The 72,089-nt window shown below is 36.8% G+C and overlaps 1 protein-coding gene across 11 annotated transcripts; it reads left to right on the forward strand.

The window, feature by feature from the left end:
• The first annotated feature begins 4,270 nt into the window (after window positions 1–4,270).
• CYRIA (CYFIP related Rac1 interactor A) lies at window positions 4,271–57,350 on the forward strand. Of its 11 annotated transcripts, none has more exons than XM_042890452.1 (13): window positions 4,277–4,357; window positions 20,410–20,460; window positions 22,341–22,409; window positions 37,070–37,149; window positions 46,631–46,752; window positions 47,622–47,727; window positions 49,073–49,209; window positions 49,291–49,368; window positions 49,670–49,786; window positions 49,886–49,965; window positions 51,486–51,612; window positions 53,815–53,885; window positions 55,305–57,350. In XM_042890452.1, exons 4-13 carry the CDS (start codon window positions 37,080–37,082, stop codon window positions 55,366–55,368), a joined length of 972 nt encoding a protein of 323 aa, XP_042746386.1. In that variant the 5' UTR covers window positions 4,277–4,357; window positions 20,410–20,460; window positions 22,341–22,409; window positions 37,070–37,079; the 3' UTR covers window positions 55,369–57,350. The 11 variants fall into 11 exon arrangements, with proteins under 11 accessions (XP_042746371.1, XP_042746386.1, XP_042746356.1 ...); XM_042890422.1 differs by lacking the exon at window positions 37,070–37,149 and adding an exon at window positions 37,342–37,421; XM_042890446.1 differs by lacking the exon at window positions 4,277–4,357 and adding an exon at window positions 4,915–5,055.
• The last annotated feature ends 14,739 nt before the right edge of the window (window positions 57,351–72,089 follow it).

Below are 72,089 nucleotides of genomic sequence, written 5' to 3' on the forward strand. Positions count from 1 at the left end.
TGTGCCGACCAGCTTAAAATAGTTTGGTACATAGACATTTTCTTATTAACATTAATAGTGATAAATGCAACATTACATATCCAGAAAGATATTGAAATGATTGCTATTCGTTTTGCATTAGTATTATTATTACATCAAATCTGAACTATTTTTTTGTAAACTATAATTCCACTGCCCTGCAGTTTCATTGTAGGAAAAGCATACAAAATGAGTAAGCATTATCAAGCTTCTTGATAAACTTCTGAGTTCTGAAAAGGTAAGCTTTCTGTTGTTTTTATGATTTTCAGTACTACAGTGTTACCAGTTATGCATCTGCAGTATAAAGGAGCAATATTATTATGCTTTGTCATGTATATTTGGATGTTCACAGTGGAGAACCATACCCAAAAAGTATCCCAGAGTCTAACCATATTCCCATTCAATTACATAACCAAAGATCCATTATTATATATGCTATTTATAGTATACAAATAGTATATATAAAATATATAATATTCAGACTTGTTAAAAATGACAAAAGTAACATTTATTTTTATTCTATTATGTATTTTATTCTATTTTATAAATCTCAACTATTTTTGAACTGTGCACATGCCCATGATATCTTTAAAAGCTTATACAAGAAACTTAATCACAGAGGTTATTGAGCAAACTTGTTTAACTTCTGTAAGACTGATAATAAAATTGAGTCTACATTGAATGCCTAATGAATATAATCAAGACATTAAATAAACATGCTTTTATTGTACACCTCTCCAAGGTGTGTACATGCATTTTAATGGGGATTATATTTCTGATGCATTGACTCCCAAATAGGTAAACAAATACAAGACAAATTTCCAGCTGTATTCAGTTGGGATGCCTGTATTTTTGTGATCAGTGTAGCTTCTCTAATATCCAGCAGTTGATCCTTTGCCAGAAAAGGGCTGCCCATGCTTCTGCTAAGTTCTTTCATCAGCTGATGCAAGAAATAAACTGGGGATTTCCAACGAAGTCCCAGTGCACGCTGATAAAGCAAGCTATTTGAGCAGAAGGCCAACAACTGAGATACAAAACTTTTCTCTGCCCTCTTACTGATGGTTGACTCTTTACGAGGAAAGAAAAAAAAATGATAAACATACAGCAGCATATTTCTCTGGTAGGAAACAATTTCAATTTCAGATATGATTCAGACTCATAAGAAAGACAGATAAACTCCTTTTTTTCTTCTCTCTCTCTCTTTTTTTTTTTTTTTTTTTGGTTATGTCTCAAATTGGTTTTACTTCCTAATTTTGTCTGGTATCACTGAGAAAAAATTATGTCCCTAAATTGCAGATTAGTACTGAGGTTTGTCTTCATAAGCGATGAACAGCTGCAATTCCAAACAGCATCAGTACCATGAATTATGCAAGTGATGACAGGATAATACTGAATACTGAATATTCATAAAATTTACTTATTTTACCTCATAGAATCCAGTAGCATTCTCTTTTTTTTTTTTCTTTTTTTGTGTGTTAACCAAAAAAAAACAAAGTACTTCCAGACAGAGGAGATGATTAAGTAGCTCTGAAATTGAAGAGACTTCCTTTCAAATTTGGTAATCTCTGAAGTGAGTGCTAAAACCTTCTTTTCTGAGAACATTGTTTGTACTAACCTTCTATGGCAGTCAACAGAAAGCTAAAACAATCATTAAGAAAGATGTCCTTTTATTCCACAGATCAACTTCTACAGGTAATACTTGAGAAAACTGCTAAATAACTCTATTACTTCTGCTTGGCAATTTGAACATCACAAGCAAAAAACTCTTTTCCATCTGTTCTGAGGTCATTGGTTGCATCCAGATGCTTGTTATTCAGCATAAGGTCATGATTTTTAGGACTTGCAAGGTACCATACCCTCTACAAAAGACTAGAAAATGTTGTCCCAGATAGATAGTCATTCAGATATTTGCCAGTGTTGTGGATGACTTTTTGAATATATCCTTCCTCTTTAAAAACAAAAACAAAACGATGTGGTCTTTCAAATTACGGGAGATGTTGCAATGCCAGAATCTAAAAGACTTGTAAGATTGCTGCTCTTCTACCATGTCCCAGCTGAGCCATGGCTTATGGTTCCATATGCATTGCCATAGCTGCAAGAAAACGTTAAATACCTCTGAGATTTGAGTCAGCAAACTGATTTGGATGGGATTCAATGTGAGATTCGAACTCCCAAACTGTAGTGGTCTGTATGCAGGTGTCTTCAGCTAGGTATCTAAATTTCCATTGCAATGAATGTAGATTCACTTGTGCAGCAAAGTACACAGTGACTGCAGTGGGACATTAAACACCTGCTTGACATCTAAGGCCATGTAAGTGTCTGCACATCTAAATTTAGAGGCACAATTCACCTGTCTACATGCAAGCACAAATTTAAAGCAAGTTTAGGGTGATTGAGATACTGGCACAGGGTTGGTAGACATGTTTGTGGGAATCCTGCACTACTTCTGAGCAAAAGCTGGGTGTTATTTGACACATTTTGTAGAGTCCAAATGATAGGAGATGACTTTAGGATTTCAAACCCTACCAAATATGTCCCAAGCTGAATTTGTCTCACGTCTGCACTGGGATAGCAGTTCCACACAGACAGTTACTGTCACATGGCTAATGCGCAAAGAGCTGATTAAACAATTAATTCCTAGCCTGTAACGTCACTGTCCAAAACTGAGAATCTGAAATCTATCACTCAGCTGCCATTCCCCCTGAAGGCTGTTCAACTTCACTCTTATGGTAGTGTGTGACGTGAAAGCTGTGTAGAGTTCCAGAATTCATTTCATCAATACATAACATACGTTTCGACAGAATTAAAAGTTGAAAAAATCTAATTCCTAAATACTACCAGAATCCAGAAACAAAATATTCTTCTGGCTAAATCCCATCGGCATTCAGTACATACATTCTGAGAGTATATATAACATATACAAACAAAATTGGAGTATTCACCAGTGATGAGGGACAGCTTTTTTTTATAATGGCATTCAGTTAAAGATATGCCCATCATACAGCGGTCAGAACATGTGCCCCAGAAAAATAAGCAAGGAAAAGGGGACACAGAGCTGCTAGCTGTGAATCCCAGGTTCCATTGTCTCCAGGCTCAAGCTGTCCACGTAAGTGTTCTTCCTGCTTGAAAGTGGAGCAATGCTTTTTACTGCTTTTACAAGCTACTTTTGAGTAGATAAAAAAATGCAAGCCAGCAGTTTAGCGCTCCACTGAGCTGGATGCTGTAGGGATAGCTGTATTAAATACATGCACTGTAGCAGAGCCTTTCCATGGACTAATTTCTGACCAGAAAATTGGGAATTTTCAGACCAAAAAAAATGCAGTTCAAAAATAGCCAGATGCATACTGTGATGGTTGTGGAAGTGTTGCTGCCCAGGACACTGCTCTGGTGCAAAAGGCAGAACTGTGCCAGCAGAGCATCCTACACACCGACAGCCTCCCCACAACCTGAGTCACACCTGCTGGGTGGCACAGGCCCCAGCTTTGACACATTTCCCCAGACAGAGCACAGCTGTGAGCTCCTGGCTCCATGGCAGTGTGACACAGGCATTGTGGTCAGCATTTGGCTTCTCACGTTTACAGAGCTCAGCAGCACAAGCCTTGGTGTGAACAAATAACCTGCTATTTCTGTGCTGTACTCCCAACGCTGTTACTCGCCGGCTGTTTTTGGTTTCTTTCTTCCTGTAAATGACTCAGACTGGCTTTTGGGGAAGGGGGAAACCAAGCACCGAAACACTCTCACAGCTTTAACCTTACTTAACCCTCCCAGAAGCAAGAGGAAGTACAAAGCATTTTCACGAGCTGCGAACGGGCTCAGATCTGCTTTTGACATCTTGAGGAAGTACTGACTTGTGTGAAGCCAAAAAAAAAAAAAAAAAAAAAAAAGAGTATTTGCAGCCCTGGTGAACTCAAGCATTCACACACTGAAAGAGAGCCCACAAAGGGGAAAGGAGACGGACGGTCTGGGAACCGACAGATATGGGTGAAAGCCGCCTCAGCGACAACATAGGTGACACGGCGGCGAGCGCCTGAGGCAAGGCGGGCACGCCGGGCCCTGCGTGTGGAGGAACGGCTGCGCAGAGGTGCGGTACGCCGCGCGTTTCAGCCCGCAGGCCCCGTCGTCCTCGCGCGCCTCGCCCCCCTCGGCAGCAGGAGGCGGGTCCGGGGTGAGCCGCGCCCGCCCGGGGCCGACAGCTGGCGGGAGCCGTACGCAGCCACCGCGGGGCGGGCCTCCGAGTGCGGCGCTGGGCCGGGCAGGGCTGGGCCGCGCCGCGGCTGTCTCTGAGGCGCGGGGGATGGACGAGGGTCACCGCGGCGGGCACGGGCGACGGGCGGCTCAGGTAAGCCGGGTCTCCTCGTCCCCCGGCCGCCGGTGGGGGCTGAGGCGGCGTTCTTGGGTGGGAAGAAGCTCCCCTTACTGGGAGGGGAGCGGGGAGCCCCGCAGCCCCCGCGTTATTTTGATCTCCGCTCGGGTGTTGCCTTCCCCGGAGGGCTGCAGGGGGAAGCTGCCGCCTTTGTGCCCCCTTCTCAGTCCAGCCCTGGGTCCGCGGCCGTCCCTCTCCCTCCCTCCCCCCCCGTCCTTCCCGGGAGGGCTGTCCGGACGGTCCTGGGGGACGACGGCGATGCCGGGGGAAGCGGCCAACTGTTGCCTCGGAACGCGCCGCTTCTCTGCCAGCCCGGGCAGCGGGACCGGGTGGGGAGGTGAGGGGCGGGCGGGCTCTCCTCATGTGAGGCGCTCCGTCCGCAGAGCATCCGCGGTTCCATCGCTGGACACGGGCTGGGCCGGGCTGCGGCACCTGGCCGCGGACAGAAGGCAGCGAACCGGGTGCTGGGCTGTGACGGGGACTCGGAAGGCGGACGGAACGAAAAGGTCGCGGAGCTCCGCTGCCTGCGCTGCAGATGGGGGCAGGGGGCTCGCACGCCCAACTTGGGCTCTGCTGAAAACTTTCTGCGGCGGCTGCTGGCCGTGCCGGGAGCACGGCTTACTGGATGCTCCGTTTCGAGAGCTAGACGTGAGAACGGAGGAAAATGACGTTCGGTAATGTGCTGCTCATCGACGAATCGCTGTCAGTGCTGTGTTACGCTGAGCAGATATCGCGCTTGCATTTCTTCATCCCTAATTTAATTTCAAGACAGTTTAGCTTTAATTTTATTGCTCTGGGTTGTGTTACAGTAAGGCCCTGGTAATATATGATGCCAATGGATAAAACCAAACATTCCATAATTTGCGAGAAATGCGGAAAGAACTTCACACCCTTCCAGTGCCGTTGCTGAGGGCAGCTCAGCCTGCTTCCCAACCTGTTTCTGGTAGCTCTCCATTTCTATACAGATCATGTTTGTGCTTGGTTGTTGTTTACCAGCTCCTAAAGGCAGTGTGTGTGTGGAAAGGATAAATGGGGACAGGGGTGTTTTTGCTTTGCATTTCTTCTCCTCACCATCTGCAAGGTCAGGAGAAAAAAGAAAACAAAACTGAAAATGACTTTGACTGTGAGCTCTGCTTAGGTGGGGAGAGATGGAATGAGATGCACTTGTGACAAGAGGTTGCTTTGTGGGTAGAGTACCCTGCACATCCAGCACTGGTATATGAAAATATCCCAACTCACACTGCACAGAGAAGAACTAAGATAATATTTACCTTTTCTCAATATGCTGTCTTTTATATCTTTGTAACGTATATATGAACAGCAGAACAGCATGCTGTTTTGTTTTTTTTTTTTAGGGAATAAACTTGGCAGTTTCTTATGTTGGATCCTGCTTTCTTGTAAGCCACCACCCCCTCACCAGGCCCAAAATAAAAACATGTCATAAAGTGCTATAGCTCCTCAATTTCACTCTCCTAGAGTAGATTTTAAGAATGTCTTAATGAAATGAAATTACAGATAATGGGATTAGCATGAAAGGCTTGACTTAAGTTTATGAAGAGCATAAGGTAACAGCTAAGAATGAAATTCCTCAGCTGCATGTTGAACACTGTAGTGTAGTGTACCTGAATGTTAAGGTTTCACTGACATGTAAACTATAGCAAGCATAATAGAGGCTCTCTGGATTATTTGCATGGTTTCTTAATGACTGTCCAAAATTTTATTGTATTCTGCTCTTTACTTTTCACTGTCCCTACGTACTGTTTATGCAGTCGCATATGGCTGTGAACTTCTTTATTAAAAACAAAAAATAAGCAAACCACAAGTAATTAAGAAGACAATGTATGCCAGTAATTAGAATGAAAAATACTTGATTAATTCACAAAGGAAAATGGTGAAGTTCTAGGATACTACTTCATAGTTACTGTCAGCAGATGCCATTTTGCCATAACAGTGAGTCTGTTAGTGTATTTTATAGTACTGGGAAGATAATTCATTGTTAATATGCTTAGTTTGTCTTCATAACATTGTTTTTAACACAGTTTTGTTAGGTTAAAATATGTTGTCCTCAGCAGCTTGGTAATCTCATAAAGATGTCAAAGTTTGCATGCGTAGTATGTTGCTGATTTCTACAGGTTATGTGTTACACAAAATTAGTGGTTAAAAATGTATATTAAAAATAGACATAATCTAGATGAATAATAGTTCTAATACTCTATCAGAAACCATGTTGTATAGGTACAACAGGCACTTTATGTAAAGGCACTTTAAGTAAGACTTCTTTAATTGATTTTATATATATATTTCCAAATACCATCTTGTTTGGAATTTTTAGGGAAAATGGGAATCACTGGCATTGTTTAATACCAGATGCATGATGCACATCGGAGAACATGAACTTGATTGTTCAGTTCACATTTTGTACGGAACAGAAAAATAATGTTTTAAATCCAGAACTTGTATGCAATCCAGACATCATTAAGTCTTCTGTTAAATCTCTGGAAACAGACTTAGTATGTCACTGTGAGCTGTGGTATCAATGGACAGAGGAATATGTGCAGTAATAATGCATACAAATTTGAGGGAGCCAAAACCTCATAGTGTTTCCAGTGTAATGAATTCAGTATGTATTTGGATCTGTTTCAGTGTTATCAATCATTCTTTTAGCAGTGCTTTCTACTTACATTATCTATGAATGCAAAACAGTAGCATTAAATCAGGGAAAACAGTTTGAGAGGCATGAATTAAAATATTTAATATATGGGACAGCTTGTGAGTTGCAAAAAATACGGTCATAAATTTGAATTTTGCTGTTTAAATTGAAACTGTAATAGGAGCTGCTAGGCATTCACGTATGAATGATGATGAAAGCACTGCGAGTGATGTGAGATGTATAGGTCTTAATTCATGCGAAGCACTGATTTTACCATTCTTATGTTTTCACAGGACTCCAATCCATACTTGCAATTAAAATGAAAAACATGTGCCTTATTTTTCTGTCCTCGTATACCATCTGATAAAGATTGATGATTTGGTAGCAGTCATTGCTTGTATGGCAAAAATATCAGAAATGGGACAAATTATAAGATGGGTATGAGCTGGGAGGAGGAGGGTACTGAGACACTGATATTTAAAAGATCTGTATTATTAAGGATTTTAAATGTTTAGAAATGTTCTCATGAGCAATATCTTCACATTTCCAGACTTACTTCCATTCAATAATACTTATTTTTGTAAGCCAGCAGCTGAAATATTCTAGTCTAATTGACAAGCCTGTCAATAGAGGGTATAGCCAGTGCTCTGTGCAAACTTTCTGTGAATCTTAGACTTCTTTTTTTTTTCTTTTCCTGTTCATTATTTTATTTCTGAAGGGCTGTTTGGAGTGACAATGACTTTTAAGAGCTTAGGTTGGGTGAATGGCACAGCAAAAAATGGAGCTAAAGCCTGAACCTATTTTCAATAAATCTTTGTAAGAAATTTGTGCATCTTGAAAAATGTGAGCAATTCATTTTGAAGGATCCATTAGCAATGCAACACGTGGTGTTATTTATGCCTCCCACAAATGCCACTCTGGTTTTGTCAGTCTTGAGTTTATAAATGTAACCCCTAAGTTTACAGTCCTCACATCTGTTGAACAGCATCAGTGTATCGTGAGAGTTGTCATATATGGACTACATGATGAAATATGTTCTATGATACTGGGATCTGGCGTTTGGTCCCCTATTTATCTGTGGTGAGCTCTGAAAGACTGAGTCATAGCTGGGTGCTGAAGTTTGCACGCTTTAATAATGCTGTGGAGGTGGTTTGGTGTTTGGGGATACGTAGCCCTGCACTGATTTATTTTTTTTTTAGGTAACAGCAATCCTGTACTGTCCTATAGAACTCTGGTACACACACATTCAAGTTGTTATTAGAAGCTTTTAAATATAAATATATATATAATTTATGGAATTTTGGAGGGAAAGTCTGTCTTCTTCTTGAATTACAACTTGAATTCATAAATTATTTGAGTGGCCTGTTTTACAATTAGATGCCTTAAAGCTGGTGATGGTGTTCTTAAAACTCCTGTGTGATAGCACTCTGCTATCTGTATTTTTTTTCTGTCGAAAAAATGAGAAACATGGAACTTCATTTGTGCATCCGTTCAGCACTGTTATTGCCAGGACTGTTCTGGAGAATTCTATCTCTCTTGCACCTGACTGCTTTTGGCACCTGCAGACAGGAGTGTTCCCACTGGATTTGAAAGCCTTGTTTGGCTAAGAAATAAATAAGAAGTGCAAACTATTTATTTAAACTAAAGGAAAAAGAATTTGCAGTGACTTTTCTTTCTTCCCTCCTCTTATTATTTTCGTTGATGCATGAGGTGCATCAATTAACTATGAGGTGCAAGCTTGTTTCTATGTCCCATTTTCAACTTGAAGTAAGTTAAGCTCACAGCTCTGTCTTCCCAGGAGAGTACAGCAGACAACATCTCATAAACTGTTCTGTAGTGGTAAGAAACCTTTATTTCACATGCAGTGGTGTTAATTAGGCCACAGGAAGGGTGACATGTCCTGTGATCAAGGCATTCATCTGAGGTGAGGGAAATCTGATTTTCATGGGTTTTTCATTCTTTGATCCAGGAAATACTCAATTTCATACCATCAGTGGGTGTAGTCTAGAACAGACAGTGGTCTGTTGGCTCTGCCCTGGCATGTGGACGTGTGACTGTGAGCCAGCCTTGTAGCCCCGAGACCACTTACCACCTGGTGCTTTTACTTCCTTCATGGTTGCTTTGCTGATGTTCTTAAATTGCTCTATGGTGCTCCAGGGTGTGCTCTTGCCTTGTCATCTGAAACTTCAGAATTATCTGACTCCTTCCCTCATCAGTTTATGAAAGGGATGACTTTCTGTTTTACTCCAGGAGAGGCTTGAAGGTTTTAAAACCTTTTTTTAATAACATAACATACCTCTTGAGCTTCCAAGTGTAAACTGCAGGCTTCTCAACTTTGTTTCCTGTTGGGTTAGAGGGCTTCCTGCTTACCATCCCAGTTACTTAAAGTTCATAACTGAAATTACTGTAGCCATGATTAGAATTCTCATGAGAGTCCATTTTTGTGCTTCTATTCTCATATTAACTAGTAAATCTAAAAAAAGTTTAGATTTTGGAGAAGATAAAGTCCAGAATTTGGCACGTATGCTGTGATTACCTTCCAAAAATAGTCGTTATTTTGGAGTGAGGACATGATTTGAACATAGTTTGATTCAGTTGCCTGACACAATCGTCTGAGATGCTTTATGATGTCCACTGTATCCTTGGGTAGAAGATTCAAGAAGTAGAAAAAAACCACGTCCTGCTTGGTGAAAAGTCTGCTGGGCAGCTTGGATGTTGTATATAAAGTTGATGCTGAGGATATTTCATTTAGCACTTGTTACCTACACAGCTGAACTGAGCCCAGAGCGTAGAATCACAGCATCTCAAAAACCATGTAGTTACAACCTCTAAAGACTGCTGTGTGCTAAGGTTACTCTTTTATAGGCTGAATGTGTTTACATTGGGAAGTAGTGGGAAGGGATGCTTTTCTTGTTTTTCGAAGTCACTTCAAAGAAAACTTACTTTCTGTTTTCTTTATTGCGTGTGTGTTTGGTAAACAGCCTGATCATTCTCATTTTCATTTTGCAGCAACCCCACATTAAGTCTGGGAGGCTAGCTTGAGTTAATAGCTTTCTGAGAAGGGAGCAGAAAGTATGTCTTCTGGTTTCTCTTATGCATATTAATAGTGGGGAGCTGTGGGGCAAAACTTTATTACTATCAGCTGTTGGCTGATAGGGAAATGCTGAGTGGTGGTACCATTATGAGCTGATCCTCTCTCATGTCAGTTGATTCCAGAATTGTATTTAAACAGCCATCGTAAGAGATGTGCAGTGGTATTTATCATTTGGTTTGTTACTTGGTACAGCTGACTTGCTGTTCCTAATTTTTTGGAGGTTTTCTGCTTTGGGATTTGGGGGAGGGAAAAGATTTATTGTAATAATTCTCAGTTGTGCAAACCTGTTTAGGTTGTAGAAGACTAGATTGTTGAATTTGTTGTGCTTCATTTCCGTGGCGAATCCGATTTTGTATCAGTTACGCTTCCTCCCACCCACATATACATAGTCTGACTTCTTGTACTGCATTGTTTGACAAGTTCACAGTGCTTTACTCAAAGGATCACCTGTAGACTGCTGGTGACGCCTTTAGTTAAGGATTTCATTATGAATACGTGCATCTTTGGAAGTTTCTGGAAGCAAGACTTTAGCCATGTTCCTAACAACTGATTGGCAGGGGAGGAAATGGGAACTGGCATTTTGCAACCATTTTTCCTGTATTTTTATTATTAAAGCATAAATACCCTGTAGGACTGGAGCACTTCCCTCATCCTCTCAAAATACTGTAATAAAGCAGAGCTCTGTAATATCAATTACTGCAGGGACGGTTTGTGATTCCAAATGAGAGCATGACTGGGAAGCTGGAAAATGAGTCTCTCAAAATGTGTTTCGTGCTCTGAATACATGAGAGGTCTTGTTGGAGTGCAGTGCTGAGGGTTTATATTTTTAATTAGAGAAGATGTTACGGAACAGTAAGTGGATTTTTTTTATCAATGCTTTTTGTACTCAAGAGGAAAATAGAAAGTGTTTCCTAATTTTGAATATTCTGGGGTTATGCTGCCTGTAGAACAGGTTTGTATTTCTGCAATTAGTTAGGCATAGTATTTTAAATTTTGTATCCAAAAGACATGGAGAGAACATACATGTGATAGGCCTTAGAAGTACGGATAATGTTTTTGCCCATGTTTATACCGTGAGACAAAACTGATTGTGGTCTGACTACTTAGGCCTTTGTTTTTCTGTGGTTTTGATTCATTGCAGCACAGACAGTATCATTTGTCCTTTACTGAACTAAAAGTAAATCTGCCTAAAAAATCCCCTTTTGTTCTGCTGCTGAGGAACACTGTGGGCTGCCAAATCCTGGCGTCTGACTCACCACAATCGTAATAAAGTGTCTGTACTTCTGCAACTGCAGTTATTCTGTGTTTTCTAATAAGGCAAAGGGACACCTACACGTTAAAATACTACTTCTTAAAAATACATGCCTTGTTTATACTGAAAGAGCATTTCATCAGAAAATGACTAAGTACCTACTGGTGATACTTAAAAGCTTCCCAAGAGTAAGCAATAATCTTTAACAATAACCAAGATATATTTACATTTTTAACAAATTTCATTTTCCATGTAATAGCAGTGATAGACTGTTTTGTCAGTGAACTTCATGCACTTGGTTATAAAAAAAAAAAAAAAAAAAAAAAAAAAGCAGGATAATTTTAATTTTTTGGCCATCTGATCTGACCAGATAGTGATCTGATAACTGGGAAGACTGTTTCCTTCCTTCAAAAAGAAAAAAACAAAAAACAAAAAACAAAACAAAACAAAAAAAAACCTTATGGACAGAGACTGACCTGGCCAGTGCTTATCTATGTTATTAATTTCTGGTGCGTGGGCTGCAACCCAGCAAGCGTAACTGTGTAATTGAGTTCAGTTGTTTGCAGGGTGAGTTCCAAGAAAGGCAGTCAAATAAAACATGGAATGATTTCTCATCAGCTGAGGAAAAGAAGGTGGTTCTGAGTCAATGACAGGTACGTGTGAGGCTGCCAAATTAAGCACCTGATTGCACAGAGCATATCTGCTACCCAGCTGGCCTGGGTGATGCACCCAGCTGCCGGTTGTTGGAGAGGAAATGGGAATTACTACAGCTTCTTGATCTCATTACCTGTATGTGGTGAGGAAATGTGCTTTCTTATTTCTCGATTCTTCAGCTTTTTGTAATTAGGAGTCCTCTCTTACAATTTAAAATTTTAGCTGTTTTGATTAGCAGCGATTTTTTTTTTTTTTTTTCTATTGATAGACCAATGTTGGGTTTTTTGTTTTTTTGGGTGTTTTTTTTTTTTTTTTGCCTTTTTGCTTGATTAATAAGGAGTGTTGTATGTTACCTTTTCTGAGTTTTCTGCTAATGATATTTCAACAGTTTACTTGAAAAGACCAAACTGCGTCACGTCATTTGTATCTTTCTCCACCTCTGCCCTCTGCACACATGTTTGGTGCTGAACAAAAAATGAAGTGCACAAAACTGGGAGTGGGAGCTGGGCACAAGGCAGGGTACAAAGCACAGAGAAATATATGAGTAGAAAATACGATAGTTCACAGGAATGCATTTTAATTGCTGCTCTGAGTCATACTATCACTACAGCTGTTTCAGAAAGAAGACATTCATATGCTAATGGTAGGACATTCACACGAGGAAAGATGACGTTTGATAAGCAAACACAAATATATTACACAACTCTCTCTTAGTGTTTAGTACATTCTCTGGTTCAGTAAGCATGAAATATTCTATGATGTAATTATGTATGCCTTAGGTAAATGGCAATTGGTTCATGGCATGCTTCTTTCAGGGTGTATATTCTTAATTCACTTTGGTAGGAAGGAGTGAGTAGCACTGAGCTTCTCGGTTCATGTGGCCGCTCAGTCCTGCTTGTGGAGCTGACTTCCTTTCTCTTTTTTTTTTTTTTTTTTTTTTTTCTCCCATAAAAGGAGAAAAGTGCTGCCATATGACTTGCTTCAGAGAGAGGATCACAGAAGGAGGAGCTGGGGGGAGATTATTCAGGTAGCTTTGTTTCTTGCACTGTTTCACATGCTGTTGGACATTCTGCTTTCCATGTTTAATTTCATATAACTGTCAGAGTACGTGGTAGTGTTCCCTTCAACTGACACTGAAATAAAACATTTCATTCTTAGAATTACTTTTTTGGTGTTTCTTTTTTACTTTGTTTTTTATGTGTGTGTGCTACACGGGTGAGAGATTCTAAAGGGAGGCTGAATATAAATGTATTTAGAATGAAGAAGAAAAAAAAAAACAAACCCACATTTCTCTGGGATTAGGCTGTCCTCCAAACCTGCAGAAATGTTCCTTTCCTGCTGGTGATTAGAAGAATGACTGTGCGGTATTCTGCTATCTCGTGCCAGTGACTGTAGACAGGCATGCCTAAGTTTACTGCTTAATTTTGTACTGTTAAAAGTTCATTTTCCATTCACAAGAGAACAAAATATTCAGGGGATTCACTGAAGACTTGCCCAGAACTGAAATCTGGAAGTCTCAGTGCTTTTCCAGGACTGGAGGTCTTGTGCCCACTTACTCTGGAATCTTACAGTAACTTTCAGCAAGTGTTTTCTTTGTGATGCTTTCTAACAGAAAGTATCATCCTCACATTGAGGGCAACATTGTCGCCACAGGGTGAAAACAAATAGCTCTAAAGTGCCACCAAGATTCTGCCCTGGTTTACCGGGTAGTGTTTTTTTTTTTTATGTTTCAGTATCTAAGTGTACAGCCAGAACCAGTCTTAATCTGTCAACTGCAGCCATGCTCCCTGCTGATCTCCTCAATGTACTTTCAAAGCCATCTCCAAGTCAATCCATAGTATTGATTTAATTTGGTTCCAGCCAGTTGTACATTCCCTTTACTTGCTGATGCTTTGAACCAATTTGACTAGGAAGCATCTAAATAAGCCTCTCTCTTCAAGCTCAGTCTAATGCAACATGTTTAATTAGAAAAGACAGCAGGATGGATCTACCTGTGGAAACCAAAATAGTCTTTTCTTTCACAGCTGTGAAATTAAAGCTCTTTGACCTAAACGTTTACTTTTTTATGGAACAAAAACTTTTTTCAGGGAGTCTAAAGGCAACTGGAGAGAAGTAGTTACTGGTATTGAGCAGTTTTTTCATAGCTTTGTCTTTTTTCTAATGTCACTGTAGATATTCTGGACTGCATGTCAGAGAAAGAGAAAAACGGCCCAGTGATTTTGGAGTTAAAATCCATCTTTCTGACAAGATGGCTTAATACATTTTTTTCCACATCAGAACTAGGATTTAGGCCAAAATCAGTGAGAAACAGATGCCTTCTTCATGACAGCAATGCAATTGTCACTGAGATTTAATGAGTTTGTTACTTCACTTACGTGGTGTGGCTTTTGTTGTGTTTTAGGTTTTTTGATCGTTTCTTCTGGAAGATCTGATAGTTTTCTGGTTAATTGGAGTGTAATGATCTTTGTGTACGTGCTCATAGGATTTGCTCCTGTCAGTGCTGGGGTAGATGAGGCATTTCTTCTCTCTCTTTGTAAGACAGAAGTACCTGTAGCTCAAGGTTCTACGATTGAAGTACTCCCAGGTAAATGGGCATAGAGGAGTTCATTGTCTGGAACAGTTACACTGGGCAGAGAATGAGAATAACTTTCAGAACTTAGTGAACTGGATTGGCAGCCAGTGGTCCAGTGAGTATCAACATTGGGGTAGGTTTCACAGCATAATAGGCAATTTTGACGGTGCTGCTACATTTTAAGGCAATTTCAAGGTAAGCAGAGCTGAGACCAGGAGAAGCACAGATTGGGGTAATTTATAGGTATGCAGTTATGAAAGATATGCACGTTTTTGCACTCGCAGTAATTTTTCATTATCTTGTGTCACTGGGTAATGTGGCTTACATCTATGCAAAGTTTAAAACACATTCTTCCTCACTATAACAGTCGCGTCCACTTTGTGCCAGAGTAGTGAGCATTTCCCTTTGGAAAAATGTTATATGCTTTTGTTGTGTTCACAAGGACTGTTGCTTGTGTTACTTTATATTTTAATTAAATCTTAATGCTTTTGATTTGCATTTGCATGATAAATAACACATTCTGGGTTTCTGATTTAGAATAAATCTGTGAAGATACCAGCGAGTCTATGAATTAATGAAGAAAGCACAGCAGATTATTTCATGAAACACTAACCTTGCAAAGTGTATGACTTGTTTCCTTGCCCACCAGGCACGGACTTGCAGGTCAAGGTTGGAGAAGCAGAGTCCCAGCTGCTGCACGTTGGCTAATTGTCAGCAGAGCTGTGCCCACTTTGTGCTAGCTGACGGGCTGGACCAGTACTCTGCTGGCAGATATCCAGGCTTGCTAAAAGGAAGAAGTTAAATGTTCTTCTTCAGTCTTACCTGAACATAAATAAATTCAAAACGTAGAGAGTGCTAATTTTCACCTGCACTGCACATAATACACCTGGAAACAAATAGTCAACTATTTTACGTGTATTTCTTCATTTGAAAGTACATTTGAAAACAGCAGCCTAGGTGAAGGCGTGATATTAGAACTAGAAGCCATCATGCCTGGAGAAGGTGACCTGTTGATTCTGAAGTACATTGGCAACTTATGGAATTAAACTCCAAAATGAAGTTCTCCAGGAACAACTGGGAACTATAATCATGATACATGTTTATAGTGGGATCTAAACAAGGAGTGGATATGGCATGTGCCTGTTTGTACTGCTAAAATTTAATACTGATCCTGACACACTTTTGTCCTTTGCCAACTAACACTCTCCCACATTGTGCCCAAGCATAGTTCTGGGGTTAGTATAGACAGTGGACCATTTCCAAAAAGCTGTTTGGATCTGAGCAGGCTGTTCTGGAGGGACAGGATTTTAATTGCACAGCCACAAACTGTACCATGCTAGCTGGTGCCAAGCTCCAAGCATGGCTATTTGCCCTGCTCTGATTTCTGTTATATTTGCAGCCTCAAATCCTGCTTTTCAGGAAGCTGGGATCTGAGAGCTCCTGCAATGGCAGGAGTTTCTGCAAAGAAATAAAATCAGTCAAATCTGAAGCTGAGAACCTGTCTAAAGCTGGAAAAATAATCCACAGCAACCTTAAATCTTAAAATAATTGAGTTTTGTATTGTTTGTACGAGAAAAGCCCAAGGGAACAAACAGGTAACGAGTCATTTTAAAAGTTATATTTAGAAAAATATATATATGAAAAATAATTGTCTGGCATTTTAAATCAAAATGAGTAAATTAAATGTAAGCAGATGGCACTTGCAGTGTCCTCTGACCTCCTGATAATAGTGTAAAACTTATTCCTTTCCTAAGTTCTGCCTTCTCTTAACCAAAGTAGTACAACTTGCTAATACTAAACTGAATTTGAATGATTTAAGTTTTCCCAGGGGAATCTGTTTCAAGAAAATGTCTCAACTCTTTAATTGTCTGATTGCCTCTTGTCAAGTAGGTGTAAGTCTAACTTTGTATTTTGCAAGAACTAATGAGTTGATTTCTTTATTTTTATTATTTTTTTTTAAGCAGCATTAAAGCTATTAGCAACCTAATGTCTTAACAAAGTCTGGCCCACTGGCAACTTATGAATTGCATGTAGTCTGTGGTGTGCTTCCATCTGTCTCCCAGCCTCTTTGCTCTAGGAATAGTTGTGTGATTAGTGAAGGCTGCCTAGTGAACTCAGCACCTGTCTCTCCACCTGGGATGGACCATGATTAGACATCTCTGGTCCACAGGAAGACAGTATGGTGGATGCTGCTTTCTGGGCTGGAATTCCTGATGTTGATGATGACGAGGTCATGTGGAGGAAGCAACAAGACTTAGATTAGGTGCTGCTGCTTAGTGGTGTGAACTGCCGTAAGATCTCCATCTTGCCATCCATCTCTCTCATCTTCCTGCACAATATTTACGTACTACCAGCTTGATACGAAAGGTTTTAATAAGCCTGTGTTTCTCACTATACACAGTGCTGCTTTCTTTCCTTTCCCCCCTCTTCCTCCCCCCCATGAAATAGAGATTTGTAATTTTGTTTTGGAACTTGTACTTTCTACTTTTGGTGTGAATGAGTTCTAATATGTGAAATAATACTGCGGTTGCATTGTTACAATTCATAGCCTGACCTCTCTGTTACACGTGACATCTCATTTAACTCCAGTGTTTCAGTTTTGAACTGCAACTTTTTGTAGCCCATTTGCAAGTAGAATTAACTTGGCATCTTTACTATTAATGCTTTATTGAATCCTGTTCATACAGTCTTAATTATTTCTTGCACAACAGGAAACTTTCAGAGTAACAGCTGTGTTTTGCCTAAAGTTTGAATTGGTTGTGAACTGTTACTGCTCAAATCCCTGAGTGTGGAATAAGTGTTAGCGCCAGCAGGGCCCCCAGACTACTGCTCTGACTTCGTGCTTCATTTCATAAATGCCTTTTGACTAGAGATAATTTAATGTGGTCTTACCAAAGCAGTGTAGAACTTTTTCTTCTACGTTAATCTGTGATGATTTTCCTCCTTGTTGACCTCCTTCCTTTAAACTGGCATTCAGGGTGGTTGACTTTTTTTGTTGCGGTTCTATGAGTAAGCAGCAGTGTGTATTTGCTTCTGCGCATTTTCATTACGCTGGTGTTAAGGAAGCGATGACTTTGTGTTCTTCCTGACGCAAGAATTCTCATGCTGAAAAGAACAGTTGTTCAGTGATATGTTTGTTCACTCCATTTGAGTCACAGTGTTGTAGGGAATATACTGGTGTTCACTTATTAACATTTTTAAGGTGGTGTTCTATGATTCCCTTGGCTCTCCTCTGGAAGGCTCTGATAGCAATCTGATTGTTTATCTCCACTTCTAAAGGAACATTGTGTTAAAGAGCAAAATCAGAAAATTGGAAGCTCTTTCAATTAGAGTAGTTTATTTTCTCTCTGCCACTCAGTGCCATCTCCATCAGCCCAAATGTTTCAGTAAACTTGCCTTGCAGGCCATTCCATGCATTTATTGCTAGCTGAACAAGATGTGCCTTCTGGCATCTACTTGTTATTTTTTACATGCCTGTTGCATACCCCTTTGTTGTGTTAGCTTTACTGAACTGGACTGGCATTGTTTTCACTAGACATTTGATTATTTTTTATTTTTTTTTTAATTTTTAATTAGGATCAAAAGACATTTGGATATCGAGAATAAGTTTTTTAGAAGGTTAAAAAGGCTTCTACAGCATAAAGCAGGTTTTGTTAAAAATCTAATACAGTGCTAGCTCGTAACTGAGTTGTACTTAGAACAGTTAGTATAAACAGAAAGCTTGCTGTAGTTTCATGATTATGCTGAACAGGAGGTACTTCATTATAGTTGCTGGGCTTTGTTTCAAAAACTTGGTTTTTCTATATAAAAATGTATTTGGACTTCGTAAGTAACTGTTCTAGTCCAGCCAGTCTGTAAGCTTCTAGTAAACTTTATGCCTGCTGTAGGAGAGCTCATTTTTTCCTGCGTTGTCCTTTTTTTGTGAGAATAAGAGAATTGTTTGACAAATCTGCTTTGCTATCCATCAATATATGGAAATGGTCAGCATATTTGTAATTCAAGAAAAACTCACTTACCTTTCTGTGTATCTACAATGGATGTCAAGGTTTCCAGTTCACATCACCTGTACAATTCGGGATGACTCCTGTTCTGAACATAGAGATTTTTTTTAAAACAATCCAGTTAATTTGTTTTGCATTACACCAATTCTGAAGTTTGTCATATGTTTTGTCTTCTGTTCTTACATCATAACATCATTTTTCATTTCTTACAGCAGCTCTTCATTCCATACAGACTAGATTTTTTTTCTGTCCCAATGATTCCAGCAATTCTTTATCTTAATTAATTTGGATGAATTGTTCTATAAATAATTAATTTCTTGAAAAGCATCTCTGTTCATATGTTTTACTGGAATTCTGAGAGACACATCCTATACATTTAGAGGGAATGTAGTAGTTGTTGACTGTTGAATTGTGAACTTTGTAGTCCTCTTTTCATTTAATACTTTCAAAAAGAAGTGGGAATTTAGCAGCTTTTTTCCCTCACTAATGCACTTCTCTTTTCTTTCTCGTGATACTGGGTTGTGAATTCAATTAAACTCTGTTGCCCCTGGCGTCAGTGGCTGAAAATGTCTGTTTTTTCAAATTGATTTCTCCTGATGATGGGTCTAATAAGTACAGTTCTGCGGATGCCTACTCTGGCATGAGATTTTTAATTGATTAATTAATGTATTTGTTTAGAGTTAAGGTGCTTATCTATCTAGACTTTCCTCCGCTTTCTCAAACTGATTGAGGATTTTTTTTGTTGTTGTTTCTCGTCTCCAAAGCAAGTAAATACAGTGTTGGAATAGTCTGTGCTGGACCTGCCCTTTCAAAGCTAAACTCTAGCTTTTCTTTCCTTTTTTCATCAGGCATTCAAGTTTCACACTCCTGTTTCTTTACCTGCACAGTGGAATCCTTTCTTACCATATTCATCCTTTCTATTCTACCAACTTCACTTTCTCTCATCCCGTGTTGTGAATTGCTTTGTTTTAGTTCAACGTGAATCTTGCTCTGTTGTGGCTTGACCACTCTTTTCAGTTACTCTTAATGACACAAAGTTTGGAAAGTAGCTAAACGCTCAGTAGCTGGAGTTAACACGAAGCCCTAAGTGAGATAAAGTGAGATACCCTCTTTGAAACTTTACTTGCTCACTTAGTGCTGAAGTGACTGAATCCTTCAGATTTGTCCTCAGTGTCAGCAGGTCAAGAGGAAAGGGGTGATGATTTCATGCATCTTTAATCAGTAGAGGCTGTGGAAAATTATGGTAGCTGATGCTGTCTGTGCCTTATAGGGCTGGAGGGTCAAAAAACTTCTGTTGCTTTATCATTGCTCCAGAGGAAATTGTAGTTTTCTGGGTTCTGTGGGTTTTTTCCAGACTCTTTTCTGTCCGTGGGTGTTCCTGTTTTGCCTGTTCACTGATTCCTCTTTCTTGGCTTCTTTCCCACGAGTTGTGAAGTTAAAACAGTAGAAAGGTTTTATCGATTCCTATTATTCAGTTCCTTGTAACTCTCCATGGAAACAGTTAAAACTGCTGAGAGTCATCCAATTTAACTCTACAGGACCTTCCTAAGCTCGGTGTGAGCTTTTTTTGGTATCCTAACCCTGTGAACAGTAGTTCACTATCCTGGTGCACTGTACTATGATAATTGACCTTTTACTTCGGGGTTAACGCACAAGAGAAGATACGTTCTCATTGCTTTTTAAAAAAGAAAAATTACTATAATGTTTTAAAGGCACTAAGGTAACTTTTTTAAAATTATTATTTTTACTTATTAATTTAAACTTTCATTAATAACTATTCTTGTATCAAATTTTAAAATTCACAGGTTGCCATCTCTCTCTAAGTATCAGGAAGGCTCTGGATCATCTTCAACAAGGTAGGAATCAGTTCAGGTGCTTTCAATCTTGCACAGAAGTTGTTGAGCAGATTCAAACATCACAAATAATAAATGAATCAACCTCCTTTGAATGGCATCTTGTTATCCAGTTTTACTGTTGCACCTAACTGCTGCTTTCAATGCTGCACTGGCATAATATTCCTGCTTTGTGGCTTTAATTGTTTTTGGGTTTGGGGTTGTTTTTTTGTGGGTTTTTTTTGGTAGAACAAAAAAATGAGAATTTTTCTCTCTGTGTACTTTCTTTTCATTAATGCTACTGTTTGCTTTAAGTCATTTCACTGTTGCTATTAGGTTTTCTGTTTAGACTTTGGAACAGAATCGGCCTAGATTGAAAATGTTAAAAAAAAGTTAAAAAAAAATCCTAATATTGTTATAATTTAGGCCTTTTCCTGCTGCTTTTTTTTCAGCTCTTGACCACATTCCCATTAAATTGATTCAAAAATAAATTTTGTATCCCCTCCACTGCTACAGAACTAGAAAAGAGAGAATTTGCAGCCGGCAGCATAATAAAGCAATGCTGAGAGTACATTTTTTTTCCCTAGAGAAGGGGAGTTCCCTGACTTGACCAGCTGCTAATTGGTATAAAGGTTTGTTTACTCAAAGGAATTATTCCTAATTAGTTCTCTGTGTGGGTGCTGTACTTGAGAAATTAGAGTTTCATTCTGATTTAATTTAATCTGTCTTTATAATGAATTATAGTACTTTGTAGTGAGGTATTTCGTTTTGGGTGAAGATAAAAAAATGCTACATCACTCCCTGAGCTTCAACAGGGGATTCTTCTTTGGAAAGTGTTGAAAAACTTTTATGTTTTGAAATGAACAAAAATCTGTAGTTAGATTAGGTATGATTTTAGCCATATCTTTATAAGTACAGCCACAGAAACATAACCATGAAATTGTCCATACCAAAACTTAATTCAGCTGATTTATGGATCTAATGAACTTCCATTTTTCCCTATTCATTAGAATAGTGAATGAGAATATTTGTGAAAAAGACTGCGTGTGGAGCCATATTAGCAATGTTGAGGGCATGGCTGAAATGGAAGTTCTCTTCCTGTCTTTAGCAGATTACTTTCTCTTAAGTTGGTTTCAACTTTTTAGTTGGAGCAAACTTACACTGCTGTAAATTATTTTATTTAGGGAGTTGTAAAAGTGATGTAAGAGCCAGATCTCAGGAATAGTTGTCCCTATAGTTCCTTATGAAGTACCTAATCCACGTGTGTTCTTCTCAGCTTTCTTCCCACACGTTTTCCAAAGGAAATAATCACTGTTGATCATTTAAATTTCATTCTTTATTTTGGAAATTTCAGAAGAGACTGGAAACTTCATTTATGAATTTAAATCACTTCAGGTTAACTTCTTTCAGTGTAAATATTGCTCTAAATAAATACAGCCATAAATAAGTAAGCAATTATTTACTTAGTGTGTACGTATAGCTGTACACTAAATAGCTGTTATAATGTTCTGGAAATGTGTTATTTTCGTTATTTCATTATTATTTTTTTTAATTCTTAATGTAATGCATAATAGTACCAGTGAGTATTGTATTCCTGTGGCTGTACAATCTCGATAACTGCACGTTAAAAAATTGAAATTAAATTGAATTTGTTCTGAAGAATTATATAGCATAAAAATTAAGTTAAATATCTGACCTCTTCAACCTCGCAGGAATTTTTAATGGAATTACTTTATAGATATGTGGATACTTCATATTTCATTTTTAAAATAAAATTTCAGTTTCCAATTGATGGAATGTGGTGTAACTACTTCTAGAATATATATATATATTTTTTTTTTTTCTGAGGAGTGAGGGAAAAGCAGAGTTTTTTCACGTTTAATCTTGAATTTTTTTCATGACAGACAGGCATTGAATGTTTTGCATCAACAGTTTGGATTTTCGAATGTGACTTGGAACTACTTTATTTCCAGGTAAGATATAGTAAGTGTTTGTGTGAATGTAAGAAAGCTAAGGAATGCAATAAGCTAAACTTTAGTGTGTATGAAGTGTTTGTAGAATAAGTCCACTTTTGCTTGAGATTGAATAAGAGATCATTTCTGATGAATTTTTATTTTCCTGCAACCAACTCTTTGTGGTCTGATCATATATAGGATTTAATTTTATGATTAAGTAAGTGCATGCTTGGTAAGCTGATTGCCATTAAACATGGTGGCTCAGTTCTGTCTGCCCCTCCTGTTGTATCATCCCTGTTGCCATCTGTGATGTTTGGCGTTAAGGAATTTGCTGATGAAAATCTGTGTGATTTTCAGTGACTTCTAGGATTCACTGAATCACAGAATTGTAGGGGTTAGAAGAGACTTCCAGATATCATGTCCAACCTCCTTGCTAATGCAGGTTTCCTACAGCAGGTTGCACAGATAGGTGTCCAGACAGATCTTGAATGTCTTCAGAGGAGACTCCACAGCCTCTCTGGGCAGCCATCCACTTTCAGTGCTCTATCACTCTGACAGTAAAGAAGTTCTTCCTTACACTAGTATGGAACTTCCTGTGTTCCACTTTGTGCATTTTGCCCTTTGTTATGTTATTACATGCCACTGAAAAGATTCTGCCCTAATCAACTTGACTCCTGCACTTCAGGTACTTATGAACAGTTATGAGATCCTCTCTCAAGCCTTCTCTATTCCAGACTGAACAGTCCCAGGTCTCGCAGCCTTTCCTCACACGGGAGGTGCTACAGGCCCTTAGTCATCCTTGTTGCCTTCCACTGGACTCTTTCTAGAAGATTTCTGTTTTTTTGAACTGAGGAGCCCAGATTAGTTTTCTCACAGCTTAGATTGTGAATCATCTCACAGTAGAATCAAACAAATGCTGCTTTGACACAGGGAAATCAGTGCTAGTACTTGTGACATCAAACTGTTTTATTGCCTTTAATGTATCCTTCTTGCCTGCTCTCTGCTCAGAGAAGTTTAATGCATGAGAAATAAGATGAAGAAGTTGTGAACAGCTGCAGTCTTAAGTAACTTGGGAGGAAGTAGACGATGGTAGAGTAGAACTAAAAGGTTTTAATAGGTAGATGTAGTCATAAGTTATCACAGAAGATTTTCTTCTTCGTAGTCAAATATTGCAAGTCATGTCAGTTTAGCTTGTGAAGATCAGAATAGAAAGCTAAATGTAATGCTTCATGTACGGCCAAGTCAGTGTCAGTCATGGTTCCTGCGCTCAAAGGCTACATGTTGCTGGAATCAGTTCTGTCAATTCTGACCCAACACTCAGCTGTTTGCCAGCCTGTTCTATGTTGTTGGGAAATATGAAGCAAACATAATTTGTGCTGGACTGCTGCAGTATGTAACACTTAAAAACTTAGACTAATATCTTAAGTTATTGAAGAAAGTAAGGTCTCAAGAAGTATTACTATTCATCCAGTGGTTTTGGAGAAAAGGAAATTTTACTGCCATTAATTCAGAAAGGGCTGCTGTGGGCAGATAACCACAAAGACTTCAATCTGTGGTAGGTAAAAGCAAGCCCAACCTGGCAGCAGTCTGACTGACTTTTTATCAAAGCGGGTTTGCAGTATCCAAATGACCCCAGGGAATCAGTGGCAGTCTATCAAATTAAAGGTATTTGCTAATTATGTGGATGTTTGTTCAAAAGCAACAAAGCCACCTGCAGAGGAGCTTGGAAGGTTTAAGACTCATTAATTTAAGGATCACAAAGGTTTCTGTTGAAAGTGGAAGCAACGTATTTGCAAAACAGTATTCCAGTTTCATTTCACTGGGTGGTTAAACAGATCCAGGTCTATGGATGTGAGATTGAATGGAGTAAGCCTATCATCTTTGATAACTTTTGCACTGCAGGAAATTATTCTTATCTACCTTGCAAGTTAATTATATGATTCTTGAAAGGAATATAGACTAAATCAATGAAGTTGCTGCATTTTATTTTCACACTTTATTGTCTTCCTTAAACGGCCTTCCAGCCTTCTGTCTTGATACAGTCCTGTAGAATTCAAAATAGGAATTATGTGTAAGTCCTACCTCTTAAATGTTATGAAGATAGTATTTCAAATATATTTTAGGGCCCATTCAGCTTCCTAAGTGAAGGAAGATCTTGCTGTGTTGGTGAGGACAGAGTCTCAAAAATGACTGCTCTACATTGGCTTATCCATTCAACTGGAGAGGGACTGAGAGCTGAAGTATAGGGCAAGGAGATCTTAAAGACAGGAGAAGTAAAATGGAATGGAAGAATAAAGGGAAAAATTGTAGGAATGCCAGAGAATACTGTAAAATAAAAGGAAATAATGAGAAACAAGGAAGGTGAAATGAGGAAATAATGATTTACTCGATTTAGTTCAGTTCAAAGAAAGTTATTAGTTCTTACAGTGTAGTTCATAATTCTTTTAGTAGGAACTACTACTGGTTGAATTATTTTTTTTGGTAATCTTTTTAAGCTGACAATTTTATGAAGTTTTAATTTTTTGTTATTATAAACCTTTTACAGATGTGGAGACAATTTCTTTTTTCAAAATTAACCCATTAAATATTCCTTTAATGATTTGAAAGATTGACTGTCAGGAAAGATAAAGACAAAATGCAGATTGTAGAAGCATCTGAACACATTTCCTCAAAATAAATTTCTAAGAATGAAATATTAATATAACAACAACAAGCCCTAAAGCATTTCTGAATATTACTGCAGTTCTTTGTGGTCATAGCTGCAAGCTGTTTGAGCTGTTTTGAAAGTCTTGCACGATAACATTTTCCACTTCTCCTAGTGTAGAGTCTTGTAGGTTTTTTATTATGAGCTGTATCTCTTACAACTGTTTCAAAATGTATGGCATGAAATTGTTCTAATTTCCCATAATTTGAATTTCCTTGTAAGATTTTGTTAATCTGTTCTCAGAAATGTTTTTGTGTGTATATATTCATGTGTATCTATTAACATTTTTGAAATGACCTTGGGGGTCAAGAGAAACATGGAATGGGAAGAGAATAAACTAGATTTCAATTTCCTGTTTTCCAAGAACACACAAGAAAGTTTCTTAATTAAATAGTAACATAATAAATGTAAGTTGATGATATTTTTCAGGTCTTTGGAAGGTAGGAAAATTCCTAATAACCAGTTGACCAAAACTACATATGATTATTTTCTACCAAAACTGTTGTGAGTTTTTAAGATGAAAATAGTGCAGGGAGAACACCTTCATAAATTTAATCTAATTCAGGCAATTGATATAGATGCCTGTAGTGCATTTTGAAGCCGTGTAGAGTCAGAATTGATTCATAGGTGCCAAAATAATCATCTAAACTGAATCTCTGGCATGAATTATTACTTCACAAGAACTATGAATGAATTATTACTCCACAGGAATTATGTTTTTAGTACCTCAACTATGGTAACTTTTTTGCTGACTTTTCAGGTACCATGATAGAAGGAGAACCTGAGTAGTAGGACTCTAGAATATCTTTCAGACATGTTCTAGAAAATAATTCAAAATTTAGAAACGAGATGATAAAGTTTCACGTCTGTTAGTGTGAAGTCTTTGACTATTTGTTATTATGCTTGTAGGATGTCTTGTTTTGTAATGCATCAGGTGAACTATGTAAGAAATAGTTTTCAGCTCAGATTAATTAATTATTGAATATTTACAAATATAACGCATGAATGTGTTTCATGGAAACATGAAGAAGTGTACTGTAGAAAGTACAGTTCTTTGTCTTGTGTATTTTGCCAGCTATGTTTTACAGACAGATGAGTGCATCCATCACTTTCTCAGTTTGAAGCAGCTTTAGGATGGATTTTTATCTACAGTAACAGAGTGTGATTCAGTCAGAATCTGAAATTGAAATGGCTTCCTTGAATTCTGTATTCATACAGGAAGACAGTGTCCTAGCAGTTGTTAATGATGAGGTGATTAACTTCTTGAAGTTTTTGAAAAGAAGAGTATAATTTTTCAAACAGAACAAAGGCTGCACTTTCTATTGACTTTTCCAGAAACAAAGATTCCAATTTTTCACCAATAGCAAAAAGGAAGGTCATAATTCATTTAATAGAAACTGCTTCAAGGGATTTTTCTGATATATTTTTTTTAAAATTGCAAACATCTTTTTCTGCAGTGTTCACCTTCATTAACACAAGTTGCTGACTTCCTTCCTCAGCTACAGTTCTTCCTACACTCAGAGGTCAGAAAAGAGCAAGATCAACAAGCCACACATCTGGCTCTCTCTCTATCCAACTGGAACAAAGAAACAATTTTTTTAAATGACTTTTTGAGTTAATTGTAAACAATTTGGTTTTGGAGTCTCTGACTTGCAGCAAATGTTTGTTGTAGGCGGATGTAGGGAAAAAGGACTATGTCCTAATGCAATTCCTTTGTGACCAGTGAGGGAAAAAAATCACTTAAAAAAAAAAAAAAAAAAAATCTAGCATTGAAGTATGCTCAGAATTTTGAGTGCATGTATAGGACGTTTCTCAAGCTTAAAAGTCATGCCTTGAAGTTACAAAGAGAGATGAAAGCAGTTGCTTATTTCAATTTCCTTTACTCTTTTGTACAGTGGTACTGATTTTTTTTCATTTTATTTTCAGCAGTTACATGTGCATGTACAAACTGACAGTGATAAAAGAATGGGGGCAAACAATAGAACAAACCTATTTTAAATTGAGAGTTCTGATCAAATGCTTTTTTCTTGTATTTATATTTCTAAATGCTTTTACTCTAATAAACTTCTGTTAAAAAAAACTACACTTACTCTAATTTATCATTAAGTAACATCTTGAAACCCAACCCTTAAATAATTACTAAAACATAACCATTGGAAAGTAAGAATGGTGTTTATTATTTTTCACATACCTTTTAGCATCAGTTAACATCAACTTATCTGGTCTATAAGATTTACTTTTCTTTTAATAAACGTTTTATCTAAAAGTGAAGTAAACACCAGATGTGTCTCCTGATGTTTTTAGGTTTTACAATTGTAAATATTAAATTACTGGTGTATATCAGTTCTGAAATCCCAGCTACTTCTTAAATACTTCATTATACCTTTATGAATCTAATTTGTGCTTGTATTACTCCAATATTTTTGTTCATTTAATATGCCTTTCTTATATGATAGCCTTATTTCTAACCTGATCATTCTGCTAGATATTTGCAAATGTCTAGGCACAAAGAATAAATGTTTAATGCTGATTCACTAATAGACTGGACTGTTTGGAATTATCCCTAAATTTCTGACAAACATAACTAAAATCATCCAAATGTTGAAAATGAAAATGTTTTCTATCAATTTGTTTCTAGGAGGAAAAATGAGCTTTATTATGGTTATTTTTTTGTCAAATTTATGTGTTTGAGTTGATAATGCCACTTAGTGGATAATGACCTTAACTACAGTCTGCAGAAACAAACCAAGTGTGAAACAAAGTGAAAGATATCTTTCTTTATGTTGTAGTCTTTTTTCCTGGCTAGAATCTGCTGATTGTTGCATGTTTTCAAAGAACCTTCCGTTCTCCCCATTTTTTGAAGTCCATGCTAATCAATTCAGGTTCTTAATGAAACGTGTTAAAAAGTGAGAGTCATTTATTACATAATACTAAAGCTAGAAGAAAAAGTCTTATTTATCATTTCATTTAAAATATTAAATACTCTTGGTCCTCTTGTATTCATCCTTTAGTGAGTGAAATATGGTTGTAGGCTGATTATATTGGTGTTGAAGAATTGAAGAATTTTTTGTTTTTAGCATTTGTGGTTGGAGGATTGGATGGCTGGACAAGCCATGGCCTTGAAGAAGCATTTTTTATGTAACGTCTCATGTTTTTCTGAAGTTTTTAATTGCACTGCTTTCATTAGTCAGTAAGTTGAATTAAGTACAGTAATGTACAGAAATTAAGTACAGTAAAATACTGATCGAATCAAAGGAGAAAGAAGAAAACAACATTAAATTTCCTGTCATGTTCCACTGCTTTATTATAGATTGACTTAAATTTTCACTGACTTAAATAACAACATTTGTGTATCATGAAATTGGGAATAATTGAGGGTTTTTCTGCCTCACCCCATCCTCCAAAGAGCTCACAGTAAGGAGGTAGCACAAACCTCAGTTTTATGTCTCTGAGATGAATGCAATCACAGCCTTTCTCCTGTGGCCGGAGCAGAAAGAGCATAGCCAGCAGATGAAGTGAGGTGGCCCTCCCTATCTCCTCTGTCCTGGTGAGGCCACCTCTGGAGCACTGTGTCCAGTTCTGGGCTCCTCAGTTCAAGAAAGACAGGGAACTTCTAGAGAGAGTCCACAGAGGTGATAAAGGACCTGAAGTATCTCCCAAATGAGGAAAGGCTGGGAGTCCTGACCGGGGATCTTATCAGTGCTTATTTGAATATCAAAGGGCGATTGGCAAGTGGATGGGGCCAGCTCTTCTCAGCAGTGCGCAGTGACACAACAAGAGACAGTGTTCACAAACTGAACGTAGAAAGTCCTGTAAGAACATGAGAAAGAACTTTGCTGTGAGGATGACGAAGGCTCTGGAACAAGTGAACCAGAGAGGCTGTGGATGCTTTTCCTCTGCGGAAATTTGGAACTTGCCTAGGCATTTTCCTGTGAGACTTGCTGTAGGGTACCTTCTTTAGCAGGGGGTTGGACTTGATCATCTTCAGAGGTCCCTTCCAACCCCTATGATTCAGTGGTTCTACGATTTCTTTGTATCACTTCTGTTTAGGTGTGAATGGAAAGTTAATTACGATTGAAAATTAAGCAAAGTTCTTGGGTCCTTACTGAGTAAAACTTACAAAATTTTGCTCTAAGCCTAATTATGGTGTTTTTTTTCCATAGTTCCTAGTTCTAAAAGGCACAAATTGCCTATCAAACATCACAACTCAAAAAAGGCAGTGAAAAAAAAAAAAAGTTGGATAGAACTAACTTCCTACATTTTGATTACAGATAATTGGCTTTTTAAAGCTAGTGTCTCTCATCCTGTGCATCTAATTTTGAGTCAGAAACTACAAAAGGAAAACCAGATTTCTTCTTTTTCAACTTATAGTCTGCCTCTAAGCTTCAAAACAAGCAGTACTAATAGAAACTTGAATAATTGTAGACAGAATTTCTGTTCATATGTAGAGTACACAGGTACTGTCAAAGACTCGATGTAGCATGTTACATGAAAGTTGAGATGTCTCATTCATAGCTCTCACTGCATTGAATGCTTCAGGAAAAATGGTGGTTTTCATACTTTTAAATGTAAATTTACAGTTGGTTTTAAACTATGTTATGAGTTAAAGAAATAGGGAATGGGAAACCAATGTAATGGGTTTTGATCTTGATATTCATTCTGCAATTTGATTAGTTTGGCTTTAGTTAGAAAATGAAGTAAAGGTAGAGGCTAAGTTCATCCACTGTTACTGTAGTTCTGGTCCCTATAAAAATTCAGTTCTGTGTGTGCATCTTCTGAAGAAGTAAGCTAGCACTGGTAGTTCAGTGCAAATATAAATTAGTAATTACATCTAGACAAGCAGTGGCATCTTACTTAAGCATGAAGATCATAAGCATTTCAGATAAAATGTGACTAGTTTTTATTTAGAGCGTATGTTTTCATGCGCTTTGTGTAAAACTTCTTCTTTCATAGTGCAATGCTGTACAGTGTTGTGTAGATTAAAAACACTCAGGTGTGTCTCCGGTTGAGATTTCCATTCAGACAGTAGAGGGCACCACATCACCAACAAAAGCTTCCTGGGTTTGTGTTATCTTTATTCGAGTGAAGCCATGTTGAATGAGCAAACGTCTGTAGTCTGGTCTGTGAGTTTTAAATGTCTCCTTCACAGGAAATCCACTGAGTAGCATTGTAGGGTTGTCAAAACAACTGTACAATGTTCACTTTTGTCCATATGTCTAACTTCGCTCACATCACTGAACAATGCTGTTTTCTTTGTATAATATGCCTCTATAGGCGTGTGAATCTTGTAATGTGAAGGGAATAAGCTGTTGAAAATGAGTTTGTGATTAATCATCATGAAAATTTGTCAGCTAAGTAAAAATAGATTTTATAGGGAAGTAGGATGAAGTCACTGTGCATCGATTTTTATTGTCTTAACAAAAAGATATCCCGCAAATCTCATTGCTAAATTAAGAGTAGCTTCTAGTAGTTACTTAAATTAATTATGGTGAAGCCTCTCAGGGTCAGTCAGTATGTTGTTTCAATTTTCATTTCCACTATCTAATGGAATTTTTAATTAAAAGGATGGAGTTTTAATTCAGTGCCATTCACAGTACTCTTCCCTTATTTGTCATTGTATGGAATTTGCAGATTTGTTAAAATACAAAAAAAAAGTTGCAGCACAAAAATGTTTTTAGCATTCTTTGCATATAAAAGTAGGAAATGGATTTCCTAGAGGATGTGCTCCTTAAAGTATTAGGCACGATGCAAGTGCTTAATAATACAAGATTTATATTTATATTTCCATAATTAAGAGGGCTAATATACTTGCCTAGTAACTGAATATAATTTTTAAGGCAGGATATTTTGTGGCAATGCCATGGTCTTGAGATTTCCCTGTAAGTTTTAATGAATTGGGAGTCTAATGGGGAAGAATGAAAGTTAATAAAATAATATCAGAAGGAATAAAAAAAAAATGGCACAAAGCTAATTAAGCTAAAGGGAAGAGTTGCTGGAATTCATGCATTTCTATAGCTTCTGCCTAATTACAGATTACACTGTGGCTTTGGAGAAGACACATTCTGCAATATATTCAATATAATCCCCCATTCCCTAACCCTGACTATAAAATCAATCCTTGAAAAATGTCAAATTTAGTACTTTTCTAATCTGCTTTATGTTTAATTTATTGTCCAGTATAACGATGAAGTAATTTTTCTCAGTCTCTCTGATTACCAGACCAACTGCATTTGTAGGTTTTTATTTCAGACACTTGCACTGGATTTTCTATGAGCATTCTATGAGCATGTGAAATACTCTGGCATAGTTAGAAGGCTGAAAAATTGGAAGACATTAAAAGGTAGAAAGAGCAACAATGACAGCTTTTTTTCTGTGTTTCTAGTTTTTCATATGTGTTCACATTTTGGTAATAATTTTTGTGAGAGAAGACAAGAAGAAAATTCTGAGAAGAGTGGCTGTGACTTCTCTTAGAGTATTTGTGAAACAGAAGTTCAATTCCTCCTGAAAAACGATGAAATGGTTTCGTTTTGAAGGATGTAACTCTTAACACTAGCTAAACCTGTTCTGCTTCTATTAAAGGCATCTCATTTCCATGCATCAGTTGGAAACCATTCCTGCTTTGCTTACCTGATATCATCAACTGATGGAGTATGGAGAGATTGATCCCCTTTCTGGTGTTTTAAGCATCTGTGGAAGTGATTCATTGGATTACAGTTACTGTACTTTGCACATTCAGTACAACACTACTGAAAATTACAACAGTATTTTTTTCATTTCAAACATAATTTTTATTCTAATTATTTCATTGGTTTCCATTCTTTTTATTGGTCTATGAGTCAGAATCTAGAGATTTTGGTTTTCTGGTTTTCATTCTTTCATGAAGGCTTTTTGACATAATACACTTTGAAAATACATAGGTGTTCTCTTCAAAGTGTACTCAGATGTGAGGGTTGGCATGTTGAAAAATTCCATTAAAAAGCAGCAAGTTCATCTGAGGTAACCCTTTTTTTTCACTTTCTGATTTTAGTGAAACCACAAGCCAAGCTCTTAATTCTTGGGGCTATAAATACTCGTATTCTTGGCCATCTCTTCTAACATTTTGTGATTATTTAAAAATCCATTTGTCGTTACAAACCATTTGTTATCTTCTTCTAACTTGCCTCACCTTTCTTATAGTTGTTAATTGTGTCCTGCAAGCTACCTATTAGTTGACAGTAAAAGCTCTTGGCTTGAAGCATTATTTATCTAGGAACTATTATAAATTAATTGTTCAAAGCAGAAGCTATTCTTTTATCTTGGGTTGCTTTTACTTTGAGCAACATTTTTCTTTTATTCTACTTTCCATTTTTTTGCATCAGTTTTGGGGGATAGAATTTAGTTGGATTTTTTCTGTGTATATCCATCACCTGAATAAGGAAGATGAGACACTGTTATTTCTTTGCTTATTTGTACGACAGTCTCTCTGTATGCTTTTGCTCTATGGATGACTCCAAGGACTGCGTATTTCCATTTTCTAGGAGTTAGTCTTCCACAAGTGCTTTAGAAGAGAAAATGTTTTTAATATATTTATTGCAAAGGATAAGAAGCAAAAGCAAAAATGTTAGTAATAGAGTCGACAAATGCTAGAAATGATTCTTTTAAATCTTCCTTCCTTTCCCAAACAAAAAAAAAAAAAGAGTGATAAGAGTTTTCTTCAGAAAACAAAGTATGTTATCATTACTAAGAAACTTTGATGTTTAGTCAGGATTTTTTTTCCATTATCATTTCATTCTGTAAGTCAGTAAACTATTTTCTAAGTTGTGCGGTTCTGCATTGTTGTAATGGAGCAGTGCAGGAAATTACATAGGTGAGCATCACGACAACTTGAAATTGGGCGTTTTGATCTAAGAGATCTTGGGTTCAGATGGTGCTATATTTTGTTTTGGTTTTTATATCACAGTTAATTATTCATGCAGTAAGGTCAGTTACACTGCTTTAATGATAGTAATAAGCTTAGTACACTACAGTTCCCTCAGACTGTGGATGCATGCATACATCAGTGCAGCTGTTTCATTGGAAGTCATCATTCCTAATTACTGATTGCTGCTCCTGAGCTTGGGAGTCTCTATTTCTCCTGAAACTCCCAGTGGAGCTTCTCATGAGAACCCTCCCAGCCCCATTTAGTTAGGGTGATCTAAATGAATTTCAGCAGAAGGTATTTGCTGATCCAACTCATTTTCACAAAAGCCTTTTAGACTACGTTTATGTACATGGGCAGATTTAGGAAATTATATATGGCGGAGGAGCATTGATCAGCAGTAAAGGGTTGAGCTGATCCATGTGCCTTTTTTCCCTAGAACACTATTTAAAAACTTTGTATGTCTGCGTGTGGCCATTGTGATACTGCTATTTTTGAGTTTGTACTGATGTGAATTCATCCTGTCAAGTCAGATGAAATAACTTTATTAAAATTTACTTCTTCTTAGCAATGTGTATAATGTTGTAGCTATCAATTAAAAATGGTGCAGAGCTTCACAATTTAAAATTATGCAGTGACTTAAAGCAGTAAATGCACAAATATTTTGAAGATCTTAAAAAAATAGTTTAGCGTTTGACATACAAAACTGAGTTGATGACACCCAGTGTGAAGGTTGATTACATTTTCAAAACAGGATTTCAGTATATCTGAGAGTGTAGATAGTACCATGTCAGATTTGAAGGATTGATTGGTGGGGAGCTGTGTCAGTGTTTTATTTTCCACAACTCAAAAATAAATTGATTGATTTACTGTAAGAGAAGGAATTTATAGCAATACTTCTAAAATGTCTGAACTAAATTACCGAAATTTTGGGAGCAAAGTGATGCAACAGAAAACCATCCTATGGTATTTTAGTTTTGAAGCTCAGCACTTTAAAAAATGCGAGTGAATAACGATGTGTGAAACACAAAATTCTAAATGTACGCTCTTGATCACAAATTTCTTACATTTTACTTGCATCTGTGTGCAACTAATTAAATATTGAGCATTGAATAAGGACTAACGAGCTTTCAGCTGTCAGCAGTACTTCGGAAAAGTATTTTCAGTGTTCATAGTTCATATATTTATATTAGGGTAAGCTTTGATCATTTGCAAAGGTAGAAAATTGAAAATGCAAACATTGTTGTGTCTGCATATCATCATTTTTAAAGCATACTGATAAAAGGTTATGCTCAGAGGGATTTGGACACTAAAGAGAAGCTGTTATCATTTAGGAGTATCATGACAGCAGTGTTTTTATGCATGCATTGAGTCTTATTTCAGCATTTGAACTGATTTTGCAGTAAGTAAAAGAAAATGCTTTCTAGTTTAATGAAATGAAATTTTGAAGTCTCTAGATTAAGCCTTTCTAATTTGCTACTGTGCATTAGTTTTATGTTTACATTTTTGTCACAACTGTAGTTTATAAACTGACTCACTGAGAATTTATGCCACTGATTACTTTGAAATCTCATTAGAAGTTATGGAAGTGTTTGCAGTTCCTGCGGTTTGAAAAGCATTATGTTATTTCCAGGGAAAGACAGTTTGAAAGATCTAAGCTGTGGAAGCAGAAAGCTATGAAGAATAAAATAATGCATCTTGGGACAGAGGAATATGCTTATTAATGTTTCTATTAAGATGAAGATTAGTCTTCTGATACAGAGTTAAAAACATAATATTGAATGATGTTCAATATGTTCAAATGTTACTTGGAACTAGACTTGCTTTTGGTTTTGCTTTTAGAAAGCCAAATAAGGAACTATTTTGAATCATTAAAAAAATGAAGCTTATTTATTAAATGTTTGAGCCACGACTTCTAGATGTTGGTCTTCAGTATCACTTATTTTTCGTTTTTTGTGTATATTGAAAATGGTAATGTCAAGCCACTGCCTTTAAGATAATTGGAAATTGTAGTTTAACCCTGAAAATTGATGTAAATTTTGTGTCTGGGTTCTTGTTTAGTACTTTCTAAATCTGGATTCGTTTTCTGTATGAGGATTGTAGGAAAGGATAAGAAAATGAAAAGCTGAAAAATGTTGTAGAAGTTCAGGAAAAATATGTTAGAAATCTCCACAGCTATGATGTGATATGGTTCTTTAAGAAGGAACTGAAACCAAAAACTGGGCACATGACCTAAAGCTATTCAATGCAAATAAGAGTGCTTAGCCTCAGTTTTTGGCAAAGGGAACAGTTTTCTTGGTGTTTGAAACATGCTGTCAGCTAAACCAGTCTCCGGATGCAGAGCTAACTTTGACAGTAGAAGAAATGATTGGATTATCTCTGAAGACTGAAGGCAATGAGGTAAGATACAGCTTAAAATGAATTGGAAGTGAAGAATACAAACCGACTCAGTAATTTAGATTGTGGTAGTATTTCTTGGTAATATAAGTTGTTTATGTCAGGGTTAAGTAAAGGAAACTAGGTTTATGCATATTGTTTTCCCTGATCTAAATGATGTTATAAAATGCAATATAGAAGTGTGATGAGATATTGGATCACTGAGTATGCAAGGTTTGGTGCTGTATAAAATTGCTTCCTCTGTTCTCACGCTTTTCCCCTTTGTAAGCTAATCATAGAGGTAGGCTCAGTTCATAAAATGTGCATCCTGTGAAAGTGAAACTGCATTTTGTTTTTGTGCTTACAAATAGATGTAACTTTATGAGTAACACAGGACGTTTCTTCATGTTTCAATGCTGTTTATGTAAGATGATGCTAAATGTATTGGACTTGCCAGTCTGCTCACTGCTCTTCTGGAGAGAAAAGTTTGAAGAAGTATTTCATGCAAAGCAAAGCTATAGCAAAAACCTGGTTTACATGCAGCTGTGTACTCTGTACTCTGTGCATTATGGAATGACTGTGACTGCTTTTAAATCTCCAAATCTTACATTGCCTTCCTAGGAGATGTATCCTTTATATACGTATAAAAATGAGAGCTTATGATACTTTTTCTTCTGTAGTGCTTGAGGGAGAATTTGGAAAAATACCTTTATCTCCTCACATGGGGTTTTGACCATATACAAGCTCAGAATAAATTTTTTGTGTGTATGTTCTGATCTCTCAAACTGAAAAATAGATGACCGTGAGATGTGAGCCCTGAGAGTCATGGTTCAGAGTACTGAGAATGTTTTTTCATATGATTTTGAAATTTAAAATCACATTTTTCTACATCCTTTCAGGGACACTGTTTATAGTGTAATATCTGATTTTCATGGTTTGATTTTCACTTCTGCAAAAAAGTTTGTTTACTTCCCAAATCTGTACTTTCACACAGTTTTAGAATAATACATCATGTTAAGAGCTGGTGTAAAAGAAACAAAAATAAAAAAACAACCAAATAAAACCAACTTTTTCTTTGGTGCTCCCGTTTTTTCTTCCACGGAGACTTGGTTTTTGAGAATTGGTCACTTTTCTTTTGTCAGTTTTTCTTATTAACTGCAGATGCAAATATTTTCACTGTGATAAAAGATAGCACAAAAAAAAGCACATAAAAGAGTGCAGAGTTTGAACTTTTTTTTAATTAAAGTTTTTTTAAAAAAGTAGGCATTTTAGCTTTCTAATACATTTCTCTTGTAATATGGTTTTAAACAATTGAGTAATTCTAATGAAATAATGCAAATTTATGCTAAGAGTAATTCAGCAGTTACAATATTTTTTGCTCTGTAATGGTATTGAGTAATGTGATTCAAGAAATATAGAGGATTTACAAATGTAAACACAGTTTTCAGTTAGTTTCTTCTAAGTAAATAAACTCATAAATATCTGTACTTAATAAGGCACTGATGTTTCAGTTCCACGTTGATGGATAGAATTTCTGTATCTGTACAAGGTTTTACTCTCTACAGAGCTGACCATCAGAATATTTCTTGTGGTTAAGAACTTGTCATATTGTTTAATGAATGATGCAGACTGTTTCAAACCTTGGTGGTACTTTTCTAATTTTATGTATATAACTGTTTATGATTTTGTTGCATTTGCTAGGTTTGCTGGGATGGGTAATCTTCTTAAGGTCCTTACCAGGGAAATTGAAAACTATCCACATTTTTTCCTGGATTTTGAAAGTAAGTTCAAACAATTACAAGATTGTGAGAGAATCTTTTCCCTGACTTAATAGTGAACTAAGGAAAAAAAAAATCTTAAGATGGATTGTTTGCAGTGTTTATTTTCCAGCGCAACCAGTCTATCCAAGTCCTTGTCTCTAAAACCATTTGTTCACTCAGAACTCCTTTTCTCTTCCTTTTTTTATTTTTCAGGAACCAAATGGGAAATCTTTTAAAAGTTCTCACTTGCACAGAGCTTGATCAGGGGCCAAATTTTTTCCTTGACTTTGAAAGTGAGCAAAGCTTCTTGCCTGGCTTGCCTTCTTTGCTTATTACTTCCTAATAAACTGCATGTGCTTACGCGTCATGAAGCAATTCAAAAGGGATTTGCAAGCAAATTAAATTACACTTTAGTTGAGTATTGAGTTTTTTTGATAACTGCAAGACTATGTATAACTACTTCATGAGAAGATGGCAGGATGATAGATACGCAAATAAAATATGATTTAGTTTCAGAACATTTATAAGCCATTATTAAATTTATATGTGAATGAACTTACTTCAGCTTACTCTAACAAATCAGGGTTAATAATATATGTTCTTCATGTTTCTTCATTGAATGGAAATATATTTACAGTGGAAATAATTATGAAAAGCTTAAAAAAATACCAGCAGTGTAGGTGGCTGGTTCAGTGGTGATTTAACTGGATTATTATAGTTTTTAAAGAGTAATGAAGTGGTGTAAGTGTAAGTACTTGATTGCATCTCTCTTAATTGCATGTTTATTGGTTTGCAAACAGTGTTTCACATACTAATTTCCTTGTCACATTTGTTTGTGAATCAAAGCTATTTCCCTTTTGCTGGTTATGCTATTCCTGCATGTACTTCTGAGCACTTTCTTGAAAACTGATCATCAAATCCTTAAATATGGGTTAATCTTCATTAATTGTGTGAAATGCTTTTTATCAGAATGCTAACAGCATGTGATGTTTTGTCTCTTAAAACCTTTAATCTGAACAATGGAAAAGAGTTTTGAAAGAAGCTACCTCTTTAATAATTTGATTTTTGAGGCATGGTTGAAGAGAGAATTTGGGATAAGTAGGCACATATTATCACCTTGAATACTTTTCTGAAATAATTTATTCCTAAGTTTTTCTTAAAAAAAACAATTAATGACATGAAATGAGAAAGTATGTATATACGTGCTTAGAAGCACTGGTTCTAAAAGTTATTAAAACATATTTAAATCTGAAGAAATTGTTCAGACATGCTTTCTTGGATTAGAACCGGAGTGTACGAATGTAACATTGTACATACTTTAATCTTCTCATCTAGATCTCATTTACCACAGCATAAAGAATCGGTTTTAAATTATGAAGAAAGTTAATTGGTTATTTTGGGTTTGGAATAAGGTACTACAGGCCCTCAATCCATTTTCTGCTTGTCTGTATGATTTGAGAATTTTATTCTAGAACTTGGATGTTAAACCTTTGTACAAATCATCATGTAATTTTTTCTGTCAAACTTCAGGACACGTTAGTAGATGCTGTGCCAAGTTCTTGCAAAGCTTTTCAGCTGCTTTGAACTTCCAGACTTCATCAGTCCCATCATGTCCTATATTGTAAGAAGGTCTTACTAGCTGTGACTGCTGACTTACAAGGAAACAGGTGGCCTGGCAATGGGAGGCCTCGTAGAAGTGAGAGGGGAAAATGCATATTTTATTGCCTTGGCAGAGAAGGTTGTTGGTTTTTTGTTGTTTTTTCTTTTCCAAAACCTGCTCTGCAACAGGAACAGAAGTGAGCTTAAGTGCCTTTTCCCAAAGAAATGCAAGCAATTGGTGTAAGCACTTGTGCACTTGTCGGGCACAGCCACCCAGGGAATGAAATAGTCTTGGAGATTTTTGTGGAATAATAAAATCCGTGTTCTGTGGAAGGAACGTAACTGCAAGGACATACGTTGGCTTGATGTGTTTTCTGTATTTCATTTTTTGCATTGAAACACTGAGTTGTGTAAAAACACTCGAATGTGTTGGCCATGAGTGCCAGTCTGTATGTATGCTTGCTGGCCACATGACTTTTTATGTTTTCAATTTGTTTTCAGTTCAAGTTCAGTGGATTTAAAAAAAAAAAAAAAAAAAAAAAAGTCGTATTAGAAACGAATGCAGTTACAAAGGTTTCCTTCATGGTCTGATAATGATAGGACAAGAGGAAGTGGTTTTAAACTAAAAGAGAGATCTTGGTTAGGTGTTCGGAGGGAATTCTTTACTCAGAGGGTGGTGAGGCACTGGTGCAGGCTGCCCAGAGATGTGGATGCTCCATCTCTGGCAGCATTCAAGACCAGGTTGGAGATGGAATCTTGAGCAGCCTGGTTTGGTGGATGACAACCCTGCTCACAGTAATCAGGATTAGAAGTGGATGGGCTTTAAGATCCCCTCTAACCAAAGCCATTTTTTATGAGTCTATGATTATAAATTGAAAAATAATAAAAAGCCTTTCTAAAGCTTTGAGAAGATGTTTTTAATGAAAAATTGGGTTTTGATTGATTCATGATGCAGAATCATATCATAGAATCATAGAATGCCAAGAGGAAGGCAGAAGTTCTGGAGCAAAAAAATTTCTCTGCTTATGAAAACATTCAGCTAATGCAATTTCAGATGTATTTGTACTATGCTCACAGTTCATGTAAGATAATCACAGATTTCCTACATTCAATTTCAAATATACCGCATGAAGAAGGTTAGCTTCCAGTCTCTTTAAATATTTACTGATCATTCAGCTATCTTCCAACTTGATTCCCATGATAGATCTTAGATGAGAGTATTAAATGAAGAATTAGGTTGGTAGTAGAAATCCTAGTAGTGTTCCAGGGATTTATTCAACTATGCTATACCTGTTTGTATACTTTCTGAGGAAAAAATCATGCCTGTGTTCATCTCTGCTTTAGACTGTGTAAATTGCTGAAAGTAAGTTAAGCAATTTTAAGTGTTAGTGAAGTATTGTTATTCAGTATCTGATAACGTTGCTGTGCAATTTTATGTATCCCAGAGAGATTTCTTTTCCATTCAACTGAAAGAATTAATACTGAACAATATAAAAACACAGGAAATACTCTGGAGAATATCCCTTTTTAAGTGAGGGATATATTGATTTGATGTGTTTACTGTGTTTCATTTTTTGCATCAGTATATTCCTTTTTAGGTTTTATCCACTTTTTCATTAGCAGTAAGCTAAAACCTCAAAGTAAGTCTGGCAGCACTACTTCTGAAATTTTTGCAGGGTTTTGGGATATTCCTGCCCTGGTATTTTTTGCTGTTCTTCATTTGGAATTTGTTGTACCAGAAAAGAGTGTGTGACATACTTTTTCTTCCTGTGCATAAAATGTGCCATACAAATATTGTTGTGTTAGTGTTTTGTTTTTAAATAAAAATGAATAAATATATATTTTTTTTTTTAATTAAAAAAACACAACATTTTTTCCTACTATGGAGGAGTAGATCTGTGGATCTAGATACTCTCTATCTCCGTACATCAAAATTGTGTGGCTTTATGTGCTGATACTGCTCAAAAGTAATGAGTGTTTGTATATAGGAAGTGGGAAAAGAATGTGAGGGTGTTAAATTCCCTGGGCAATTGATTTAAAATAATCTAAGTTTGTGCTTCTCCAAAGAGGTGATTCCACAGCTAATGCTATGTCATGTGGACTCATAGCCATGTGCTAGAATTAACGTGTATAACAGACGTCGTTGCACAAGTTATGTGTGATAACTGTGTGGGAAAATGACCTTGCTAGGAACTAGCTGTTCAAGTATATATATATTTAAAAAGAAAAATACCTACCAACTTACTTCTTTCCTCAACTTACTAAATACTCTCTCAGTCAGATAAATCTGGATGACTGCATGGTTGGAGGAGCCTTAGCTTTTAGTGCACAAAAATGAGAACAGAAATGCAGAGCAGAATAACACGAGCAGAACAGATTTAGATATCTTAGTTAAGAAACTACACTGTAAGTTCAGCATAGTAAAGTTCAGTTTTACTTTTTTCCCTTACAACCCAGATAATCATAGAACCATAGAATGGCCTGAGTTGAAACCCCTTGCCATAGGCAGGGTCGCCAGCCACTAAACCAGGCTGCTCAGAGCTACATGCAGCCTGGCATTGAATGCCTCCAGTAATGTCTTGTAAGGATAAGCTAGTATGAGTTCTTTTATGCCACACAAATATTTTTTAAAGTTACTATTCTCCAGGACAGAATTCTGCTTTGAAAAATTTGAGGTGGGCATCTGACATGGCATCTTTTAAATCTTTTTTCTTTGCTTATTTTTAAATATAAACTCACTTTTCTCTTTAATATTTTTACCAAGCGATTATTTTCATATTTAGCTTTAGTTCTTCCAGTACATCTCTATGCAATTCTAGAAAAGTGAGCAGGTAGAAAGAGGACGTTTAGAAAAATCAAGTTTTCTCACCTGAAATTGTTCTTTTTTTCAAATTCTGCCTTGTGCTGTATTTGAAATAAGAAAGAATCATGAAACATAAATGAAACATAAATGAAGTGTGTTTTAAAATTTCACCTTCCAAACATTTTTAATGGCTATTTTAATTTTCTCCTTGAAAATTCAATGCTACCACAATTATTTAGAATATCACGGTGCTCCAATTTTCTGCAGCTATCTCTATATATGATCAGTTGTATTCCTTGCAACATGTTCTACTGATGTCGCTTAATCCAATTCTTGATTCCAAAGTAGGAACCAAGTTTTGTAACTCTGTGATTATATATATATATTTTTTTTAAGATTGAATCTCTTAATAATTTCAATTAATGTTATAGGGCAGAAGCAGTTCTGTGTGCTCTCTCATTCTTGAGCCTTGGAATAGCTACTAATCTGTACATGTAGAAACAATTTGAAGATTTATCCAATGCAACCTTGAAGATAAGTAGTGCCCAACTTCAGAGGTTAGTGAAGAGTGTTCTCCAATGCAGGTGTTTAAAAAACCCAAAAAACAAAAAAAAACAACCTTTTGAAGTGAAATTCAAACTGTGCATTCCACTAAATTAATGTTGGAAGGTCTGCTGAAATACTTAAATAAAGAAGTCTCATTTCCAGATAGCAAACTGTTCTGCTGTTCCACATTTGATGTCTTTGTATTCAGTGACATTTATTTGAATTTGTCATATACCTGTTTTCTCACCTTTGAGAAACTTGAATAAAACCTTGTTAGCAAAAGTGAGTGCATGGCAAGTCCTGTGAGTTTGTAGTCTTCACAACTAATTAAGGTTTCATTGTTACCCCATAGGGTGATTCTCTTGAAGTGGGTTTTTCTCCATTCAACAACGGTTTTGTTCATTAGATCTTGACCTTGATTAAATTTGCAAAAGGTAAATGAATTCTGGGTATTTAAAGCTCTTTCTGTAGCACGTTGTGAGTTCTCATTTTTGCAGAACTCTGTTGTCAAACTACTGCTGCCTAGTTTTCAGGTGAATAAATATTTGAATATGAATTCTTGGGAATAATTTGAAGGTTGGTAACAACAATTTGTTTTGAACCTAAAAGGCTAAAGCTTTATAACATGCTCAGAAAGCTTGTAAGCTTTTGGCAGTCTTCTAGTGGCATCTTCATCCCATCCTCTCCCCAGATACATAGGTCTTTTATAAGACCAAACTCTCTGAATGCAGAACCTTAACAGGTTTCTCTTTTTTCTAAACGTTAGCTAGGTGGGCTTGTTGTCTGATCCTTCTCCAAAGAATCAAGGATACTTATATTCCAGTATTCCTCCTGCTCTATCCCCAGAAAGATTTATGAAATGTTGAGTTATAGTTGCTCACACATGATTAAAAGTGTCTATTAATGGAACGTGTCTAGCAGCAGAGCAACTGACTATTTTTTGCAGGATGTTAATAAGTGCCCTTGCTCCACAGGCAGAGAGGCTGGAAGTGTAATCTATATCCAGCCAGGGCAAGATTAAACTCATTTCTTGCACTTCCAAAAGTGCCCTAAGCAAGAAGTGGTGTTTTAGTCCAAGGGCATCCTCTTGAGGATGTCCACTCCTCATGCATTACAGGGCTGAGAGCAACAAACCAGTGACCTCATGCTTGTTTCCATGGCATAGCCTCATGCTCATTTAGAGAGCTTCATTTTGTTCTGGCTAATTATGGAATTCTGGCAGATGTGGCAAGCAGGTTATTTTTTCAATTACCATTCTTTTTAATGTATGGGATATAGCAACTCTCTGAAATGCATTATTCACTGGGGTTGAAAGTAATACTTTCTGTCTTTGTCAAGAACGTAAGCTTAGCCTTTTTTCTAATCATGTGCCAGACTGGAAGGGGAAAAATCATTGTCATGGTGTCAGACCTGAAATGTGTGTGTATGCATGTATATATATATATGCGTGTGTATACACACATGCTGTGCTCTAATTTGCTGAAATGCTGAAAGCAGAGCCTGTAAGACACCTTGCTGAACTCACTGTTCTTTTGCGTGGCTGCCAAAACCAGGTGGCCATGATATTATCTGACTAATATGATTGCGCGTTTAATGCACTTGAAATGCAAGCATTATCCAGTATCAGTGGGAATCCATTTAACTTCCAATTACATTGACTGAGGGTGGAATGAAGTTCTCTGCTCTTTGGTCTGCATTTCAGATGCAGAAAGAGTGCATGGATTGGAAATACTTCTTGTACAAGTGACTTGTTTTGTCTTAATTGTTGAGATAGTCTTATGCTTGACTTTGTATAAATTAGTACTTAATATCCATTCTTTTATATTTAATCTTGTCCTTTGAGTATTGATGTGTAACATATGCTGCAGTTTCTGTTTTTTTTCAAAAGTGTAACTGGTGAAGGATGGGATAAGATATATTTTTTTAAACAAATGATGTATTTTTGGAAAAAAAAAGCTTGCTCCACCTTCCAAGCTCATTAAGTACTTCAAATATATAATGCATCTACAAATGGACTGCGATTGTTCCAGAGGATTTAGTTATCAGAGAGGATGGATCAGTTTCCTGTTTTGTCTTGCTAAAGAAAGAATATTCTGATAAATAATAATTAGTACTATAAAGACTGTCAGACTTAAGGGTACTGTGAGGTCTATCAGACTTGAAATGTGGTACATTCAGTGGTAGTGGGAACTTACAACAGTAAGCCCTCAATAGAGAAGGCTTGCTCTCAATTTGGATTAGCTAGTGACTATGGATTTATTTATAAATATGTTCAAATTGTTTAAGCATGTGCTGATTGTCTGAAGTTAGGGTTGCAAGAGGTGATTCATGAATAGTATTTATTTTTCATTATTATTTTTTTTATTTTTTTAATTCAGAACGGGAAATGAGCTTTGGTATTGTTGGAATAGAAAAACAATTTTAAAAGCCAGAATCTCGGTCATGAAGAATTCTTTGTTTCTTTTAATTTTTGTTGTTGGTATAGTTCAGAGCAAGATGAAATCCTCTACAAAGTCATCAATCAGAGATATTTTGACAAACATGGTTAGCTAACATATTACTGTAAAATCCCTTTTGAAACATGACCATAATTTTATCAGAACGCGTATTTGCATAACATATAGTTCACACATAAGATGCATGTTAAAAAGAGCCTGAAACATCCTCCCTGCTTTTATTTTTAAGCTAAACAATTTCTGCATATATAAACTGCTTCTGCAAGTGCAAGCTAAGCCTATTGCTCTGTAGCCTTTGCCGCCTTCTCCCTTCCCTTTTCCAGCCATCTACCCTTCTCCTATTCCACTTTCCCCATATGCTGGAATACCACAGAAAGCTCAATTGGTTTCAAGTACTCACCTTTTTCACCAGCTTCCAAAAGATGAATTGGGAAAATCTGAAAAATAATAACTACAAAGGAGGTTACTAAAGACCAATTCTAAATCCCAAAGGGATGAGCAGTCCAGAGAGCTTAAATTTTTATTAGGGGCAATACTTTTTAAAGAAAATGAACTTTGAAAGTAGCATAGAAATTCTTTGTTAACCAAATCATGCTTCTGGTGATGTGACTGTGCAGATTTTACACTTGTGGTTTGTACTAATCAATAGCTTACTCTCTTTTATGCCTTAATATTTGCTGGAAACATTATTTTAATTAACTTTTATTAAAACTATTAGAGTGTGGATACTGACTTATAGATGACCCATTCCTTCCCCCTACTCAATTGTGGATAGTACAGAAGTTTTAAACAAAAATACCAATTTCCTTGTGAAACTTAGAAATATTTACTGTTTTGTTCCCTTCTTTTTCACAAAGTCAAATAACCATTATGGTGTATACACCTGGGATTTCTTGCAGCTTGGGGAAAGAAACAGTATCACTGCAAACCTAATATTAACTAATAGTTCAGTTCAGCAGCCATGTCTGAGCTGGGATTTTCATTTTTGGAGCAGTTTTCTCCTTGTTTCTACTTTCCTTCTGAAGTATAGAGTAGTACTGTTTTAAGTCTCCCTCCATCTTTATAATAAGCCCCTTTTAAGTGTTGAAAGGCCACTAAGGTCTCCAAGGAACCTTCTCTTCTCCAGGCTGAACAACCCCAACTCTCTCAGTTCATCTCCACAGAGGAGGTGTTCCAGCCCTCTGATTATCTTTGTGTCCTCCCCTGGGTCTGCTCTAACAGGTGCATGCCCTTCTTGTGCTGGAGCTGAACACTGCCACAGATGGGCATGATGAGAGTGGAGTAAAGGGCCTACTGGCCATGCTTCTTGTGATGCGGACTAGGTTAAAACTGGCTTTCTGGGACACATGTATGCACTGCTTCCCTCACGTCCAGTTTCTGTCCACCAGCACCACCATATCGTTCTACTCAGGGCTGCTCTCAATCCATCCTGCAGTCTCTACTGAAGTTTGAGATTGCCCCAAGCCAGGTGCAGGATCTGATACATGTGTGGGCATTTTGATTTCCTTCAAAACGTCATTACTCTGAATATAGAAGGTCTACATATCACTCCACTCCCACCCTGAAAACAAAGTAATGATTGATAGAAGTGGATTAAATAGAGCTGCTATTCAAGTATTAGGAATGGTGTCTGCCATTCAAAAGGAAAATGTTTATTTTTGTGTAGTACTGTGCTTACGTTGCATAGAAGGAGAAAAATACCCTCAGAAGCCTGGAGGAAGGGTGACATGGCATAATATTCTACTGCACCATCCACCGAAAGGCTTGATTTTATCCCCAAGCTGCAAGGAAAGTAAGCGATCCTTTATAATTGATCTTTGGAGCTCGTGAGTGAGGTGCCTTTTTACTGAAGGACCAAGACACTATCCTCTTTTCTAATTACACTGCCTTATGATGCTGAGACTTCTGAGCCAGAGATTACCAAAACAATGGAAAAACTCTAATAGCTGAATGGCAGTGCAGAATAACTGTATAAGTGTATCATTAAAAAAAAAAAAAGACAATGCAAAAGTCAAGTGATATAACATAAACTGAATAATCTTGTCATCAGTATTGCAGCTACATTCTGTCTTTCACATTTTACTTTTATGTTTCTTAGATGCCCAGCCCACAGATGGAGAAAGAGAAGTATGGAATCAGATCAGTGCAGTTTTACAGGACTCAGAAAGTATGCTTGCAGATCTTCAGGCTTACAAAGGAGCTGGACAAGAAATTAGAGATGTATGTTTGTTCAAGCTAATGGGAAAGCTCTAGAAGAAAAACTGAACAGAACAGTGTGTTCTCTTCTGTATCCAGGCACATTCTATGGAGCTGTATGAGAATCTTTATAATTCTGTTTTGAAAACTTACGGATTCAGTGCAACATGATAAGCTGTAATGTTAAATTATTAAATGATGGCTGTTGGAACTTCTTTTGGGTCTACTACTAGAAATTAATTAATATTTATTTTTCACTTTGAGACAGTTTCGTATACCTCATTTCATGTACCTTATGGCTAAAGTTACAGTTAAGAACTAAAACTTAAGAAATAATACTCAAATGTCCGAAACTCACAGGAAAAAATACTGGAAATAGCTACTCTATGTAAGTGAGATAATGAAATACAGTAAATTGGAATTTTATATCAATTTTGCACGTATCTTACACTGTGAAGCTAGTTTTGAGGTACAATTCTGAATTGTAACTTACAGTTTGTCTCAGCTGACCAAACCTTTCCCTGTGTCAGCCTCAAATTTACTTTTAGTTTGAGCTCTTACCTACATAAGTTTAAAATAATAATAATTGTAAAAAGTTGTTTATTTCTGCATACAGTACTTATACTCCTGATGCTTTTGCAGTATGTTTTTATTCAAAGATTCCTGCATGTCAGTGTTGGATTAGAATGAGTATTTTTCAGTTATGCTAAAGAGAAGAAGGAAAAGAATGGTATTTTTTAGACTTAATAACTTTCACACATGATGTTAATTCTTATAATTGTCCTATGTTTTACAATACTTACTTTCTGAAATACTGTACTGGACAATTTCCAAATCACCTTTTACTTGCTGTTTGTAATTCACAGTTCTTTATGGTGGAATTTTCATTTCAGGCAATACAAAACCCCAATGATATCCAGTTGCAAGAGAAAGCATGGAATTCAGTGTGTCCTCTGGTCGTGAGGCTGAAGCGCTTTTATGAATTTTCACTGCGATTAGGTGAGCCCTCGTTTAATACATCTGTTTTATACAGTTACTTTAAAGAAATATGAAATTTCTTTTTCCACTGATTTTAAATGGCTTTTGTTTTGACTCTTTGATCTTAGCAGACATTTGCCTTCAGTCACGTTTCTCAGTGCAGATTTTTTTATCTTCTTTTGGTTTAAAAATTATTTAAAGTTTGTTGGCTTGCCACCTAAACTGTATATTATCTAAATAGAGCACAGAGAATGTAATTGTGACTGTAAAGTTTTTATCTGATGCCTCCCACCGTTCAACACTTCATTGATGTTTGTTGTACTGATGTGGTTTACATTTTTTAATTTGAATTCTCATAGAGAACAGAGTTTTAAAAGGAATGAAGACAAAAATATTTTGAGATTTGCTTTTAAATAAAAAGAAGGGGGGATAACAAGGACAGGAGGATATCGATACTCTTTTGCAGGGTGAAAATGCAAAGCCGGGCACATTTTAAACTGAGTTAACCATTCATGCTGCCCTCAAAAAATGATGTAATTAAGCCTTGAATTAAGACTCTGGATGACAATCTTCGTGCAAAAAAATGTTTCTATAAAGTAGAGGGAATGGATTCAAGCTACGGCAGGGGAGACTCAGGCTGGACATTAGGAAGTATTACTTTTCAGAAAGGGTGGTCAGGCACTGGAATGGACTGCCCAGGGAGGTGGTGGAGTCGCCAAGCCTGGGGGTGCTCAAGGAAAGGCTGGATGTTGTGTTGAGGGACATGGTTTAGTGGGAGCTACTGGGAATAGGTGAACGGTTGGACTGGATGATCTTTTAGGTCTTTTCCAACCTTGGTGATTCTATGATTCTATGAAAGTTCCCTGTAACAAAAATTTTTCTATAAAGTCTTGCTATGCCTATGAGTTTTTGAGTAATGTTAGTAATTATAGCCACAGGAGCTGAACTACCTTTCTATCGGTGCCTAAGAGTACACTTTCTGTAACTAAGATGCCAGAACAATCTCTGTACTGTGTTGATGGCTAATTCAGGAAGATGAAAAAGAGAGAGCAGAATATTTGAATATAGGAGAAATGCTTTCTCTATAGAATTTTTGGTAGGGTTACGAGATAAAGGGTGTTAGATGGGAAAAAGGGACATAATGGAAAAGAGTTCGTTGATACGGAATGGAGAGAAAATGGCAGAAAGTTTAACAAAACTTAGTAAGAAATTCCTTTAATTAATTTCTCACCTTAGAATAGAAACGAAGGGGATTCTTGTTAGGGCTGTGCATATTCTTAGCCTTCCTTCTCTTCTAACAAGTATTTAAATACTTATGTAAAATCTTACCTTAATATGGACTGAAAAAAAAATATTTTGTTTTTAGAAAAGGCCTTGCAGAGCTTACTGGAATCTTTGACATGCCCACCTTACACTCCAACTCAACACCTGGAACGGGAACAGGCTCTGGCTAAAGAGTTTGCAGAAATCTTACATTTTACTCTTCGTTTTGATGAACTTAAGGTTAAAATCTTTTACTGCATGCTATTTTTTTTCCATATATTTTGAATCAAAACTGATTATTTTCTGTTTTCTTTCACTAAGATGAGAAACCCAGCAATTCAGAATGACTTCAGTTATTATAGGCGCACAATAAGTCGCAACAGGATTAACAACATGCATGTAAGTAAATAAGGTCTGATCTGCTCTTAATGCTGAAACCTATCATTTTGTGTATACCTATACTGTTTGTGGTAGTGTTAGTTTTTGGGGTTTTTTGTTTTTTTTTGTTTTTTTTTGTTTTGTTAGCTGTCTTATTCTCAGCTTCACAGTGAGAGTTAAGCAGCAGTCTGGATAAAGTAATTAGGCTGGAACTATTCATTCAGCAATCTGCTTCCTGACGTGAACGCGCTCTGTATCTTTTTCTTGCTGCTGTCAAGATTTTAAGAGTTTAACTAACAATTTTTTTTCATGTTTTTCTCAGCTAGACATCGAGAATGAAGTCAACAATGAAATGGCCAATAGGATGTCCCTGTTTTATGCAGAAGCAACACCAATGCTGAAGACACTCAGTAATGCAACTACACATTTTGTATCAGAAGTAAGTAATGGGAGAGAAAAGGGCAAAACACACAGACATTCTTAATTTTAATTTTACAAGATGATCTACTCAATGATGACTCTTTTTTAACTCTTCTAGAACAAAACATTGCCAATTGAAAATACAACAGACTGCTTAAGTACTATGGCTAGTGTATGTAAAGTCATGCTGGAAACACCGTAAGTTTTATCTTAAATCTCGTTTCTATTGTATGTGACAATTTTTACAGTGTTTATTTATTTCCATCTGGAATAAATAGTTGTGTTTTTTTTTTTTTCCAAATGATTTCCTACTTGCCTTCAGTTGCAGTCACACTAATGAACAAAGCACAGTGTGTTTTTAGAAAATTTTGCCTCCTATTTTAACCACCTTAGATATTTCTTCACAAATCAGTGCTGAATTTTATTAGGGAGGGTATTCAACGAAGGTTAACATACGAGTATAATCTTTCATAGGCTTTGGTATCTGTCTCATCTAACCAGAACTATAGGGCAACTACTGTCTCTTGCCCATCTTGCAAAATGATTACCATGCTTAGGGGCTAGATTTTGGCACAGATATGCATATAGTAGATGGGAATCGTCTCAAAATCCTGTGACATCTTAGTATGAGTCACTGAAAATACCCATATGTGTATGCTCTTTTTTTTTTTTTTTTTTTTTGCATAAGTAGAGAAACAGTAAATTGTGAGTTGTCTACCAGAAGAGAAAATTGAGTTTATTCTCCAATATTTAGTTTTAATTGTGAGATAATCAGACACTTTCACATCTAAATTTCTATAGCCTTTAAATCTGGTCATGTTACGGTGCTGTATTTATAGCTCTAAATCAGAGAATGAAATCTGAAGTCATTGTAAGTTGTGAGGTAATACAGTACAGCTTTAGGAAATTTTAATTTTACTTTAAATAACATTTTATGTTGAAAATAGTGAATAACAGTCGACAAGTCTATGTACTATCTACTTAAATGGTATTTGTTTTGTAACAGTGGTGCTTGCCATTTTTCAGGCATTGTGCTTCTCTCTGTTACATTTAATTCACTTCTTTGTGATAGTTTTAGGTAAAAGAGCTGTAATAAGGATTGTCTTAACTGTATCATCCATATTCTTATTTTGCAGTTGAAAAGTTGAAGAGAAACTCTTTGGAATGGGTTCAATCCATTCCCATACAATATACCTCTACTTTTTAGATGTCTGGTAAACCTCTGTTGTTGAAGTTGCCTATGTACTTTGAAAAGAGGTATCAGTAATTATGAACCCAGGTGAAGGCTTATACTTAAAAGCTGCTGAAATTAGATTCTGCATAAATGTTACTTGTTTCAAAGTAAGAATTTAAGCAAAAAAAAAAAATAGTTTGCCTGTGAGGTCCCATATGTTGTGTTTCTAAGAAGAAGCAGAAGTATGATGAGTCTCTGTCATATTTTATCAGCCATGAAACACTTCGGCAAAAGTTGCTGGCCTCATGGAAACGAGGTTATGAACTGGGAATGTTTGGTAAAACAGATTTAGATATCTATTTGCTTTCTAACCTGCTTTGTAAATTGACTGGAACTTATGCAATTTAAAGATCTTTAAAATTTTGCAAAGATTTTTCTTTTAAGTACTTTTAAGTACAATGTTTAGGTTTTGTTCCTTCATAACCTGGTTTGCAGGTCCAGTTAATAATAGTCAAGACATTTTTTTTTTCCTGTTATTTTTCAGGGAGTACAGGAGTAGATTCACCAGCGAAGAGACTCTTATGTTCTGCATGAGGGTAATGGTGGGAGTTATCATACTGTATGATCATGTTCATCCTGTGGGAGCTTTCTCAAAGACATCAAAGATTGATGTAAGAATGACTTTTCTTATTGTCTCGTAGGTTTGAGAACACCAGTCTGTGGATTTTTTTCCTGCACAGACTTACGAATTTTCATAAACCATTTTAATAACTTTTGAGTAGCAAAACTCAGAATTTATCTTCACCTGTTTGCTTTCATATATCAGCTTGTTTGAAATTAAAATAAGTATTTGTATTTTCTCTCAGACATAGATACTCATTTGTCTTTATTTCTGCTTTTCTGCCAGCTGTATGGTTACACTATAATAATTCTGTGATACAGCTACTCTTGAATAAGTTCTGTAGTCATAAGTTTTTATTTATCATGTAATCTCTTTATGCTGAAATGCTCATTTTTGGTTCTAGCTCTGTTGTAAATAAGCAGCTATTCTATATTGTCTCTGCTTAGCCTGAGATCTAAAGTAAGAGAACTGAACTCCTACTGTTGTAATGCTAATAATGAGCCTTCAGTTTTAGTTTTGGCATGACCAGTCACAGCAGAATCAACCTTATATTTTCATCTGAGATATTGCAAGCACACACACGCAAAAAAGTACTCTTTTTGTGCTGCATGTTTTTAAATCTCATAGGGCACATCTTTCAACAGAAATAATCTGTAATTCATGGTTAGTCCTTCCCTTTACAAAACCGCCTACTTCTAAAGAAAATATATAAATACATGTATATAATATTACTGTGCTTCACTCTTTGTTAGCATTTTTTTATTTGCAGATAACACTATTTTACCACATCCCTTTTTTGACTCTGTTTAACAGAGGGAAAGATATGTCAGAAAGAGGTGAATTGATTTGCTGAAGGTCACGCAGCAGATAGAGCCTGGGAATTGAATGCAGACTTCCTGACTGCTAATGCAGTCTCTCTACAGAGACAGCAGAAGTAAAAATTTTCACAGTCCTGTATATAGTGTGTGCACTTTTGGTTCTCACATTTAACCAAAAGCCTTGTAACCTTATAGTTAATGTAAATGAAAGGTAGAAACTTAGCTGTTGTTTGTTTTTTTTTTAATGAGTAAACGGTCTCAAATATTAATCACTTTAATTAGTTTGGGGATTATTCTCTTATAAAAAATAAAACTAAAAAATCTGTAGATGCATTTGTATTACTACAATAAACAATTCTGTTTTCCAAGCCAATCACTTATTGGAATCCATTTTAAGAGTTCAGGGACAGTGGTACAAATTAACCTTTCCTTACTTTTTCAAAACTATTTCAAGCTGTTGACTACAGGCACCTAGCTTAGATGTCCAAGAGCTTCTCTTTTTTGGCTGTTTTAAGGATCCTGATTCTAACAAAAGTGGAATTGAATCATTTGAATTTTTCTCCACTTTGAGTTTGCCTGATCTCAACACACACTGCTACTGCATACTGTGCACTGAGTTTTTTGAGTTTCACCTAGACTGGCTTCTGGATAAGTACTGGGTGTATACCTAGCAATGGAAGAAAAGAGTACTTCCAGAGCATGATTAACTACATCTGAAGTTATATTCTGAATAGGTTGGAGGAATTTATTATTCCTCTCTGTGAACCACATAGGGATTCTGTAGACTGGATCAGATGAGTTCTGTCTGCTTTCTCTGCTTCATTTTTTCTGATATAAATTTGGACAGTTTTCAGCCTGATTTTTGTACTCTCAAGCAGATATTCTTTCACTGTGGTGTTTAAAATCAGCATCAGGGACTTCTCATCTCAGATGAAGCTAGAAACTACTAGTTATGAAACAAACTGTAAGCTATCACTATTTACAATTGGAGACTAAATACTGAAAATGTACTCCTTGTGTACAAATATAAATATAAAAGTCAGAGTTGAAACATTTCTTCTTACAGTTCCTGGGAGTGACAGGGAACTGTCTCTTAAAATCCTGGGTATTCTTTTTGTGTTTATCAGTTGTTGTTGAATGTTTTTTTAAGTTGCAGCTGGGGAAATTGTGTGTGAATTAAAATATATATGTTTCATTTGTAATTTAGTATCTGCACATGCTTTTTAAAGAAGATTATGTTTTAATTTTAATTATATTTTAATTTTTTAATTGAACATCATTTTAGATAAGATACACATTCATTGTTTCATATAAAGCAGCATTAACATTTCAATAGGAAAAAGAGGCTGCCTATCTTTGGTGAAAGTTTTCCTTGTTTTCAGCTAGTGCAATTCATGTATTATTGTTCAGTAGTGGCATGCTTCTGTTCCCAGATGAAGGGATGCATAAAAGTTTTAAAGGAACAACCACCTGACACTGTGGAAGGACTTCTGAATGCTCTCAGGTATGTATGGAGTCACTGTTTGATTCAGCCTTAATTTTTTTCCTCCTAATGTTTTAAAAATTTAAGACGTTTTAACCTTATAATCTTGTTCTATTAAGAAAACTGTCATTTCATTTTTGGCTTTATCACATGAGGTTTTCTTAAGTTATATTCTTCGTCTCAGTTCCATTTCACTTCTGTAGGCAATGATTATTGATACTGGAAGTCATAATCTCTATGAATGACAGAGATAGTAAAAGTTCATTTAATTGCCTATTTTCTCGTAGTACTTATACTCCCCTTTTTTTCTTTCATTTGGATCAAGTAAACCGTTCTATTTTAATTTTGCTTAATGATACAACTTGAAGACAGCTACCCAAATGTGAGTCCTGTAGCTGAGAGTTAAAAGTGCTGTTTTGGAAAACAAGACACAATGATGTGACTTCTCTGAAACTCAGAAAGGAGTCATAGTACCAAATTTTTTACAGCTGTGTTGAATTTTTTAGCTGTTGAGTGTTTGGATAGAGCAAGAAGTATTGCCACGACCATCTCTGCTTTTGCTTATCATATCTTTTGAATTGAAATTGATGTGGAGTTAAATCCTATGGCTATCAGATGTCTTTTGAGCTTGTGCGATGATTGATTTCCCTACCAACATACACAGTGAAGAATATGGTTGGGCTTAAATGGAAGAAACACGCTAAAAGCTCTTCATTCCTCCTAGGATATTCCTAAATGTGCAGCTGAGCACCAAACAGACTTCTGGTTTTAAAAAAAAAAAAAAAAAAAAAAACAACAGGAAACACTTTATGTCATAAGGTACAAAAGTACAGGACCTGTAAGACAGATTCTCAACATTAAGCTTTCAGGTTTTGTCAAAATTCAATTTAGGTTCTTAAATCCTTTTAGTAGTTTTTACCTTATTTCTCATGTCATCTCATGTATTGTATTTCTTTTGAGGATTTAACTGAAAGAAAGAGAATTCTGCAGAATCAAGTGCTGTTGTTGAAGTAAGATGATTTGACTTCAGTTTCCTACCAAATCGCAGACACTGCATTTGACTGCAGACCTCTCTTTTAAATTGACATTTTAAATCTTGCTGCACTGATATTGCTATGATTGTTGGCTGGAGGCCAGGGTTTAGCCTCAGTTCTCAACCTATTAACAAAGAATAATTTCATGTAAGGCATATTTAGAAAATGAAGAGCAGCGGACATTTAGTAATTAAATTCCAGTGATCAATGAGCAAAGGAATATATATCACAGAATCACAGAATTGTAGGGGTTGGAAGGGACCTCCAGAGATCATCGAGTCCAACCCCCATATATGCATCTTTGTGTAAATGAACCACATTGATTTCAAAAACAGCCAATGAGTTTTTTAGACTTTTAAAATCCCTGCTTGTTTTGTTAAATACTGTTCTAATTTGTAATTTCTAGGTTCACTACAAAACACCTGAATGATGAATCTACTTCCAAACAAATCCGAGCTATGCTGCAGTAGTGTCCTGAGACGACTTAGATGTTTGTATTGACCACAGAAGATGTGTATGTTTACATAATTTAATACAGTTTGATGTTAATACTTGTGTGTATTTACATAACCATTTTCTTCACATTGCTAAAATATATGAACCTGTAGTCATTACCCAACTGACTATATATAATGCAGCCTAAGTTTATATGCTAGCCTTTATCTTTTGACCGTTAAAATACTTTTTTACTTAGATACTTTAGCTGAAACAGTTTATCTGTGCATTTTAATTCTTAAATGCCTTCTCTGGAAGATAAAAAGGAAATCAGATAAACTGAAATGTCAAAGTTGCCATAGGAGATGAACTTCAAAGGAGGAGAAAGTTAATAAAAGAGAAAGTAAAATTGTAGGTATAGGAGAATACCTGAATGTTCATCAGCTTCATTAAATATGTTGTTTTTCCAGTAACTAGTGGAGATCTATCTAATTTTAAGGGTTATGTGCTGGCCAGCATCCAAAAATGTATTGTAAAGAGGTCATTTTGCTTCTCTTAATATGTTTAGCCTGTTCTTTTCCATCACTGGGAAAATTAATACGTTTTCAGATATTATATAAATAAATATAAAGTGTATTTCAAGACCATTGCTAGATTCTGAAAACTCTGATTAATTTTATTAGATTTAGAAAGGTAAGGGAAAATGCTGATGTCTTTAAAAGAAAAGGTTTTGCGGTGTAAACACATAATGGCAAACATTATCTGTTAGAGACAGCTCTTCTATTATTTTTGCTAATACAAAGTTGAATAAAGGAGAACACTCTTTTGTAGAGTAGACTTGCCTAGTCTCAAATTGGTCTAATTAGACTAGGGATGATACAAAGAATTTTCAAGACCTGAGCTGTTCCTAGGCACTCGGTCAATTTCCTTGATGGTAATATTCATCAGCTGATTCAGAATCAGCATGGATATGTTTCAGCTCACTGCTTTTCACTATTTTTCTAGGTGTGATTGATGCTTCAAGGAGTTGATTTCCTTACTCAGTTGTTCTTACTTTCTAGCAATTTTCTCCAGTAAATGGAATAGAAATATTTTGCCAAAAGCAGCAAAGTGCTTGTGCTCTATTAAATGTCTTCTCTGAGTGATCTGCAATTGCTGTACATATTCTTGCAGAGGTCACATTCTGAAAATATGTTCAATTGTGTACTTTGCATATGTGCATGAAAACTCCAGTGCTTGTGCACAGGTTCAGATTTGTTTATTCTTCTGTACGTAATCAGAGGTTGTGTGCTGTCACTGGAATTTTTATGCTTTTCACTTCTGGAAAATATTAACCATAAGAGTTTGAAGATGCATTTGGTCTGCTAAAACTCAGCTGCACTGTTACAAATTTAGCCAATCAACTCTGTCCTTAAAAAGTATTAACTTTCATAAGTTCTTTAGAATTGCGTTAGAGTTTATTTGTGAGCAGAATTATATGAGGTTTCTCAGATGTCATGAGAACCCACAGATGTTAGCATTATACACATAACAATGCAGGAGAGCACTGCAACTGTAGAGGTCGTTTCATGGATCTGCAATTTTAGCAGATCACTGTTATCATCGGGAACAGAATTAGAAATTGCTAATTGTTTTTCAGAAGCAGTGCTCACACTACTATTTTATAGTAGTAAAGTCACTGTTTACAAACTCCATTTTTAATGGGGAGGCATTTACAAATATATATTAGGGGAAATTCTGTTTTGTTCGTGTCACTTTCAGTTAGTTAAATCAACATGAATTACACATCATTCTATTGACTTTTGGTATCTAATTTTAATACATGCTTACCTGCAATCACTTGTCAAGCAATGAAATCTTTATGTTGCCCAGAGGAATGATATTCATCACTTATGTAATAAAAATGTAAACTTTAAAGCATTCTGCAAGTTGTTATGTGCTGTTTGCTGAAAAAACTGAATTTCTTTGCCTGCTGTGATGTTTTTGTACAGAAGTTTGTTGGAAATAATAAAAAGTTTGGTACAGTAAGCATTGGCACTGTCTGTATTTAGACAACATTAAAAAGTTGAGAAGGATTTATATTTATATATAATATATATATATCCAGTGTATAGTTTCTTTAAATATCATCTGAATTATTTCACTTGCATGCCACACTGACACAACTTCAAGTTAGTTAAACAGTTCCTGATTTTTTGACAGTTAGTGTCAGCTGTCTGTCATCTTGACATGGGGAAATTGTTGATAATGGTTTACATAGCAGAGGAGATAAATCATAGAATCAGAATCACCAAGGTTGGAAAAGACCTCCAAGATCATCCAGTTCAACTGTCCACCTATTGCCAGTATTTCCCACTGAACCCATGTCCCTCAGTACAACGTCTAAACTTTTCTTGAACGCCTCCAGGGTTGGTGATTCCACCACCTCCCTGGGTAGCCCGTTCCAGTGCCTGACCACTTTCTTGGAGAAGAAGCATTTCCTAACATCCAACCTGAATCTCCCCTGGCGCAACTTGAGGCCATCCATGAAATTTATATCTGCACATCAGTCATCCTAGGCTGTGGTGGACATTTCAGACTGCCTTTATAATCAGTAAGATCACCAGAGGATGATTCATTTCATCTTAAGTGCAAATGAATTACTCTTAGAAGAGAGGCTCTGTAAGCTAGTGGTTAAAGCTAGGTCTCCATTTTGGCAACGCTGCTTCTGTGACTCGTCATTACATGAGAATATGTAAAATGATATCTTAATGAGAGATGATATCATAATGAGAACATTTCAGAATTGGCTTAAGTGTGACTAGTTTGGATCAGAATAGCCCTAAAAAAAAAAAAAAAAAAGAAAAAGGGTTGAGGTTGTTTTGTGGTAGAAAAAGGTGCTATTTTAGGTTGATATGAATTTGAAAGACTAGAATAGCTGCAAAAAAAAATTGATGGATTTAATCTCTATTCAGAAGCATAACTCATAATTTCAAAGCTTTCTGCTGCCACTGAGCAGCTGTCAATAACCATAGTCTCTAGAAGTATATTTACTGGTATGCGATGAGCACAATCACTCATAAATTATCTAATGTTTTCCATGTGCTTTCAAAGCAACAAAAAATCATCTGTTTTTCTATTGTATTTCTGCTAAACTTACACTGATATTGGGATGCAAGTAGTATATAAGATAACTTGTATTCTATAAATACACTGAATTAAGTAAAATAAGACATAAATTTGTCATATAAAATGATCTCTTTCCCCACTTCCATTCTTGAGAAGCTTAATAGAATCAATGTATTCCTACAGAAATACAGCATCATTACACCTATGCAAGTGTTTGGAAATATGGCATCTTTTTTTCATCCTGTACCTAGTTTTGACTACAGAGATCTTTGTATGCATTTTGAAATATCTCTACAGGCCTTAAAGAAAACCTGATTGTAGACAAATATCCTTTTTTTTTCACATTTGCAAAACAAGGCCTCAGAAACAATGAGAAATATGAAAGAAAAACTTAATGTTTAAACAGCATTATGAACTTCGTGGAATCAGAGTAGTCAAGATTGGAAGGGGCCTCTGAAGGTTTATTCTAACCTTCCCGGCGCAAAGCATGATTAACTAAAGCAGGTTTTTTTCAGGTTTTAAATATTTCCAAGAATGAAAACTGTGCTGCTTATGTGGAAAATCTGTTTCAGTGTTAGCCTATCCTTACAGAAAAAAAAAAAAGAGAAAAAAAAAAAGAAAAAAAAGTTTCATATATTTAGGCTCAATTTCATGAATCTCATTTGTGCTCTTGCCTCTTGCCTGTCTCTGGGCACCACTGAAAAGAGTGGTTCTGTCTTTTTTTTTTTTTTTTTTCTGCCATGTTGTGCAGTTTGGTAGGAGCCCCTTGAGCTATCTTTCCTCCAAGTTAAACAGTCCCTGCTTTCTCAGCCTGTACTCATGTGACGGATGCTTTGGTCTCCTCATCATCTCATCATCTTCACAGCCCTTTGCTGGACTCACTCCTGTAAGTCCATGTCTTTCTTGTACCAGGAACCCCATACCCTGTACCAGCAGTCCAGATGTGTCTGGACTGGACTCACCAGTGCTGAACAGTGCAGAAGAATCACCTTCCTCAGTTTGCTCATGATACTATTCCTTATGCAGCCCTGGATGCTCCTGGCCTTTTATTTACTCATACTCACTTTTTTTTTTTTTTTTCCTATGAGGGCATATCGCAGACTCGTGCATTCTGCTGCTCAACATGTGCCTCAGTTTTCTTTCTGACAAAGTGCTTTGTTGCTACTTGGCCCCCAACCTGTACAGATGGAGGAGGTTATTCTCCTCTAGATACATGACTTGATGGTTCCCATTGTTAAACTTCATAATTCAGTAATCTCTGAGATTCTCTCTCAGTGGCACCACAAGCATCTGCTGTATCAATCACTCCTCCCAGTTCTGTTTCATCTATAAAATTCCCATCCCACCCTCCAAATCATTAACAAAGATGTTAAACGGTATTGGCTCCAGTATCAACCACTGAGTTCACCACCAGTGCCTGGAATCCAGAAGGATTTTGTGCTACTACTCACTGCACCTTTGAGCCTGGCAGTTTAGCTGTTTGTCAGTATACCTCACTGTCTCGTTATCTCGTCTGTATTTCAGCAGTTTCTCTGTGAAAATCTTTTAAAAGGTACTGTCAAAAGCCTTGCTGAAGTAAAAAATAAGCAACAACCACAATTCTACCCTCATTCACCAGGCCAGTCATCTTGTTATTGAAAGCCAGCAGGTTTATCAGACACAATGTCCAGATTATCAGTCAACAGTGAATGTTGTCCAATTCTACATTCAGAAATTGTTTCCAGGAGCATTTGTTACATCAGATTCTCATTGATTGCCAAGCTTATCAGGTGAAGCCAAGAAGCCTGAAGCTCTCTAAAGTCTCCTTGCAATTCTTGAATTAACAACTAGTGGCATTTGTTTTCATCCTATCTTCAGTGACATCAGCCAGCTCTCAGCACTGATGGTGCTTCCAGTCAGGTCATATGAATGTGTGTAAGTCCAGTTTATTTAAATATTTCCTAACCTAACCTCCTTCACTTAGAGTAACTTTTTACTCCAGACTTTCTCTCTGAGGTTTCTGAAGGCAAATCCAACCATTAAAGAAATGGGCAAAGAAAGCACTGAGTTCTTTGCCCACATACTTTGTAACTAGGTCCTCTGTGACATTCAGCAGTGGGAATACATTTTCTGTAGCCTTCCTATTGCTGCTGATACTCTGGTAGGAGCCCTTTTGTTTGGTCTTCATCTCGACCACATTTAACTCCAGGGAGGCTTTATCTTCTTAGGTCACTTCTCCCTGTTCCCTCTTATTGCATGCTACTTTAAGTTTGGCTGGGCTTCCTGCTCATCAGGACCTTTCATTCTTGAGCTTGGATGAGCTTGGATCTTTGAAGATCAGCCAGCTTCCCTGGGTTCCTCTTCAGGAATGTAACCCATACAATTCTTCCACCCAGAGCATTTAAAATATATATGTAGATATATATCCCAAATTTAATCTTTTCTGAAAATTGCTTTATGGTTTTATATTTGAAAATACGCCTTAATAATTACATGTGTTCTAAAACTATTAGAAATGCATGATTTGAAGAACATAAAATGTCAAGAAACACAAATCTTGCTTATTCAAAATGTTAATAATTTTAAGAGAGTCTTTTATTTTACTTTAAGAGTTGTCCACTCACTGCTGTTCTCTCCTGCAAATTGCTTCTCTAATGCATAACTCCAGAATCTACAGACATGAAGCCAGTGAGCTGAAACAGTGATATGATTATAATTCATCAATAAGTAAATAAAACCCAGTTCAGTTAAAAAGCAAATTTAATAGATCTAATATTTTAGGTAGCAACAGACTGAAAAAGGTGAATTCCAAATTGCCAGATAATCCAAATTCTGAAAACCCTTTTCTCCTTTGCATCAATTTGATACAAATGTAAGTCGATTGCAAGAGAGCTGTTTCTGATTGACATGGGTGTAAATGATATCCTTTGGGGTTTTTTTCAGTTATGGCCTTTGACCCTAATTGCTTATTACTGAGCAAATTGAGTCTTCTGCTAGTGCAGATCAATGACGTAACTTGATAATCTTGCAGCAATCTGACTCTTGACTGCTTTGAAATTAAAACTAAAAAGAACAGTGCAGTAGGTATTCTAGAAAGTCAATATGTATATAGTTAAAAAATAGACCAACCAGACACTGATCCCTAGTTTAAAGAGAGGATATGTCATGAATTATGAACTGATCTTAATTTGGGTCCATTCTGGGATTATCAAAATTTGTCTTGGATATTTGGACCATGACAAATACATAGACCTGGATATTACATTTTTGACATTCCTCTCGCCATTTTAAGATTATAAATAATTTAAAGTTTAGAAATCTGTTACATGGCTTGGATGAAAATTGCTATTACAGTCCATATGATTATTCTTACTCTGATGCTACATTGACTTTAATGAATGGATTCATAAAATATTTCCCTGAATTTTAGTGAAATTACACACAGCTGCTCTCTTCAGACATAAAACCTACGGCAGAATTTCTCTGTCTTCTTCAGACATACAGAAGAAGATTGAAGATGGCAGTAGTAGATCAACCTCAACATAGTTGACGCAAGAAAGCATAAGAAAAAGAGGAGGAAGCTCTAGATCTGGTGTGGATGTAGGCATCGTGCAATTCAGAAACTATCCTATGCTGTGGGTTGTGTGACATGGCAATGCCCCAAGATCATGTTAGATGGAGAGGGAACTTAAGGGCTTTGGTGAGGAAAAGATTCTACCCAAAATGAAGAACTTGTCATGATTACAGAAAGCTTAAGGGCTTATCTAACCTTACCTCCTGTCACTTCTTTAACAGAAACCTTCCCAAATGATTCCTTACAGTGGACTTGCATATACTGTACAACTGTAATCACTTTAATTGAGGTAAATAAGTAAAACCAAATATTTTACTCTTCCTTTTTTTTTTCATTCATGATGTAATTGGTTATTTATAAATAGTGCAATCCAGTATAAGTTAAATGAAGCCAATAAAACACTCAAGTGTGTTGTCTGCAAAGTAGTTTAAATTTATCTGTTAAAAAAAAAAAAAGTTACTTCAGAGACAAGATTATTTTTCAAACAAGCACCAGTAGTCCTCCTTATTGTATGTACTTTCCAAATGGAAACTAGAGTTTTCCAATACAAGAGTTACCTGAGTGAGTATGTAAGTAGATTGCATTGAGAGGTATGGTTAGAAATATTTTGGTAGACTTTGACATGGCCTGAGCTACAGATAATTCTTCATGTTGGGAAGTTTGATATCCCTCAGTTTTGTCATACTTAGGAAATTTTTTAAAAATTTAAAATATAATAAAAACAGAACTTGTCCTATCCTCCTGTCCCAATAATAATTGAAATATCATACTATACAAAAAATCTGGTGATTTTTTGTAGTAAGAGACTAGTAAGAGACTAACAAGCAAACATTTTTGTATATTAACTCTGGGAATTTACAGTCCTCAATTTAATACATACTATTTTTTAAACTAGTTGGACCATTTCTGTGTAAAATAAAAGGCTAAAAAGCAGCAGTTTTTCGGAAAGTCAATCTGGGATTTTCTGTGTTCGGAAAGTTATAGAATCATAGAATCGTATCGTAGAATCATAGAATGGCTTGGGTTGGAAAGGACCTCAAGGGTCATTGAGTTCCAACCCCCCTGCTGCAGGGAGGGCCACCAACTTCCATATATAATACCAGACCAGGCTGCACAGGGCCCCATCCAACCTGGCCTTGAACACCTCCAGAGATGGGGCATCCACAGCCTCTCTGGGCAGCCTGTTCCAGTGCCTTATTTTTAATTGCATTAATTTTTTCTTTTATAATCTCCTTTCAAAATTAGAAAATGCAGATTTGTTTGTGTTAGGAGCATATAAATTCTTCCTTAGTTTGGGTTGGCCTGACAGGCCATTTGAAGCATAGACTTCTGAGTCCGGCCTGCAGCATCTTAACTAATTGAGGTGGCAGGTGTTAGAACCTGAATTTTCATTTAGTCTTTCAAGTGGCATCACTTACAAAGCCCTGGGCTTTGCCTAAGGTAGCAAATTATGACCTATATGTCACATATGGGAGATGCAGGCTACTAAAGAGCCTAATTCTTTAATGATCTGCTGTGTTATAATGGACTGAATCATTCCTCTATTAATGTCTCAGCTTCTCCACTGTGGACCATAGAGATCTTTGGTTGGATTGAAATGACAAAGATCTTGGCTTGGACAAAATGCTGACATTTTCACTAATTCTAAAGTGAAGCACTGCATTCATCAGTGTTCCCAGTATGCAAAAGCTTTTCCTTTGAGTAGTGTTTAGTGTGATGTCACAGCTGCCTTCTGCTGGGATTTCTGCAAAAATGGTAGAGAGGAAGAAAAGCAACTCTATAAATAAGTGATTTGGTTCTCATACTGGTTTAGATGACTTTTGGGGGTGTTTCCAAGTCTGTTCAAGTCATTAGCCAAGCTGAATACAAACAAACAAAAACCCTCTTCATTCGTACAAGCTGTAGCTTGTTCTTCATGTGCTCTAATAAATCATCTTTTTTTTCTACTAGCACTCAGCTACCTGACAGCAGAACCAGTAATGCTAATTTTCACCATAGGGTTCAGCAGTTCAACCTTACTGGGTTACGAGGAACTCCTTTTGACTTACTCTCTCTGGTCTCTTCCATCTGTATCCACTTTGAACAAATGTCCTCTAAACACTATGTTTTAAGACATGTTAGCTTACCTTTGCCAAAACACCAGTTTTGTGCTTTGCCACAGACGTGGAGAATTATCTAAAATTTCCATTGTAGCACTGGGATGTGAATCTGAAAACTCAATCGTACACTGTAATTACAAGATTCTTAAATCTTCTCTTTCATGACCATAAATAACTGTTTAATTGAAAATACTCAATAGTTTGTTATTCTAATGAAGCTTTCGCATCAGCAACAGCATGCAACAAATCTTAAAATCACTGAGCAATTTTATTACACAGATTCTAAAAAAATCTCTATTTTCAAAACTGCAGTATGCGCTAAGCTAAAACTTGAATGATGTATGTTTAGATTAATTTTGGGATGTTGCCTGCAGTTTAAAACGAATGTCTCACCATTTTGCTCTGTATTGCATTTGCTTTCTTTGACTCGTGAGGAGCCCTTTCTGATACATGTGCATTCTAGTGCATACATGTGGAAGATGTGCTCCTGAAAACAGTCCACAAGTTTTGCTCCTGCAAGTTCAGAATAACAGACATTCACCTCAGCTGGGATCTGAGCTTCAAAAACAGAACAATGTTCCATAACTGGTCTCAAGGACACAATCCACTGAAGAAAGTCACAAACTACCAATGAGCAAAGGACTAACACAAAATAACTGCAGTTTAAGTTGAGCTCCAAGGTGAATTGCATTCAGCAGAAAGGCTGCATGTGTCCCAGCTGACTGTGGATCACATTTAAACAGACTTAATTGCTGTTATCTTGAAGATACATCAGTATCAATATGGCTGTTCAGTCTTAGAAAAAAATTATCATTTAAAATTTGGTGCAATGGCATCAGTGAGAATTCTGCTGAATAATATTGTGGGACTGGGTCACTTACCAAGGTTTAACTTGCTTTTATTGTTTGTATTATCACCTGAGATAGACTTGACAACTATGAAGTGCGAACATCCTGAAAAACATAGGCAAAATCATCTCTGCTGGCATTCATATTGATGCAGGTGTCCTAGTTGTTAAATAAATCTTTTTTTTTTTCATGAATTTGGTAAGCTTGAAGCAGTTTGTAATGTGGTGTTCATGCATCGTGAAGCACAAGACAGTGCAAGGAAGGACACAACTTGGCTTTTAATTTCATCTTACGTGACGTTTCAGTTTTTCTTAGTTTTCTTTGTGAGACAGATTTCTCCTTTATTACCAGTGCTATTCTGTCAACTGGTTTTGTGTTTGGTTTTTTGTGTGTGTGTGTCTGGTTTTTGTTGTTGTTGTTGTTGTTGTTGTTTGTTTTTTTTCTTCTAGTCAGGTCTGCTTCTGTCTTACAGAGAAAGAAATAAAAATGCCAGTCTGTTATCTCACATTTCAGTTAAGTCTAACATATATTTGCTTCGGGGTAAAAAAGTTGAAGAAAAAAGGGAAATGTCAAAAATGAATAATAAATGGCGTATAAACAGAAGCAGATTTTCTGTGATATGTTACCCCTGATAAACTTGATAATGTTTCCCAAATGTGTTGCCTTGGTTCAGATCCAAATCTACTGGTCAGATTTTATGTGCTATTTTTAATTTTACTGCTTAAAATACTTGACATCATCTTGTAGGAATTCCCTCCTACTTCAGAGCTGTATCCAGTTATTTGTAGGTTAAAATTCATCTTAATATAGGCTCACGTAAAACATATGTTACCACAGAGGCAACAAAAAGACAGATCTGGGTGGGTAAAACAAGCTGGATTTGCAAGGAAACTTTTTTTTCTTTTTAATGAAATATGTTTTCCTTTGAGGCCACTCTGCTGTTTGATGTTGTACACTCCAAGGTCTTTCCATTCAGTAAACTTTCCTTGCCCTTTAAGCAGTGAAATCAGAACGTGAAAGATGAATACAAACAACAAGGGACAGGGGGACCTGGAAACATTTAGGACTTCACAAAAAGCCTATAGATCCAGGCCAGAAAATCAGGAGGTACTGCAAAACAACATAGCTCTTTGGAACACCTAACAAGCCTCATTCACTCCTATAGGTACTGCTGCACTGGCTTCTGTGGAGTTACTCTGCTCTGGGTTGGTATTTGTGGGGATATTCCTAGAGAGAGGATCTTTCTCAACATAAAACAGTGAAGACCTGGAAGCATTAAACAGGCTGAGAGAAAGGAATTTTTTTTCCAACAACACACAGCACTGACAATAGCAATATGAGAAAGCAAGGCCCTAAGAGCATTGCAGTTACTTGCTGATGTCTGTTAGCTAGCGTTCTTTCACAGTTATCCCATACCAAGCAGTAGATACGCTGGAAGTAATATCCTTAAATATCAAGTTCATGCTTCCATGCCTCAGCTGAGCTCAGTACTTGAAGTAGACTGGGCCTGATGAACTTCACTGTAAAGTATTTAATGAACTGGCTTAGCACAGATTCTTGTTATGTGTGATTACTTTGAAGGGAGTGGTAAAGCAAGTGCCTGTCCTTAAATATCAGAATGAGGTGGAAAATAAGAGCCCAGTTAGATAATAGGCCATCTCAGACTAATAGGCCATCTCAGACCGTGTCAAAGGACTGTAGTTTCCTAAAGAGAAAGGAAGAAGCAGTGGAAGAGAAGTAGCAGTGGCAAGTAATTTGCCTTTGTAAGGCTTTTGATGGCACCTCATGCTGATTTCCTGGATGGAGCTGAAGAAATGTTGTCCAGATATATCTGCTACAGCTTCCTTGCACGCAAAGGCTCTGGCAGTAGCAGTGTAGTGGCAAGATTTGGGCTGAGCCCATTGCCCTGTCCTCAGAGAGAAACCTGCAGCCAGGGGTTTGCTCAATGTGGGGCTCGTCCCAGATGTGATATTTTGGAGGCAGTGAAAGAAAAAGTCTACCCCTGTTGCCAGAATGTGCCAACCAGAGGCCAGTCCTGGATCCTTTTCAGACAACCACACAGGCACCTAGAATCTTACCCCAAATAACTGTGTGACAAGAAGACAGATGTTGGGTGGGGAAAGAAAATAAGTATTTATATATTTGCTTTATATTACACTTGCTGTGCAGTTATTCCTTTCAGCAAACACCAGAAAATGTTCTTTTGTGTTAAGGAAAACATGAAATTTTATTAAGCAATGTTATACAAAATTCTAGCCAGCAGATGAAATACAAACTCTGCCATGCATTTCAAAATATAAGGGACTGATATCACATTTATATGAGGGACTAATACCACATTTCTCATCCCCTTCTAAAGCTGATTTCAAATATAAGAATGTCCCCTAACTGAAGTTTGCAAACATTAAGGCAAAAAACTAACTTTTTAACAACATTTTCTTCAATTGAAATTAATGGCTAAGATATTCTTGTGCTGACTATCCTGAGGAAAGCCAGCCTTTTGGCTTTGTTTACCAGTCTGTGATCTAGGGATAATTACACAAGGATAGACCATTTAATCAGTGGGTAAACATGGCTTGCGTGAGTGCACTGGAGACAGACATCACATTTGTTTTTCCTTTTTATCTGAGTCCCCTTTATAAGACTGGTTTGCTAAGGCCATGAATTATAACTAATATAATCTGAGAAAGGTGAAGTGCAGCATAACTAAATGAGTAGAATGTTGCTCTTGGTGTTTTATGCCTATTAAGCAATTATTACCAGCAAACAGTCCATGTAAGAAAAGAACAGAAGAGAATCTAACAGTGATAACAACTGATTTAATAAAACAGCGTGCCAGACAAAAACTGAATTTTGTGAATTCTATCTCATTTGCATTCCACCTTGATGTCACCTGACAAAGACACATCTTCTCTGTTTTCATAGAATCATGGAATGGGTTGGGTTGGAAGGCACCTCAAGGCCCATCCGGTTCCAACCCTTCCGCAGGGTTGCCACCCATCAGATCAGAGCTGTCCAGGGCCCCATCCAACCTGGCCTTGAATACCTCCAGGGTTGGGGGATCCACAATTTCTCTGGGCATTCTCTGAGTAAGGAATCTTTAATGCAGTGCAAGACATTTTGTATTTTCTTTGTGGGTTGTTGTTGTTTTAATGCCTGTTGAGTAAAACCAGGAGTGTGTGAACTAAATGATGATACAACCTAAGTGTAGTTGTTCAAGGCCAGGTTGGATGGGACCCTGGGCAACCTGATCTGGTAGGTGACATTCCTGCTCATGGGGAGGCGTTGGGACTGAATGGGATTTGAGGTCCCTTCCAACACAAGCCATTCTGTGATTCTATGACTCTATGATTCTATGACTCTGAATATATGAAATGCTGAGCCTGACTACTCCAGCCCAGTCACTGTGGGTCTCAGAATTAATTTTGGGATGCTCCTGTGCCTTGGCCATGCTGCAGGCTGCTGTAAGAGAGAAACACTACTTATGGGAGGAAAGGTAGAAGCCTGAACTCCTTCCTTTGCACCCCAGAAGGAGGTCAAAGAAGGAAGCATGACACAGCAGTGGTAAAAGAAAAAGAAAAAAGAATGGGCAGTGTGTAAAATTTGGGGGAATAAAAGCAGAAAGAAAAAAAAAAAACAACACAAAAAGCTCTCTGAGTGAGTTGGAATAGGGAACAACACAGCTTTTTACAAACAACGCTCTGCAGAAAATGATCTGTGTACAGCTCTGAGAAGAGGTTTCCTCACTCAAATGCCAACATAAGCATGATTTAGGAGCCCAAGACTCCTCTTACATATTGTTTCTATTATAGTGCAATTCACTAAGTTGTAATGGCATAAGAAGATAATTCTTCAAAAGTACTCAGATTTTTCTTCTTTTCCAAATTCTAGAAAAATATATTTTATCTCTCTGGTAAAAGCCTAAGAAATCTTCTAAGTTAGATATTTATTATATTGCTTGATTCATCATGGGAAGGCAATGAGGGCAATACCAAAAACCGCAGTTTTAATTCCCTACTGATGTGTAGAGGGGCAGAGCAGCATTTTTGGGCTGATTATCTATTGCAAACCTGAATATAAGACTGATACCTTCAGAAGGCAGTTGAGGTCTCCGGTGAGGTGAAGTGCCTCTCTGCCACAAGGTTTCTGTCTGAATAAGAACTACTTGAAGATTGAACAGAGACTTCATGTTTTGATTTAACTGAGGATATACAACATCGGAGACGTGAAGTCTTTTCATCATGTTTTTCAGGCTGTGACTTTTGCTGGTGAGAGCAGATTTTCTGTTTGTTTTGTCTTCTGTCTTGTGTAAGAAGGCAGAAATTGAAGGCTGTAAGTGAAACAAATATAGGACACAAGGACTACCACAGGTATCTGTTGTTGGCAGCAGATTGGGTATCAGCTCAATGACATGTAGAATTACTTGCTCTCTGGTTTGCCTTAATACTTCATCATAACCAAACTGGAAAGCCAAACCAAATTTCAGATAGGTAATAGGGTGGCACAAGATCTAGGTGGTGCACTCAGAAGTCAGCACAGAAGCAAAACGTACTTCAAAAGGGGAATTGCACTTGCAATTATTCTAAAATGGCAAAAAACAATACAAAACAAAATAAAACAAAACAAAGGAGGATTATAACATTCATATAATTTACACTACAAGATATATGGCTACATCTTTCTGCTTTTGGAAACTTCATTGTTCCCATGAGAAAGAGCTGTAATAGCCCAATGGTGCTTCTTGCATGAAGAGATACAGCAGGAAGAGGGTCTATCTGGATTTGCTGCATTTTTCTTCAAGTCTCAACAAGATTAAACAAAACAAAACAAAAAAAAAAAAAAAAGGAGAAGGAAAAGGAAAAAGATGAGAGAGACTTACAATTTCACTATGGAGGAGTGAGTATTTTACCTGAGTTGACCTTGGTTTTGGAGGGAAAAGAGCTACCACGCATGGGTGTGAGCCAGGCTGTGATCTTCACAAAGATCTGTGCCTTTATTTTCAGGCAGAGACATGGCCTGAGGTCATCAAACACATATTTTCCACTTCCTTATTATACAGTCTGTAGATTAAATAGAGGAAATGAGAGCTGCATTTACCTCTTCTTCTCTTGCAAAAGAGATGCTGGTGTGGCAGGGCAGGCTGGGGCTCCATCTGCAAATACAGCAGCTTGAGGCTAAACCTAAATGACAGCAGGTGATATGAGAGTTTGCGTCCATACTCAGGCCCACAATAACAATTAAACTACATATTTGGGAGCATTTGCATTAGTGTTTTGGTTTGGATTAGCTCTCTCAGACACCTCCAGTTACTGGGAGCACATGAAGTGATTCCTTTTCCCTATGCTAAATGCCCATTATCACAAGAATATACCTGAACTTATGTAACAGCTCCAAAATATGTGTACAAGGAATATCACATCCTCAGCACAAACTATTTTGCACTACACATCCATTATTTTTGGGCCACATAACTCCTGAAATTTGACATAACCCAAAGATGGTCAGCTAACAACATAGAACCATAGAATCATGGAATCATTTAAATTGGAATGGACTCTTACAGGTCATCTAGTCCAACTCCTCTGTTGCTCAGAGTTCTGTCCAGCCTGACCTTGAGTGCCTTCAGGGATGGGGCATCCACCACATCTCTGGGCAACCCGTTCCAGTGCCTCAACATCCTAATGGTAAAAAACTTCTTCCTTATATCCAATCTAAATCTCCCCTCCTTTATTTTGAAACTATTTCCCATTGTCCTATCACAACAGACCCTACTAAAGAGTTTAGTGACAGCATTACAACTTTCATTATTATTTACCATAATCAAGTAATATTCCCCGATGCCAACAATCATAGGAAAACGTAACTTGCATCAACATTTTAAGAAAACCTCTGCATCAAGCTGACCAGAGCTGGAGCATCTCAAAGCCCACCTTCCCTCCAATCAACTGAAATTCCTGCCTGTGAGCATTACTTTGTAAAGCATTTTGATGCTGCAGCATCTAACTTCAAAATAAATTTGAGGAAAATCATAGAATCAAAATAATCTTAATGTTTTAAAACGTTAAGAGTTCCAGTCTTGCTTAATAAAGCACAAACCAGAAGTCTGGATAAAAGTGGAACATACAGAACACAGAAGCAAATTTGTACTCGTTTGTTGAGAGGGGCTCCCACTGAGGGTGATGTCCCTCTCATGGCTGAGTCAGAACTCAGAATGGTCATCCCAACCTGCTAAGAATAATGGGAGAAAAGGAACGTTGTCTCTACTCTTTCCCATGTTTCTTTCTTTTTTTTTTTTTTTTTTTTTCATTTTTTTCTAGTTCCTAGTAGTTGCTTGTAATACTTTCCAAATGTGGGAGCCTGATTGGTTGAAACAATTGAGAAGATTTTGCTGTCAACAACAATCTGAGCTAGTTCTTCTTTATTAGCATTATACACAATGATTTCTTGCAGAAGCATAAAGACTTTCTTGTGAATATTTCCAACCAGACCTGCTGGTTGGATTCATCATGAAATCATGCCTTTCAAATTCTATACTGGATTTCTCTGTCATAAATATTTAACAGAGAATTAAAAGCTCATTAGACAGTCTCAACAATCCACATTTAATACATGCGTATCTAAAACTGCTCATATTAATGTTTTTCTTTAGTATGAACACCATAGAATGCTCATTGAGCTGAAGTCTCAACAAACAAACAGGAACTGTGTATAGAACAATCAAGTACTGTAATTCACGGGAATATTAATGGAGCAATTTAAAAATAAATATTGTGATACAGATAGTTTTTACTACTGCAAACACCAGAACATTAGTAACACATTGCTATGTAATATGGTAGAGTGTGGAACAAATAGGAGCAATGAAATATAAACAGGAGGGGCAATGGTAGTTTATGAGGGTGGATAGTGATAGGACAAAGGGAAATGGTTTTAAACTGAGACACATGAGGTTTAGGTTAGATATTAGGAGGAAGTTTTTCACACAGAGGGTGGTGACACACTGGAACAGGTTGCCCAGGGAGGTTGTGGATGCCCCATCCCTGGAGGCATTCAAGGCCAGGTTGGATGTGGCTCTGGGCAGCCTGGTCTGCTGGTTGGTGACCTGCACATAAAAGAGGTGTTGAAACTAGATGATCATTGTGGTTCTT

Source organism: Lagopus leucura, unplaced genomic scaffold (genome assembly GCF_019238085.1).
Source record: "Lagopus leucura isolate 7727_CA_CO unplaced genomic scaffold, USGS_WTPT01 Super-Scaffold_73, whole genome shotgun sequence".
Taxonomy (NCBI): Eukaryota; Metazoa; Chordata; class Aves; order Galliformes; family Phasianidae; genus Lagopus; species Lagopus leucura.

What these genes read in the sequence shown, in the direction of transcription:
- CYRIA (XM_042890392.1), top strand. Translation starts at nt 13,003, where the DNA reads ATGACTTGCTTCAGAGAGAGGATCACAGAAGGAGGAGCTGGGGGGAGA. An exon ending in ACAGGATTAACAACATGCAT is followed by an intron (nt 49,369 to 49,669) that starts GTAAGTAAATAA and finishes TGTTTTTCTCAG; the next exon opens with CTAGACATCGAGAATGAAGT. An exon ending in CAAAGACATCAAAGATTGAT is followed by an intron (nt 51,613 to 53,814) that starts GTAAGAATGACT and finishes TTCTGTTCCCAG; the next exon opens with ATGAAGGGATGCATAAAAGT.